The following is a 72,089-nucleotide window of genomic DNA, read 5'->3' on the forward strand; positions in this document are numbered from 1 at the left end:
CCATATCGTCTATAGAAATCCTAAATCTCGCTTCCTACTGAAGTACCTACAATGAAACCTGAGCTACCCAAACCACTAGGCGGGGGTAATTCGCCCTGATATGACCATGTTGATGACAACAATGGCAAAACTCTACCTCCGATGTGCATTCTTGGCGGAGGTGACCCTTTCATCCGCACCTGCCACATTTAGACTTGTTGCGCACATCCTCAAGCGCCCCTTCCTCCTTTGTGCAACAACCACGATCCTTTGGGTCTCTGAAACCAGCTACGATAACATCCAACTGCCCAGATCGCTGAGCTAGACCATGAGTCTGATTCCTCTTCCACAACTGCCTATCCTAACCAATCTCCTGCTCCCGGGTTACCCTGACCATCCTATTAACTGTCTGAATAGCCGAGATCGGACCCGCGAACTTGTCAACCAATCTATTAGTGATACACCCAATGATGTCGGGTAACTCCTCGCGTAGGGCTTGCGAAACCTTCGTGGAAATCCCATCATGTGGTCGACTTTCCTGAAGACATGGTGCATAACCCTTCTCTAATCCCAAATCACATGGGCTAACAATAGGATCCTTCTTCCTGAAGGATTCTACGGATCCACAAGCTTTGGGCTCCAGATGAGCCCCCAACAACCCCGCTACGACCTCGGCCCGAAAGGTCGAGAGATGACCATTCAAGTCGGTCCCTTCTCTTTCGAACCGAAAGTACCTGAAACCATAAAGCACAAACTGTAAGCACAAAGTTTAGTGAGTTCCCCAATCATACCACATACAAAACAACATACTGCCACACATATCTGGGTGTACGGCCTACCCCTTCGGTCTATTTCAACGGGATAATGTCGAGCATATCTGGGTGCTCGACCTGCCCCTTCAGTTTATTTCAATCGGATAATGCTAAGCATATCTGGGTGCTCGACCTGGCCCTTCGGTCTATTTCAACTGGATAATGTCGATCATATCTGGGTGCTCGACCTGCCCCTTCGGTCTATTTCAACAGGATAATGTCGAGCATATATGGGTGCTCGACCTGCCCCTTTGGACTATTTCAACCAGATACCGGGTTAATTTAACCCTACCACTACCACATAATAACACGCATAAATCACATAATTATCAAACAATTCATACACAACCGAAAATTATCACAAAGACAATTATGATGCTATATTATAACTAGTGGGCCGCCTTGGTACCTTCGACCCACGAATTCTACGAAGGAAGACTCACCTCGTTAGTTGAACCCACGAATAAACCTCTGACAGCTGGTCTGCTAGAATCCCCGTGCTATCAAACAAATAACACCCAATTAGTAATTGGGTTCAATCCAAATCTAGCAATACCAATACGGGGTAAAGACCATTTACCCCTCACTTAGTTTGCACCAAGACTATGACTCAAACTCCCAATCATAAAGGCCTACAAACCAATGATCATCCAAAGCCCACTTATGGCCAAAATTTCCAAATTAGGCCCAAACCCTTACATGGATCTTACCCTAAATACCTTTAACTTTTCCCCAATCCAAAACACTTGTCCTCTGATGGCCCTACAAAGTCCCAAACAACCAAGCCCAAAGATAGCCCAAAACTGAATGACACCTAAGGCCCAATAAGGCCCAAATATCCAAATTTGGCCTAAATTCATCATGGCCCTATCCCAAGAAAGCCCAATAACCTAAAAGGCCCAAAATATCCAATGGTCAACCCTAGTCCACTTCTGGTCAATGGTCAAATGCCCAAAAAGTAAACAATTCAAGAAAACCTAACTTGGCCGAGTACCCCCCGCACACTCAACTGGTACACCCAACGTACACCCTTTGGGGCTAGTCGCGCAACATACCAGATGGGTACGCCCAGCGTACTCCTCAGAACTCCAACCAACTCCAAAAAGCACTTAATCACTTAAGCCCTTGTTCCAAACCCTCAAATCTGATTCCTATTGATGACTTATCACGAAAAGTTGGCAACTTCACTTGCATGCATGGCTTAATGGGGCTTTAGAGCTCAAAAGAGCTTAATAAAAGGTCTTAACACATGTAAGATATCAAATACATCATAAAGTTTGCATCTTTATGCTTAAAGGACTTCTTAAATGACCAGATCTAAAAAATTAAGCTTCTGAAACAACCCAAGTTCACAGGGAACAACCAAGAGGAACTAAAATAACTATACAAGCTCAAAAGAAGATGTATTCAATGAATGAGAAAGATGGAGACTTTATGCTTTCAAAGTCACGAAATGATGATGTAAATACTGGATCTCTAAGATCCTTCCCAAATATTGAGTCTTCAACCTTCTCCTTCTCTTGCAGAAACCACCACCAACACTCTTCCAAGCTTCAACACTAGCTCCAGGCACTCTAGGGTATCAATGAATGATAAGCAGGGTGGAGGCTGGCTCAAAATGACTAGAAGAAGGTTAATATGTTGCTTATATAGGGTAAACCCCCAAAAAATAGGGGTTGTTGTTGAAGGGGGTACGCCCCACCTACCCCTTAGTACGCTCGACGTACTCTTGGACCACCCACAATCACTTAACTCGGTATGCCCCGCATACACATCTAGTATGCCCCACGTACTAGATGACCTTACGAAACCCTAGAACTTTACATGGTTGTAACTGCTTCATCCTAAGTCCTTTTCCGATGAAATTTATATCCACGGAAAGGTGACGAGAAGCCCTACACTTCTAACAACTCACATTAGACTTAAAACCTCTCGATTAAAAACCCAAAATTCATGAAGGCTCGAGCTGCCAATTTACGATTATACCCTTTGGCTTCAAAACACAAACGAAAACGCGAATCACTTAGACTATAACACCTACATCCAAAAAGGGCCAAATCATTTCTTCCCCAAGGCCCTGATACTTATGATAACAGGTTATCGGGCTACGACCCACAATAATGGAGTGATTCAAAACCGAGTGTTACAGGTAGCCCATGACATTTCAAGGAAAAACCATGGGTGTAGCCCATGACACTTGGATGTCAGACCATGGGGGTAGCCCATGGCAAATGTATGTATTGATATGTGGTATTTTGGGGAACTCATTAGGCTTTAAGCTTATGGTTTTTAGTTTATGTTTCAGGTACTTCTGTTTTCAAAGGGAAGAGCTTGGGATGATTGCAGAGCATACACCACTTGTTTCCGCATTCTGTTATTTACTCTGATAATGATGATATATTGATAAAACTTTGATTACCTTGGTTTTATGAAAATGATATGATTTAATGATTTATCAATTTAAAAACGAAAAGTTTTATGGTCATATTTTTGGGACGTTACATGTTCGTATCAGAGCCTTGGTTTGAGGGATTCGAACATACTCTCAGAAATGTCTGAACTCGAACTGAGGATTTGGTAAAGTTTTCAAAAAGAAAAGTATTTCTTTAGAAAAGAGTTTTCTAAGATAAGAAAGGGTTTGATGCATGCAATCATCCGAGCTCAAGTAAGTTTTCCTAAAATACCCATACATATTACCTTATATGATTTGATCTGTGAATCTGTGAATCGCATGCTTGTTAGGACTAAGGATCTGCTCTATTTTTGTATGATAGAGTGCTAGGAGAGATGCCTTTGTATGCCTATTGTATGAGCTGGTAGACTTGCATACTAGTGCTGATTAGTCAGTGATAGATTGGCCTGATATGCAATGCCTTGTAGCCTTGGGAGCATTGGATTGTATGCGGGAATGGAAATATCTATTGGTATCAGAAATTGCTAAGTGTATGCTTTAAAAATTGTATATGGTTAGGATCTTATAGCCCTAGAATAATTGATTTGGCCTTATTTCCTGTTCCTTGTTCGGTTGTGGTCCTAGGGTAGAGTCTTTTATTCGACAATCTATTAGATACTATTCTGTGTATAATTTGCATGCATAAGGCAACCGACAGTGAGGCTAGAAATTCCTACCATGAGTTTTGGTGTGTGACTTCGAATGTTATTTGATCATTCCATGGATTAGAGTGTTACTGCTCGAATGATGCTTGCTTTGTGCTTTGTGGGACTCATAAGTGATGTGAGTTAGCTGTTAAGTGAACATGTTAAGTCACATGTAATAAAGATTGGATAATCTCTGAGTGATGGATTTGACCCTATTGTCCAGCTCTTGTTTGAGTCTGACCATTGTAGGGATGAGTCTTTTACTCGAAGGATTATCTGAGCTTTGTTGCATGCGATTGTGTTCATGAAGTAACTAACTAACATTATGAGGAGTTCTTCAGCAACTGATGGCAGGGTGATGTCGGGAACCTAGGAAAGCTTTGGGATTGCTTGAGTGGGTTTTGTTGCGCTGGTTAGCGGGTGCTTGGTGTATGGATTAGAGAAGGTGACTTGGAGGATTCAGGATGATTCTTAAGGAAAGTATGGATAGGTGTGGAAGGTAGTATTGGGCCCGTACGACTGAAAGCACAGGATCCATACTCGAATTGCGGAGAGTCTTGGTGAATCTAGGAATCCTGTGGGAAGTGGATTCTTAGGTATGTTCTGATTATTAGTATGACTATTTTGTCTCGGTTTAGTGATAGGCACACTAGGAGGAGGTTTAGGTTCAGGTTCAGGCTTACGTGCAGGTACTAAGTTGATTGATGAACGGATGCGGGAGTTCATCTCGTCGGAGATTACCCTTGGTATTTTGGAGCAGACTCCTATAATCTTTGGTACGGTCAAGGAGGGGATTTTGGGATGAGCGTCTGGGCGCATTTCGGGCTGAGGTTATAGCTATTGTTGGAGCTTGCACTCTCTTTTTCCATGAGTTTCATGCTTGTGTAGCTCCCGAGTTATTTAGGGAGAAGGACCCCATTGCCAGTAGGAGATAGTTCGCGGATATGGCTAACGCGTTCAGGATGAGTTTCTGCCCGAGGGGTCGAAGCTCAGATTTGCCTCCCTTTTTCTGAATGACGGAGCTCGAGATCGAGGGGGGGGGGGGTTAGACTTTGCCTTAGGATGTGAAACCGTGGAGACGAGGACTTGGGATGAGTTTGTGACCTGGTTCAGGTTTGGGTTTGTAGTAGCTATGGAGGTGCAGTAGTTGGCGAGGGAGTTTTAGGACCTTCGTCAAGTGATTGAGACTGTGGCATAGATCACTGCCAAGTTTCAGGAGAGAACTTTGTTGGTTCCGCAGTATGTAGTGGACGAGGAGACGAAGAAGGTAAGGTATCATGACATGCTAAGGAATGTCATCAGGGAGTGTGTGCGATTGTTTGGCTGTGAAACCCTAAATGATATGACTGCTAGAGCTCGAGAGTGTGAGATTGATTTGGAGCACCTCAGGAAGAGGAAACCAGAGCAAACTCAGATTACAGCGGGTCAGGTAAAGATGTTGAGGGCTCAGGATTCACGTTTGGAAGACCATCAGGGTTGGGGTCATTGTGCTAAGTGTGGGAGGATGCCGGGATACATGTCGAAGATGTTTCAGTTGTGATCAGATGGGTCATTTTAGTCGGGATTGCACCCATGGGTCGAATCCAATGTGTTTCACTGCAACCAGGTGGGCCAAAAGAAGGCCGACTGTCCGATGTTGAGGGGAGGAGCTATAAGTACACCTGATCCGGTTACTTTGAGGATCACTGACGGTCGAGAGGGTAGGACAGGAGCTCCAGCGGTGAAAAGTCGAGCATTTCAGTGGCAGTTAGGGGAGACTAGATTTTTAGTAGATGCTATTGCGGACATGTTATCTTTTTCTTTCTTCATGATTATTATCAATATTTATATTGCTTTGGAATCTGGTATTGGTTTAGGTAAGCATTATCTTGTGGTTAGTTCTCTGTTATTGCTTGGGTTATATCATCAAGAATTGTTATATGCCATTTTTCATGCTAAAAGTCATTAGTGGGTCGTATCTTGCTGAGTGAGTTTCAGTTTGTTCGATTGTTGTTTCGGTTCTATGACGGCGGTCAATTCATAGGTACCGTTTGGAAGGTCTGTGGTCGGAATGGTTGGTTAGTTCTCCAAAGAAGTCAGATTTTAGTCATGTTGGCATTTGTTCAGGAAGGATCAACAGTCGTCTAAGGAAGAACCTTTAATTTCAATCACTGTCGTTGCTAGAAAAGGAGTTGTAGCAAGGATAATGTGGTGGCAGTTGTGGGGTTGTTTGGTCATTGGAGTTGTCATGGGAATTTTAAATTCAAACGGGTTGTAGATGGTTAGAATCCAATGATTCTTTGAGGATGGAAGTTGGGGTGAAGACAGTTCAAAGCAAGGATTATGGTTTTTAGTCTCCAGCATAAGAACTTAAGGATATGGTGTGGTATCATGGGAATCATTCGGGGAGCATCTATTTTAATTTCAGGAGTTGGGCAATCATCAGGTTTGACTAATAATGGAACGCTAGTATTGGTAAGAGTAGGTTATAGTAGGTTCGTTTATATGAGGATAGATAGGTTGGGAACCCATCAAGTCTCGTGGGTTAGGAGAGCTTCGACAAGTCCAAGTGGGGAGTATCAATCAGAAAGTTCCGAGAGTTGGATCCGGTGTGAAACTAGGGTAAGTTTCACATTTCAGTCAGGAGGAGAGATGACCATAGTGGCCATCGGGATTGAAGTTGTGTAAATTAGGAGTTCAGGAAACTCCTAACAGACGGTGGGCGCCTTCTGTATAGGGGGCTTTTGGATAGACCCAGGTTGAGGGTTGTGTTAGATCCTTATTGCATATTCTTGTTTGATGAAGGCTTTGAGGTTCGAAGCATAACTCGAACACATGATTGGATGCAGTTTGATGCAGGGTTCGACTCAGGATGAGTGGAGTTGTGATGGTTTGGGTGTGGTAAGACCATGATTGGTTTGAAGTGTTAAACGACGGTGATGGGATCGTAGCATTCTCCAGTTTAAGGTAGACTATTGTTGATATGGACATGAGTATAAAGGGGGGTCAATTCGTGCCTTGGACACGACGATCAGGATTGTCGAGAAGCATTTCACTGTTTTAAGTTGAGGACCATTGGGGTCCGAGGTGGAGACGGGCTTGTGTAGCTCTAGATGGATGGGACCCGTGGGCGAGGCTTGTGTGTTTATGACAATGCATGTTGAACTTGGTAAGAGACTGTTGGGTCGAGGTATTGGATTTTGGGTTTTAGGAGTGATTACGTGATCAGTGAGTGGCGTAGAGGGATGCTTAGGCTAGGGTAGCCTTGTTATTTGGACTCTTGGGATCCCGGTGGCTGGACCAGGGGCAAGACCGGTAGTCTCATCGATGGTTTAGGAGCATTTATATCCCAGTTTAGTGAGGGGTTGTCGTGAATCATAAGGTTTTGGGTGAAATACAAGTGTAGATCCCTAGATCTCGGGTTATGAGTTAGGTATCGAGTTTGTTCTTGGTGGGACCATGTTGGGAGTCACGGGGGTTTATGTTCATGTATGAATTTAAAGCTTTATATATGTACATTTTCAGGGCAACTCGACGAGTTGGGTGGTGCCAACTCGTCGTGTTGAGTTATTATGGCCGCGTATTTTTCAAGGTCTACTCGACGAGTTGAAGGTTGAACGTGAAACCCTAATTTTTAGGGTTTTGCACCCTATTTAAAGGCCTTAAGCCTCATTGGTAGCCTCCCTTATCGCCCCCTTTGTCCAGAGAAACCCTAGTTCATGCCTTTATACCTTCTTGTGTGTGAGTGCCTTGGAGAGTGATTTTGATGTTCTTGTGGAAGGAACTTGGAGCTTGAAGAGGTTGGATTGAAGGGAGAAGTTGTAGATCCAGAACTCTCTCTCTTTTTACAGATACCATATGGTATAAAGTCAATACCTTGATCATTCATATGCTAGATCTTGTCATTCGGGAGTTTAGTGTCCTTTTTTGCCCATTTTGGGAACATTCTTTGGTTTGGGCATTGCATGAAGTTATAGCTTCAGATCTGGGAACTTTATGGACTCTTTGGGCGTAAAGTTCCAAGCTTTATGTAAATATAGACCTCGTTCATGCCCTAAGTCCCCTAATAAAGATTTGATGGAGTATTTTAGCCTTTGATGCCATGAATGAACGTAAAGTTAGCAACTTTACGTGGTATCTCAGCCCTAGGGGACCAGATCTATAGTTTAGGGCTTTAGATTCGATTGGAAGGGGCTGAATATGTTAATACAGGGAAAACTCGGCGAGTTGTCCTGACAACTCGACGAGTTTGATCGGGTTTTCCCACTTTCTGGATACTGAGCGAACTCGGCGAGTTGATGAAATAACTTGGCAAGTTGGTTAGGGTTTTTCCCGGTTTTCTGAACACTGAAGGAACTCGACGAGTTGATAGATGCACTCGAGGAGTTGGGTCAACATAGACTGTTGACCTTGACTGTTGACTTTGACTTTGACCATGGTTGACTAAGTTTGACTTCTGAGGGTATTTTGGTCATTTGGGATTTTAATGGAATTAGTCATATGGTGGTTGCAGGAAGTTGAGTTCGGAGCTGTGAGTTGGGATTTGATTTTTACCGTTTCAGCACTACTTGTGAGGTGAGTTTTCCTCACTATACTAAGGGGTCTAAGGTACCAAGGTTGGCCCATTGGATTGATATCCTAGTAGTTATTGATATACTGCGTATGCGATAGATATGCATGCTAGTTTGATATGCTAGTCTGGTAGATCTGTAGAACTGCCTATGATACTATCTGATTATCTGTATGTGCATTTATTTTTTACATGTCTACATGTCGTGTGGGTTGGGTTGAGGTTGTACTGCTCCATGCTATAGCCAACAAAGCCTGGAGTATGCCAGATATGAGCTGAGGGCCAGGGAGGGAATGTCAGACTCATACTGAGGACTCATGAGCATTCCAGATGCGAGTTGAGGGTCGAGGAGAGCATACCAGACTCGTACTGAGGGCTAATCATTTGTATTCCAGTATGAGGACTAAAGGAGCAAGCCAGACATAAGTTGTGGGCCCGAGGGCAAGCCAGACTTATATTGTGGGCTCGAGAGCAAGCTAGATATGAGCTGAGGGCTAGGGAGGGCAAGCCAGACTCATATTGTGGGCTCAGGGGTAAACCAGTCTGTAGAGTTGTGGACCCATTACATGTTGTTATTAAGTGTATTGTTTATTGTGTATCGGTATATTGGGGGAAACTCACTAACACTAGCGCTCAACCCGAGGAGGACAGTGGGAGTCCAATTGACCTTGAAGAGCTTCAAGAGTCAAGCGATGAAGGAACCTCTAACACTAGCGCTCAACCCTAGGAGAAAACTCCTATTGAACCAGTTGACGAGTCCTTACCTCTTAGACGTTCCAGTAGAGTTAGTGTTCCACCAGAGTTTTATGGTTTCCATATTACTACTGAAGGTGATACGTTTATTAGTGATAGCACGCTAGTAAATTTGGATGAACCTAACAAATACAAGGAAGCCATGACAGGCCCGGAGTCTGCAAAGTGGAAAGAGGCTATAGACAGCGAGATTCAGTCCATGTATGACAATCAAGTTTGGAACTTGGTTGACAATGTACCAGGTGGTAAGACGGTCGGGTGCAAGTGGATCTTCAAGAAAAAGACTGACATGGATGGGAAAGTACACATGTATAAGGCGCGATTGGTTGCGAAGGGCTTTACTCAAACTCCTAGAGTTGATTATGATGACACCTTCTCGCCAGTTGCGAAGATTAAGTCTATAAGGGTTATGCAAGCCATAGTTGCGTTTCATGATTATGAAATATGGCAGATGGATGTCAAAACTGCTTTCCTTAATAGGAAGTTGGCTGAAGATGTTTACATGAGTCAACTAGAGGGTTTTGTCGATGCGAAGCACCCTAATAGAGTGTGTAAGCTTGAGAAATCCATCTATGGATTGAAACAAGCATCTCGCAGATGGAATATGTGTTTCAATGAGAAAGTCAAAGAGTTTGGTTTCTCAAGAAGCGAGGATGAGTCCTGCGTATATGTCAAAGCTAGTGGGAGTATAGTTAGCTTTCTCGTATTTTATGTGGATGACATACTACTCGTAGGAAACGACATCCCAACCTTGCAGGAGGTTAAGTCCTGGCTTGGGAAGTGTTTCGCTATGAAGGACTTCGGAGAAGCTGCCTATATTCTAGGGATAAGGATATTGATAAATAGGAGTAAGAGACTAATAGGACTTAGTCAAAACACTTACTTAGATAAAGTGTTGAAACGTTTCAACATGGAAAATTCCAAGAAAAGGGAGTTACCAATCCAAAGTAATACCAAACTGACTAAGACTCAGAGTCTGAGTACCGATGTCGAGATAACAGAGATGAGCAGAGTACCTTATTCTTCCGAAGTTGGCTCAATCATGTATGCTATGACATGTACTCGCCCTGATGTGGCCTTCGCTTTGAGCATGGTCAGAATATATCAAGGGAACCCTGGTAGAGCTCATTGGACTGCGGTAAAGAACATTCTTAAGTACCTACGAAGGACTAAGGACTAGTTCCTTATCCTCGGTGGGAGTGATGACTTGAGAGTACGAGGGTATAGTGACGCCAGTTTTTAGACCGATCGGGATAATTTCCGCTCTTAATCTGGCTGGGTGGTTACACTAAATGGAGGAGCAGTGACTTGGAAAAGTTCCAAGCAGGAGACCGTAGCTCATTCAACGTGCGAATCAGAGTACATAGCAGCGAGCGAAGCGTCGAAGGAGGCAATATGGCTGAAGAACTTCATCGGAGACCTTGGAGTTGTACCTGCCATAAAGGAGCTTATGTAGATTTTCTGTGATAACAAAGGTGCGGTTGCCTTGACCAAAGAACCGTGGGATCATGGAAGATCCAGACATATCGACATGAAATATCATTTTATCAGACATCGGGTAGATGAGGGACTCCTCGTAGTAAATAGGGTATCGTCATAAGAGAACCCAGCAGATCCCCTTACGAAGGGACTGAGTAGGGTTAAGCACTTGCAGCACGCTAGGAGCATTGGGCTGAAGGACGATATTAGTTTGAGTGATGAGATAGCTTTTAGAAACGTGTAATAGATAAATTGTAATTAACATTTGATGATTAAATAAAGGTGTATTATTTATGAGTAAAGTTATTGTCTTGTGTTAATTATTTACTATTGTTTCACTTTGCATGTTTTGACTTCCTAAATAATAAGATTATTTAAATTATCCACATTCGATCATACGTTGGAAGTAAGTATGAAAGAAGACTGTCATGAATTGGTTTGTAGACTGTCTAAAGCGTTTAGACATAGCAAAAGTTTTTACAACGTTCATGAGTGCTTTTGAAATATGATTTGAGTATTGGATTAAACTCGCGCTTACTTGAATCACTTCATGGAATTTATCATGAGTGATTGTGAGACGATAATATAATATAGTCTTTAAACCTAGATATATGAGTTGTTGTTTGTGAGTTGGCTGTGCATTGATAATGCGTAAACGCATCAGTAACTTGATGTTATAAAACATATTGTTGTGTACGATTTAATAAGTAAATAGTACAAGCATCTAAGTCGAAGTTTATCTATTTCTTTTATCCTACGAGGATAAAAGCGATATCTGGGGCCCTCGATGATTTGGTTTGACTTATGTGGCAGGTCCGTTCAGGACTAAATTGATGTGTTCAATTAAGTTCTATATCAGACGAATCAGAGATCAAGAAATAACCTGTTGGACAATAAGTATGATTATGTTCCATGTATTTGTCCACACGATATCTTGAGAACGGAGGACTATACGATCCCTTATCTAAAGGACGTGTCAGAGTTCGATAGCGGCTTTTGAGAGCTACGATTGCTAATCGGATTTTGAAGTTGTACTTGCAATTATAGTTATTAGACTTATCCAAGTGGGAGACTGTTGGATTAGGTGTCTAAGCCCACAACTATATTTGGTATGTAGTTGACCCGATTGTAGCATGGTCCTTTTGTGTTGCCTTTACCAAAGCAACTTGACTGGATGAATATTAGAGAAAGAGGTTTATTATGGTTTATTAATATATTATGAGAATAATATATTAAAAGAGAAATTATATTGTTTAATTAATATTGGTTAAGAATTAATTTAGAATTAATTTTGTGGTCAAAAGAGATTAATTAAATTAGGGGGACTGATATTGTAATTGCAAAATGGGCTGAGGATTTCTTAAGTAAGAAGTGGACGAAATCTTATCGAAGCCCATAAGGATTTTGTCCAAGGGCTAGGTTCTGGACGGATCTAGTGGGTTGCTTAGAGCCTAAGCAACCAGATTAGGTCTTTGACTAAAACCCTAATTCCTCACCTATATGAAGACCCCCTTGGCTTCATATTTTTGGTTGCACTAAACCCTAAGGATTACTAGAGCTGATGTTTGCACTCCTCCTCTCTCTCTTGCATTCTCCAATTGTTTTGGTGTTTGTGATCTATCAGAGTGTTGGGTCTAAAATTTGGTTTATACTTTGCTTTTCTAGGAAATTAGGTTTTCGTTCATGTAATATGTGTTTGTAGTTGTGTGTTCACGGCCCAAGTGGATGTTTACGGCCGTGAACTGGTTCACGGCCCATGTTCCATATAAATAGATGTTAGGTGGGTGACGAGTGTACGACTAGGAGAGGAGCTTAAGTGTGTGTACTCCAAGGTGTGATAGAGAGACACTGTACGGCCGAGAGAGAGAGAAAGGAGCTTACGTGTGTGTGTGTGTGTGAATCTCATGTAAAGGAGCATCATTCCATTCATCAATACATTGAAGATTCATATTATTCTTCTTCTCCTTCTTCTTATTTTGATCTAGCAACATCCGATTGATTGGGATTCCGCACCATCAGTCGGATCTGATTGATACGTCAAGCAGATTTGGGACTTACAATTGGTATTAGAGCTTGGATTGTAGCAATCATTTTGGCCAGATCTGGAGCGTTTTTGATCTTATTTTTGAAGGATTTTTGCGTTTTTGGATAGTTCTTGGCAAAATAGGGGGGTTTGTTCTTTGCATTTTTCCTGAAAACGAATTTTGGATCGAGTTTTGGAGCAAAAAAGGGTGAAAAACGTCGTTTTTTTTGCGAACTGAAGCAGTGTTCACGGCCCAAAGAAGCTTTCACGGCCCAACTCGTTTGCGGCCCTCGGACAGTTCACGCCCAGCAGGGTGTTCGGTCTCTTCGCATTCGCGGCCTATTCTTCAAAAAAAAGGGGATTTTGGGGGTTGCAGGATTCGAACCCGGGTCCCCTAAATCCTCAAATCTGCGCCTTACCATCTCATCTAGATTGCGAGATGTTTAACATTTCCCACTTTTGAATCAAATAGCCTCACAGCAGCAAATATTCAAAAGAAATTGGGAGTGCAAGGTTTCGAACCCAGGTCTCTTGACTCCTCAACTCGAACGCCTCACCAACTCATCTACCAAGCTTGGTGTTAATTTCCTTCCGAATTTAATTCAAAAAGACTTGTTGTTTCTATCCTAATTTCGCAATTTTAACAATTTTGGCCCAAAATTCAATTTTTCTAATTTTAAAATTCCACTTTCAACCCAAAAATTTTGATTTTTAATTTTTTACTTTTATTTTTGACTTTTGACCTAAAATTTTGACTTTGACCTTCAAGTTTGACCATTGACTTTAAACTTTGACTTTCTCGTTTAACTTTCAAATTCTCAAATTTAGCTTTTCGGTTTGACTTTTAAGTTTGACTTTTTAAATTTGACTTTTAAGGTTGACTTTTGAGTTTTTTTAAGTCAAAGAGCAATTTTTTTTGATAAACAATGAGTTCTTCAAGCTTCCCGGTAAATGAAGTTTCATGTACTTCATCTTGTGAAGCTACAATTAAGTTTCCTCGTGAACAAATAGATTTACTAAAGAGGGAGAACGAGGACCTTAAGTATGAGGGGTACCAACTTAGGAAAGGCTAGAAACCATTGAAAGAACAACTAGAGGCCAAGACCAATGACTTTCGAAAACTAAAAGAAGAATACAGTAACAAGAGTGTCAATTAGAGATATCTTCAGAAAGACTTTGCCACTGTAACTACCGAACTTGATGCATTAAAAGCCAAATATAAAGATGCTGAATTCAACTTTAAGAAATTTGATGTGTCAAGTGAGGTAGTTGTGTCCATTATTGACAATTGTTTGAAATTTAAAGATAACCAAAATAAGGGTCTCCGGTATCATAGTGTGCCACCTCCTTTCAATGACAACTATAACCCACCCCTTGAGACCAACAAGGAAGAGACACCTGGTCAGTTTGGCCCACTCCCTGAACCTGCACCAGCTTCAGTTAAGACTAAACAATCTGGGCCAACTGAGGGTGTTGAGGTGAAGAATACTTATGTTTCTACTTCCTGTGCAGGTAAAGTAGCAGAAGATGAGAACAAGGAGAACACTATTGAACAAATCAAAGACTCCTTGAACTCTGAATCTGTTGCTTCTAATTTTGTTACTCCTAATAAACCTGCTGTTGAGAAATACATGCCACCAAAACAAGCAAATCAGAGTGCCTGTTGCAAGTGTGCATGTGGGAACAACCAGAAGCGAGACAAGGTCACGCCACCAGGGGCAGGAAGAAACAATTCCTATGTGAAGAAAAAGACATGTTTTCACTGTGGAACACCTGGACACATTGCCCGAAACTGTCCAAATCGTGCATACGTTCCCTACTACGCACAAGGTTGGCAGAACGCGCCAAGAGGGAGATACTTCAAAAGAAACCCTTTGAGGCCACGTTCAAAAAATGGTGACTGGAACGCGCAGAAGGCCAAGAATCCAACTTCCAAGAATAAGAAGGGAATGCCTGCCAAGAGACCAAATCCAAGAGATGCTCCAGTGAAGCCAAGACCGGTTACGTCAAAGGCATCTCTACGGCCGACTTCAAGTTCAAAAGCAAGTACCGAGGCATCCATCCGATCCAACAAGAAATGGGTTAAACCCGACTACAGATGGGTACCAAAGGTTAAATCTCCCAAATCATCTAATGCGTCAAATATTTCTTCATCTTCTGTTTGTGATAAACAGGATATGTCATGGGAGAGAGTACCGTGCAAGGATGACAAAGGTCGACCCAGTTTGAAAATGGACTGGGTTCCAAAGACCAACTAATTCCGCTCTGTGCTGGAGCAGCTATGGAGGCATATCATCAGACTTCAGTTTATTGATAGTGGTTGTTTCAGGCACATGATAGGGGACATCTCTCAATTATATAACATTCAGACCTTTATTTGAGAGTATGTATCCTTTTACGGGAATGGAAGAAAGGAAAGGATCACACATGGGGTTTGCGCTTAACGATGTAAAGAAATTTCGGATCTGTTCTAAGATTATGTGTGCTGTTCTCAGACCTTCTGGATGCAAATTCAATCGGTGACTTACGGTTTGAATTTTCTTCTCTATACTCCTGAGTTTTTCTTACATTGATTCGTTTTAAAGATAATCTTTTATTTTCTTATAGTCTTTGGTTAGTTTTGTTAATTGGGAAGTGATATAAAGTCTAGCGCTAAAAGGAAATCTAAAAATTCGTGTAATGCACTGAAGCCGAATTGTCTAGACTTTGTGTTCAATGTGCTGGTAGGCACAAAGGATTCAAAAGGACTAGACTTAGTTTGACAATTGAAAGGACTTGACAAATATGAACTTAGATAGTTTCATTTGGAGTGACCATACGACGCTTGGATAGATTGAACAGTGAGATAAACATGAGAACCTGCAGGATACACTAAAAGTTAATTATCTAGAACTGTGGCTCAACGTTTCCTTGATGTATGGACTTATGCCCTTGATTTCGGTACTGATAGAGCAACCGGGGGTTCTGATAAAGTAGGTTTGTAGGAAATTATTTTCTTGCTTTCTATATGTCAGTCATATGTTGCTTCCTTTACGTGATTGGAACATAGCTGACCTGGAATGCAACATATGCAACTCTATCTCTATGCATATCCTTATCTATAAAATTCTTTCTATCTGTTACCCATATGTTGTCCCCTCTGTGTGATCAGAAGATCCGACCTGGGACACAACATATACACTCTACTATCTCTCTAACCCCTATCTATGTTAGTCATATGTTGTTCCCTCTGTGTGCTTGGAAGACATCCGACCTGAGATACAACATATGCATGTCTATATCTGACTTCCTTCTGAATGATTGTCTACTCAGTTAAAGTAAGGAATTCTTTGGAAGTTATTGATTACCGGGGTATGTTGGGAAGTGGGGAATACGTTCTAGAGCATCTAAAATTGAACCATTTAATAGGTTGTCTGTAGATCTTGCTGCTTAATGTGAGTGGACAACAATATCCTTGGTCGTCGTCAGCTAAATGTCCATTTAAGAATATAGATCACACTGTCTTGTCACTTATAACCTGTCCAATTTGTCAACATCCTTTATGTTTAAGTGGATCACAATACCTGTGATTGACCAGATCTAAACATGCAGATGTGTGCAGATAAACAATATTGGATTGCCTGACAACTTTCAACATACAATCTTTTAACCCCAGAAGCAAGGTGAAGTTGTACTTGAAGATTATGTGGCAGATTACATTGAAGCCTCCTCAATCAATTTTCTGATATCTTTGAACCTGTTGAAGTGATCCATAAGATTAGCTCTCTCTGTTGTTCTCTCTGAAGATTCTCAAGCTGAAAGCGCCATTTTTCAAGAATCTTTACAAGAAGCTTCCTCACCCAATGTGCGTTCAGAGTCAAATTTTGAAGAAATGCGCAACTGCTCAAGATGAAGTCTTTTATTGAAGATTCATCAAGTTCATCTTGAAGCTGTGAAGAATTTAAAGGTTAACGCTGAAGCCAAGCTCCAACTGAAGATTGACAAGAAAAGCCAGCTACTTTTTAGGGGGCGTTTGTTGGGTCAATTAGAAAAGAAAGCTATAAACCAAGGGGGAGATTGTTGGGTCTAAAATTTGGTTTATACTTTGCTTTTCTAGGAAATTTGGTTTTCGTTCATGTAATATGTGTTTGTAGTTGTGTGTTCACGGCCCAAGTGGGTGTTTACGGCCGTGAACTGGTTCACGGCTGTGAACCTGTTCACGGCCCATGTTCCATATAAATAGATGTTAGGTGGGTGAGGAGTGTATGACTAGGAGAAGAGCTTAAGTGTGTGTACTCCAAGGTGTGATAGAGAGAGAGACTGTATGGCCAAGAGAGAGAGAAAGGAGCTTAAGTGTGTGTATGTGAATCTCATGTAAAGGAGCATTATTCCATTCATCAATACATTGAAGATTCATATTATTGTTCTTCTCCTTCTTCTTATTTTGATCTAGCAACATCCGATTGATTGGGCTTCCGCACCATCAGTCGGATCTGACTGATATATCAAGCAGATTTGGGACTTACACAGAGGCATCACATTTGAGGTGCTAAGTTCTCAAAGGCTCAAGATCATCAAGCTACAATAAAAGGTATTATCCTAACTCTTCATTAGATGTAGATTTCGATTTTATTGTATGCTAGATTAGGGTTTGCAAACTTTGGATGATTATTACATTCCAAAGCTTTAGCATTTGCATGTGCACCATAGGATTGTTGTAATGCTCAAAACCCATCAATTGTATCTCGGGTTGTGGTTGAGTTGCTCAAGCCGTTTGGTGCCTGGGTTGGTAAGGAATGATTTCGAGGACAAAATCTAATTTAACTGGGGAGAGTTGTAATGCCGAGTCCCAAATCGTTTCCCAATTAGGTGTAGGTGACGTAATTTAGATGATCCGGGTGTTCGGTTTGTGTTTTGGAGCCAAGGGATATCTTGGTAGAGTGTCAGCTTGGGCTTTCATGGAAATTGGATTTTTGTTCGGGAAATCTTAAGGTGAATATGAGTTGATGGAAGTGTTAGAGCAACTAGTTACCTCTTCAAGGATATAAGGATCGTCGGAACCAGGCTTATAACAAAGGAGTTATGGCCTTTGGAAGGTTGCAAGGTTTAAGGTAAAACCCTAGTACGCGGGGCGTACATAAGGAGTATGTGGGGCATACTGATGCGAAGGTAAGTACGCTGGGCGTACCTCAGTGTACGTTGGGCGTACGAAGGCGAAGAATTGTGAACTTGAGAGGAGTACGCTAAGCGTACTAGGAGTAGGTGAGGCGTCATCTAGATTCATGCAAACCCTATTTTAGGGCTCTGGACCCTATTTAAGCTCATTTTCTCTTCACCAAACCTTAATACCTTCAGTGTCCATTCATTTTTAACCCTAGAATCGGTGGCTAAGTGCAATTTGGTGATTTTAAGCTTGGTATGTACTTGATGGGTGTTTGGTGATGAAGAAGAAGAAGAAGAAGAGAATCATTTGGAGGTGTGGCTTTAGCTTCTAGATCCAGGAGTATCTTTCCATTTTCATGCTTCCTAAGGTAAAAAGCTTTAACCTTGATGATATTTTTGGTTAGATCTACTTTGATGGATTTCTTTGGCCTTTTTGAGTCCCTTGTTGTAAAGGTGAGCTTCTAATCTACTTGATGTAACACCGTAATTTTTCAAACAAATTTTTCATTATAAAATCGCATACTTCATATCATATTGTATAGAAATCTCGTTTATTCAAATTACAAAACACAGCTCCATTAATAATCCAGGATCCTCAAAACGTAAATCTTTCTCTGGTGTGTACAATCAAGCCGGTGCCGTCCCGCGATTATGAGGAAACCTGAAACACATAACACATAACATGGTAAGCACGAAGCTTAGTGAGTTCCCCAAAATACTACATACAACACATAAGCCACTCGAGGCTATAGCTCTACGAGACCTTCCGGTCAATGTGTCTCAGGGGCCTTCCGGTCCCACAATCTGAGTAGACCTTTCGGTCCTACTCTGTCGACCTTCCGGTCCGTACCATATTGTCCTTCCGGTCCATACACTGCTGACCTTGCGGTCCATACCCTATTGACCTTCTGGTCCATATCATGTTGACCTTCCGGTCCATACCATGCTACTCATAACATACACAATATATACATATCACATAGCAACATATATCACATACTCATCATAGCACATAAGACCTTCCGATTACACATAATTACCACTCTAGGTAAGGTATAGTGAGAAAACTCACCTGACAAGCAGCAAGTAAAGACCCCGCTCCCGAATCTCGAACTAGCCTCCGCCTAACACAAGGAATGAATATCTCTAAGTGATACTCTAATCACAACTCTAATGACCGAAGGCTATTCTTCCTCTCTTTAACTATTTGAAGTGGATAAAAGACCATTTTACCCCTCCATGGTCTCTACCACTCATGTTGACCAAAGCCCCAAAGTCAACAGAAGTCAAACTCGAGTCAACAGTCCATGTTTGACCCGACTCGCCGAGTGCACCCTTGCGACTCGTCGAGTCCACTTATTTTCCTCAGAAGTCTCATGATATTCCAGCTCAGCTCGTCGAGTTGACCCCCAACTCGTCGAGCTATCGCATGATTCAGTTCTTCGGGACAAACCCTAACCAACTCGTCGAGTCGGCTCATTGACTCGGCGAGTTCATTCGGCCAAATGTTCATTCAGACGATTTCAATCAGATCTATCACTCCAAACACTAGATATATCATCCCAAGGCTCAATAATCACGTAAAGCTTCGATCTTTACGTTCATACATGAGATTATTGCTCCAAAATGCTAATACATGCCTTTCATGAAGGATTTAGCTCATCAACCCTCATTTGAACGACTAAAGCTGGGACATCTAGACTCTAAGGACCTTAGGAGGTCCAGATCTGAGGTTTCCAACCACAACCAGGTCTCATTCGACTCATAGATTCAAAAGGATGGAAGCAAAGCCCTAAAACTCCCAAAATGAGATCTAGTACAAGGAATGAACAAGATGGGGACTTTGTACCTTCTCTTAGCAGCTGAAATACTCAATACCACAGATCCACTGCCTTCCTTTGTTCCCCATCATGAAGCTCTTCATCCTTCTTCATAGAAATGCACCAAGAACCACAATATGAGCTTCTCTCTCACTCTCTAGCTCCAATAGCAATTAGGGTTTGCTCTCAGGGGAAGGTAGCCGCAAATGAGGCTATAAATGCCTTTAAATAGGTCCCAAACCTGGGAAATTAGGGTTTTTCTACCCAGCACCTACTCGGCGAGTCCCTCCTCTGACTCGTCGAGTCCATTCATTAAATCCACGCGGCAATCTCGACTCGAATCGTCGAGTTGGACCCTTAACTCGTCGAGTCTCATCTTCAACCTCAAGGTGAACATATACAATAATATCCCTGAAAATCCGGATGTTACAATTCTCCCCCACTTGAATTAGATTTCGCCCTCGAAATCGCTACTCAACGCCACATATGTTGAACCCAACAACCCAGAAAGTACCACCGAAGTATCTCATGCCACACAACTAAATTCCTCCATAGACACCTGAAACCAACAGGAACTCCGAAACCCAGAAGATGACATACCCATCTGAACAACGAACCCTCAATACTCTGACCTCAGGCACGAAAAATGATCATGCTTGTTCAGGAGTGTCCTCCGACGTCTAACAAACATAATCCTCAGCTCCCTTCTCAATATCCCTTTCAAGACTGAGCACTAGGTCATCTCCCGACCCAGCAATTGAACCTCCATAGGTTACCCATCCCATGTCCCCAAACGTCTCACTTACTTCCTTCTCACAACAACTATCTCGGCCCAGTGTGACACACAAGTCACGAATTTGGTTTTACCTCAAGCCAATACAAAAGTCGTCTCACCCTCGACCTCTATCGCCTACTACTCCTTAATTCCATGCGTCTCGCGGTTTTTCCCATACAACCGAACTGACCCACTCAGGTATAAGACATCATAAGACACCCAATACCCCGAAAAATAAAACCCTTTTCTGAATTTGGGATCTAATTCGCCTACTCAGTACACCACCAAAGCCAAACTCATACTCGAGAGTCTGGTTCGAAACAGAATTGGAACCACTCGTCCCAATGGAGCACCCAACTCATGACCCATGTGATGGGTTTTTGAGCATTCTAACACTTCCTAAGTGTACATGCAACCCTAATAACCTTGAATCTATGTTTTCTCTATATACATGCAAATTTCTTTTTCAAGGTTATTTCCTAACTAGCATGGCATGGGGATTACATAGAACATAAAACTAGTAGAAATACATACCTTGTTGTTGCTTTGATTCCTTCAAGACTTTGTGAGCCTAGCACCCCAAATGTTGTGCCTCAAATGCTTCACACAACACCACAAGACTTGGAATAACTTGAGAGAATGTCACTTAGCCTCAAAATCGGTTATGCCCTCTCTAATAACACTAGGTCACGATTTGCTAGCCATAGGGTTCCTTTTATAGTGTTGTCACAATTAGGGTTTACACATGAATGCCCTTAATTGTCATGACTCTTGATTTCTCATGACCCATGGGTTTGTAACTCCCATGGACTATCCATGGAGCTCCATATGGTTATAACCAAACCCATAAACCATGGATCATTAATCCACCATAAAAGAATTGATGATTGTCATAATCAACCTTATATATTTAATTAGTCTCACTTTGATCACCAAATTAATACTAGATTAATACTTGATCAATACTAATTAAATAATACTATTATTAATATATTAGAACTTATAATATATTAATAATCATAAGTGCCTTATTCTCTCATCTAGTCTATCCAAGTATTGCAATGCCATGCAACCCAAATGGACCATGTCAGGTCGGGTCAAGTACATACCAAATAAAGTTATGGACTTAGACACTATATCCAACAGTCTCCCACTTGGATAAGTCTAATAACTATATTTGCAAATATGACTTCAAAATCCGACTAGCAATCGTAGCTCTTTCAAAGTCTCTCGGAACTGAGATGATGATGATACGCCATTTAAGATAAGTGATCATATAATCCTCTGTTCTCATGATATCAGCCGGACAAACACATGGAACATGGTCTTACTTATTGTCCAGCATTTGTTTCTCGATCTCTGATTTGTTTCGACATAGAACTAAATTGAACACATCAATTAGGTTCTGACCGGGCCCGGTACATAAGTCAAAACCAAATCATCGAGGGGCCCAGATATCGCTTCTATTTCTAAAAGGAACAGATAAACTTCGACTGATATGCTTGTACTAACTACTTGTTGAATTATTCACAAAGGCACGTTTTATGACATCGAGTTACCAATGCGTTTTCATGCAATCAATGAATAACCAACTCATAGTCAACAACTCATATCTCTAGGTTTGAAGATTTATATGATATTACCGTCTCACGATCACTCGAGATAAATTCCATGAAGTGATGCAAGTGAGTGTGGGTTGGATCCAATACTCAGCCCTTATGAGTACTCATGAATGTTGTAGCAACCATTGCATTGTCCAAAGCACTTTCAGACAAATCATACAAGCCAAATTCATGACAGTCTTAAATCAATACTTACTTCCAAAGTTTGACTGACTATGGATGGTTTGAATAATAACATAATTATTCTGGAAGTAAAAACATGCAAAATTGAAACATAGTAAACAATCAACACAAGATAGTAACACCTTACTCATAAATAAATAACAACTTTTATTTATCATCAAATGTCAATTACATTTTACAAGTTTCAAGAATCTAATTATTGAAACTAATATCATCCTTCAGCCCAATGCGCCTCGCATGCTGTAAATGCTTAACCCTGCTCACTCCCTTCGTGAGGGGATCTGTCGGGTTCTCATCTGATGATACCCTCTTAGCAACGAGGAGTCCTTCTTGTATTCGATGTCTGATAAAATGGTATTTTCTGTCAATGTGTCTAGATCTCCCGTGATCTCTCGGTTCCTTAGCCAAAGCAACCGCACTTTCATTGTCACAGTAAATTTCCATTGGCTCCTTTATAGCTGGTACAACTCCAAGGTCTCCGATGAAGTTCTTTAGCCATATCGCCTCCTTAGCTGCTTCACTTGCTGCTATGTACTCTGATTCACAAGTAGAATCAGCTACTGTCTCCTGCTTGGAACTTTTCCAAGTAATTGCCCCTCCATTTAGGATAAAGACCCAACCTGACTGAGAGCGGAAATTATCCCTATCAGTCTGGAAGCTAGCATCGCTATATCCTTCCACTCTCAAGTCATCACTGCCTCCGAGGGTAAGGACCCAATCTTTAGTCCTCCGCAGATACTTGAGAATGTTCTTTACCGCTGTCCAGTGTGCTTTGCCAGGGATCCCTTGATATCTACTGACCATGCTCAAAGCAAAGGCCACATCCGGGCGAGTACAAGTCATAGCATACATGATCGAGCCCACAGCGGAAGCATATGGTATATGACTCATCTCAGCTATCTCAGCCTCTGTACTCGGACTCTGAGTCTTACTCAGCTTGGCATTACTCTGGACGGGTAATTCCCCTTTCTTGGATTCTTGCATGCTGAACCTCTTCAGCACCTTATCCAAGTAAATACTTTGACTAAGTCCAATTAGTCTCTTACTCCTATCTCTCAATATCCTTATCCCTAGGATATAGGCAGCTTCCCCAAGGTCCTTCATAGCGAAACACTTCCCAAGCCAGGACTTAACCTCCTGCATGGTTGGGACGTCGTTTCCTATGAGAAGTATGTCATCCACATACAACACCAAGAAGCTAACTATGCTCCCACTAGCCCTGACATACACACAGGACTCATCCTCACTCCTAGAAAAGCCAAACTCTTTGACTTTCTCATCAAAGCAAAGATTCCATCTGCAAGATGCTTGTTTCAATCCATAAATGGATTTATCAAGCTTACACACTCTATTAGGGTATCTTGTATCGACAAAACCCTCTGGTTGAGCCATGTAAACATCCTCAGCCAACTTTCCATTAAGGAAAGCGGTTTTGACATCCATTTGCCATATTTCATAATCATGAAATGCAGTTATGGCTAACAATACTCTAATAGACTTAATCTTAGCTACTGGTGAGAAGGTCTCATCATAGTCGACTCCCGGAGTTTGAGTAAAGCCCTTCGCAACCAGTCGCGCTTTGTAAGTATGTACCTTTCCATCCATGTCGGTCTTCTTCTTGAAGATCCATTTGCACCCAACTGTCTTACGACCTGGTACATTGTCAATCAAGTTCCAAACTTGATTGTCATACATGGACTGAATCTCGCTGTCCATAGCCTCCTTCCATTTAGCAGACTCAGGGCCTGCCATGGCTTCCCTGTAATTATTAGGTTCATCCAAATCTATTAGTGTACTATCACTAATAAATGTATCACCTTCAGTGGTGATGTGATAACCATAATAAAAATCAGGTGTGTTCCTCACCCTAGTGGAACGTCTTGGAGGTACAGACTCATCTATCGGATCAACAGGAGTTTCCTCCTCAGGTTGGTCGATAGCATTTGAGGTTCCTTCACCACTTGACTCTTGAAGCTCTTCAAGGTCAATTTGCCTCCCACTGTCCCCTTGGCTTATGAATTCTCTCTCACGAAAGACTCCTCTTCTTGCTACAAAGACCACATTATCACTGGGTCTGTAGAAGAGGTAACCAAAGGATCTTTGTGGGTAGCCGATGAAAATACACCTCTCACTTTGAGGTTCAAGCTTATCATGAGTCTCACGCCTCACGAAAGCTTCACAACCCCAAATCTTGATGTGGTCCAAATTGGGAACTTTCCCAGTCCACATCTCGTGAGGTGTTTTGGCAACCTTTTTAGTAGGGACTAGATTAAGGATATGGGCGGCAGTCTCTAAGGCATACCCCCAGAAAGAGATTGGTAACGAAGCTCGACTCATCATGGAACGAACCATATCCAACAAGGTTCGATTGCGCCTCTCAGCTACACCATTCAACTGTGGTGTTATGGGAGGTGTCAATTGTGAGACAATCCCACATTCCTTAAGATAGTCAAGGAACTCAATGCTAAGATACTCTCTTCCCCGATCGGATCGGAGCATCTTGATGTTCCTGCCCAATTGATTCTCCACTTCCTGCTTAAACTCTTTGAACTTTTCAAAGGTTTCTGACTTATGCTTGATTAAGTAAATATATCCATATCTACTGTAATCATCAATGAAAGTCACATAATAGCGATTAGCATCCCTTGTAGCAACTCTGAAGGGCCCACACACATCCGTGTGTACAAGGTCCAACAAACCTTCACCCCTATCACAAGTACCTGTGAAGGGTGACTTTGTTATTTTTCCAAGCAAACAAGACTCGCAACTATCATCTGACTTGAGGTCAAATGATTCCAAGACTCTAGCCTTTTGGAGTTGGCCTATACGCTTCTTGTTAACATGTCCAAGACGACAATGCCACAAGGATGCTTTATCCAAGCTATCTGAAGAATCAATATACAACACATTATTTCCTAGATTGTCTACAACATTCACGGCTTCATATACACCATCACAAGGTAATGCTTTAAAGTAAAATACATCATTGTAATAAACATTAACAGCACCATTTTTATTATCAAATGAAAATGAAAAACCTTGTTTGTACAAGCCATGAAAAGAAATAATATTTCTCGCCATTTCGGGCGAGTAACAACACTTATTCAAATCTAACATTAACCCATTATTAAGCAATAAAGAATAAACTCCTATCTTGGTAACAGGTGATGCTTTCCTGTTGCCCATGACTAAGTTTATCTTCCCGTGCTCCACTTGCTCACTTCTTCTTAGTGCCTGCATGGGTGGGTTTAACCTTCCCATCCTTTACATCTTGCAGATATTTAGGGCAGCTTCGCTTGAAGTGTCCCTTATCCTGGCAATAGAAGCACTGTGCTTCCTTTGGGTTTGAAGAAGGAGTAATGGGACCTTTCTTTGTCCCACTTGAAGAGGAATCATCAAGAGTCTTACCCTTGGTACCCTTCGAAGGGTTTTTCCTCTTCTTACCCTTTCCCTGCCCAATAGCCAAAACAGGGGCTGTTGAAGGAGTAGAAGTAGCAACCGCTTTACCCTTAAGGCCATTTTCAGCTGTCCTTAAGAGTCCTTGAAGTTTGCTAAGTGTGACTTCCTCCTTGTTCATATGATAAGTCATACGAAACTGATCATAACTTGGAGGTAAGGAATGGAGAATGATGTCAATCGCCATTTCCTCAGGAAAGTCAACATTTAGCTTCAGCAACCGGTCAACGAACCTTTGCATCTTCTGCAAGTGATCGGTGATGGGTTCACCATCCTTCATCCTTGCGGTTATCATGGAGGAGATGATTTCATACCTCTCCTGACGCGCGCTCTGATGGTACCTTTCCATCAGATCTAGGTGCATCTCATAGGGGTAGAAATCTTCATAGGATTTTTGAAGTTCAGGAGTCATGGTGGCCATCATGATGCACGCTACTTTAGTAGCATCCTTTTCATGTGCAACAAACTCCGCAAACTCTTCAGGAGTAGCAGTGGCTTCACTCACAACCTTAAGCTCCCTATCGAGGACATATTCTTTGTCCTCATAGCGGGTAATCATTCTGATGTTTCTGATCCACTCATTGAAATTGGATCCATCAAAGATGACCTTACCACACAAGTTCATAAGGGAAAAGGAGCCTGTTGGGTTTGAGCCAGAAGCATTGTTGGAAGACATCTGAAAGGAAAGAAAGACAAGTTTCATTAGATTAGGAATCCTTAATAATTCACCCAAATGAAATATTAAGGCTATGATCCAACAAACTATTTATAGTTGGAAGAGGGATGCCGTAATCCATACTATAAAATATTTGAAGGTAGGTAAATGACGATTTACCAATTTCCACCATAAGAACGAAATATTTTATTATTAGGTTTTATTGGTTTTGAAACTCCTAGATCTTTTGAGATACATTGAACTTTTCAATGGCATGTTTGAATCTCGATTGTTCCCTCTCAAGTTTGTGACTGGGATGCTGAGGATCACAAACAAGGTGTGAATAACCATACAAATTGACTTGGTACCCTCAACAATATTACCTAATCGATGTGCCGGTTAACCACACACGCTCCACCGATCTATAATAAAGTTAAGTTACCCTTTGCCACTCTTACTAGTCCATGTTAGTGTGCCGGTTAACCACACACGCTCCACTAACGACTTGGTAAGGTACAAAGTGTAATTTTATTGGCTAGCACCAATTTCACATTTTCCTAAAGTAACTAAGATTGGGAATTTATAATGTATAGTTACTTTATAATTCATTATACTTTTAACGAGTATTTAAAGTCGTATCCTACCCGTTCGGCTAACGACCCTCCACCGATCAAGGAAGCGGTGGGTGAGAGTGGACACCCATTAAGTCACCATTTTATAGGCAACAACCTTATACCCCCCTTATAGACCGGCTTCGTGAATGAGGCCTACTAACGGTAAGAATGACATATTCTTATACATATCTATATAATAAAATTATAATAATAGTATAAGTGTTGATTTTTAAACTTTTTAAAATCTAAGGTTTAATTTGGAATTAAAGTATTAAAGTGTAAGACTTTTCAAATTCCAAAACTTGAGGGCAAGATTTGAAACTATTCCAAGTCTCTTCAATTTGTAACTTATGAGTTTTAATGGTTCATAAAAATGAAGACTCTTCATTTTATGAAACCTCTTTAGTTCTTTAATCATAATTAAAAGAAGTGACTTTTGGTTATCCATAACTTGAGGACAAGTTATGGACACCATCATAGCCATTAAGATCATGAATTAAACACACATGGAGGTTACACATAATTCCTATGATCTTCTAAACTCATATGAACACAAATTCATGTCAAGCAATTTCAAGAAAATCATATAAACATATACAATACTTGAAAATTGATAAAAGTCATGTAAAATGGGTTAACATAATCATTATCATTTTGAAAAACAGATTTTACAAGTCCAAAACAGATTGGGATAATGATCTTAATCCATTTCCAGCAACAAAACTCGGAAAAACTGCCCAACACGCTCCTACTCGCCGAGTGCATTATTCTACTCGTCGAGTAGGATGAATTTGTTCATGGACTCGGCGAGTCCTCCCCATGGACTCGGCGAGTCCAGTCGTCAGAATGAAGAATTTTCGATTTTTTAAGCAGTTTTGCATCAAGTATACAGAAAACAATCCTAGGCTCTGATACCACTGATGGGTTTTTGAGCATTCTAACACTTCCTAAGTGTACATGCAACCCTAATAACCTTGAATCTATGTTTTCTCTATATACATGTGAATTTCTTTTTCAAGGTTATTTCCTAACTAGCATGGCATGGGGATTACATAGAACATAAAACTAGTAGAAATACATACCTTGTTGTTGCTTGGATTCCTTCAAGACTTTGTGAGCCTAGCACCCCAAATGTTGTGCCTCAAATGCTTCACACAACACGACAAGACTTGGAATAACTTGAGAGAATGTCACTTAGCCTCAAAATCGGTTATGCCCTCTCTAGTAACACTAGGTCACGATTTGCTAGCCATAGGGTTCCTTTTATAGTGTTGTCACAATTAGGGTTTACACATGAATGCCCTTAATTGTCATGACTCTTGATTTCTCATGACCCATGGGTTTGTAACTCCCATGGACTATCCATGGAGCTCCATATGGTTATAACCAAACCCATAAACCATGGATCATTAATCCACCATAAAAGAATTGATGATTGTCATAATCAACCCTATATATTTAATTAGTCTCACTTTGATCACCAAATTAATACTAGATTAATACTTGATCAATACTAATTAAATAATACTATTATTAATATATTAGAACTTATAATATATTAATAATCATAAGTGCCTTATTCTCTCATCTAGTCTATCCAAGTATTGCAATGCCATGCAACCCAAATGGACCATGCCGGGTCGGGTTAAGTACATACCAAATAAAGTTATGGACTTAGACACTATATCCAACACCATGACCCGCAACTCACGCGTACATCATTTCTCCAAGTCCTTTCGATTGCGATAACCACAACTTAACTCGGAATATAACGATTCCCGACTCATATGGAGACCCAGTCTCGCCCCTGGTCCGACCACCAGGTTTCCGAACTCAAGGATTAAGGCTACCCAAGCCTAAAAACTCTTCTGCGTCATGCTCTGACTAGCGAATAATACGACTCCCCATATCACCACGACACTCTCTCGCTGGCTAGTGAGTACTACGGCTCCCCGCAGTATCACAACACTCCCCCAATGACTGGTGAGTACTACGGCTCTCCGTAGTATCACAACACTCCCCCAATGGCTGGTAAGTACTACGGCTCCCCGCAGTATCACAACACCCTCTCTCTGACTAGTGAGTACTACAGCTCCCCGCAGTATCACAACACTCTCTCTTCTCCCTACAATCTCATCCTCAGGTCATTACCTCACTGCGTTCACTAAATCACGCTTTGCGGCCCAACATAGATAGGTGCACACACCCACCCCGGCTAAACATCACTATTTCTGACGACCGTCGTCGACAAAAACACATTTTCTCGCTTCAATTCACATCCTCAGATAATCCCGCTTGATGTCGATTAGTTGAAAGGGCTCCCACCGGAACCATAGACACCTGATACACCACTCGCCATCTCATAACTCAAGTCTCAAAATGATCCAAAATTTAGGATATCATACTCGGATATCTCGGCACATCATCACAGAACCGTACGATGTCTTCCCTCATCCACTGATCTTCCACTAGCACAACTCGCAACCTCGAAATACTCCAACTCACAACTTGAAACACGGAGGAATCGTCAATGTCAAGTACATGTTGACGACCATCCGAAACCCCATCCTCTATGGCTCAAACCCATGCGAATACTCATACTGACTCTGAAGTTGACTGCCAACAACTGTCGCCCCTCCCAAAGTGAACATAACAACCCATACATCGAACTGGAAATTCTCCACCATCGAAACTATCCTTACGAGCCAACCACCTCGAATTTACCATTACAACCTTGAAGAATCCCTAACCACCACTAGGTCTCTAACCAACGGCCGCCTGTCGTTGAGACACTCATCCCCTCCTGAACACGTACCACATGCATTATCTCGCTCTGGACCTCGCCTCGACCACCAATAACCCTGGCCTCATGTATCCATACCGTAGATCTCCATATCCAACTCTCTAACCGCACTAGAACAATTATCTGATTCTCTCAGTAAATAATCCAGTTCTCCCCCACTCAGGGTTCGAACCATCACCATTTGGTATACCGCAGTCTACTCCACAGACTGGCTCGCCAGATGCACCGATTCCGCCTCATGGGATATACCACACTGCGCTCGATGATCTTCCGGATAATACTCACATAACCCCAATTATCCCGAAATCCACCAATCTCATAAACCTCCTCACGTGACTGCCTCCAGCCATCTCGAAATCTAAGACAACACACTGTCGGACATCCCATCTGTCCCTAATTAGTCCCGTCTCTCGATCTGGAAATAATCCACTATCGCACCTCTCGTCTCCAATCCTTCCCCCAACGTCCCATCGTCTGGATTATCATAGAAACAGGAGACTCCGCTCTCACAACCGATACACAACATAAGCAACGAGGGCCACCTCCTCGGTATACACCTCGAAATCTCCTGGAACTGCTGCCAAAAAGTATGCCTCACCCAGAAAGGTGCTTCCTCGATCTCCTACATCTCAGTCCCCACTAATAACCCTCTCATGGAATGGGACATACTTCGCAGTAGACATGCTGCTCAAATACTCTGGTGAAAAGATCACAACCATATGCTACCCCACCGGGTTTACCTCCAACTTTGAAACCGGAAGCTCAATATCTCTTATGCCCATCACAGGTAACCGAAATAATACAACTCTGGTCACAGAAAGTGACATCTCCTTTATCGGCCAATTCCTCAATTCGGACCGTAATCCTCCATAAATCACCATCTTCTACTCCTCCCTGAGTCTTGCGACTCCAACTGGCATCTCACCAAAAATCTCTCGGGGACTAACTCGTTTTTCCCCTCAAGGCATGCTCCATTGAAACTTGTTCAACATGGACCTCTGGCCCCACACTCTTTCACATCTGATCTCAGTCTAACCAATCACAACAGAATAACTGCTAACGCCAGAAGCACTAACCGCCACGTGCCATGGTACTCAAACCATGTGACCACCTCTCGATCTGCTATAAATCATGGTACTCGAACCATGACGTCACCTATAATCATGGTACTCGAACCATGACGTCGCCTCTCAATCTGCTACCAATCATGGTACTCGAACCATGACATCACCTCTCAATCTGCTACCAATCATGGTACTCAAACCATGACATCACCTCTCAATCTGCTACCAATCATGGTACTCGAACCATGACATCACCTCTCAATCTGCTACCAATCATGGTACTCGAACCATGACATCACCTCTCAATCTGCTACCAATCATGGTACTCGAACCATGACATCACCTCTCAATCTGCTACTTAGAATCTCCAGAATATTCCCTGCATCAAGTATGGGTCCTCTGCTTTCAGTAGTACGGGCCCATACTACCTCCCACATCTACCCATACCTTCCACACGGACCACCACAGATTTCCTAAGTAGCTGCTCAACCTTCTCGCTCATCCATCCTGATACCCGTGTTTGCTCCCCAGCGAAATACTCTACCCTGTCAGCGCACTCATCTGACCACGGTCACCCCCTAGGCTCTTCCTAGGTGCTCACACTTCTCTGCTATCAGCTGCTGAAGAACTCCTAATGATGTCAGCCATCTACCTCCTGAATATCGTCATATTCACTTAGTATCTGACTCCCATCATCGAGAGTTCCACAAAGCACGAAGCAAGCAGCATTCGGGCATCGAATAATCTCTATTAGCACGTAAAACCCCTCTAGGCTATTATCCTACTTGTTCTCCTCATACCCGTAGGATATTACCGAACTCAAGCAACTTAACCTCATGTGGGCATGAGACTACCCTCTCAGTAGACTCCACAAATGCTTGTCTAGGTATCCCTCCTAGATTACCCCTCTACTCAAATCCCTCTCTAAAAAGGATTCCTGCTGAATACTCTTACTCAGCACATACTCGAAAGCACATTAAAGATAACAGCATCTCCTAGGCTAAGGCATCACAAATCAGGCCATTCTAGTCCTAAAATATGAAATACCTAGCCTATCTCTAGCATGCATAATATCTCATAACATATCTCATAAATATCACATGATATATAAGTAAGGATATTTTGGGAAATCACCGTTCGAGCTTTGGCTGATTGTACACACCGTTCCTTCTCGTTTTCTCTTAGAAACTCTTGTTCGCTTTAGAAAAATCATTTCTTTGAAATTTTTTCTTAAATCCTCAGTTTGAGTCCAGATTTACCCGAAGGCGCATCCGAATCCCTCAAACCAAGGCTCTGATACCAACTTGTAACACCGTAATTTTTCAAACAAATTTTTCATTTTAAAATCGCATACTTTTCATATCATATTGTATAGAAATCTCGTTTATTCAAATTACAAAACACAACTCCATTAATAATCCAGGATCCTCAAAACGTAACTCTTTCTCTGGTGTGTACAATCAAGTCGGTGCCATCCCGCGATTCTGAGGAAACCTGAAACACATAACACATAACACGGTAAGCACGAAGCTTAGTTAGTCCCTAAAATACTACATACAGCACACCAGCCACTCGAGGCTATAGCTCTACGAGACCTTCCGGTCAATGTGTCTCAGGGGCCTTCCGGTCTCACAATCTGAGTAGACCTTCCGGTCCTACTCTGTCGACCTTCCGGTCCGTACCATATTGTCCTTCCGGTCCATACACTGCTGACCTTCCGGTCCATACCCTATTGACCTTCTGGTCCATATCATGTTGACCTTCCGGTCCATACCATGCTACTCATAACATACACAATATATACATATCACATAGCAACATATATCACATACTCGTCATAGCACATAAGACCTTCCGGTCACACATAATTACCACTCTAGGTAAGGTATAGTGAGAAAACTCACCTGACAAGCAGCAAGTAAAGACCCCGCTCCCGAATCTCGAACTAGCCTCCGCCTAACACAAGGAATGAATATCTCTAAGTGATACTCTAATCACAACTCTAATGACCGAAGGCTATTCTTCCTCTCTGTAACTCTTTGAAGTGGATAAAAGACCATTTTACCCCTCCATGGTCTCTACCACTCATGTTGACCAAAGCCCCAAAGTCAACAGAAGACAAACTCGAGTCAACATTCCATGTTTGACCCGACTCGCCGAGTGCACCCTTGCGACTCGTCGAGTCCACTTATTTTCCTCAGAAGTCTCGTGACAGTCCAGCTCAGCCCGTCGAGTTGACCTCCAACTCGTCGAGCTATCGCATGATTCAGTTCTTCGGGACAAACCCTAACCAACTCGTCGAGTCGGCTCATTGACTCGGCGAGTTCATTCGGCCAAATGTTCATTCAGATGATTTCAATCAGATCTATCACTCCAAACACTAGATCTATGATCCCAAGGCTCAATAATCACGTAAAGCTTCGATCTTTACGTTCATACATTAGATTATTGCTCCAAAATGCTAATACATGCCTTTCATGAAGGATTTAGCTCATCAACCCTCATTTGAACGACTAAAGCTGGTACATCTAGACTCTAAGGACCTTAGGAGGTCCAAATCTGAGGTTTCCAACCACAACCAGGTCTCATTCGACTCATAGATTCAAAAGGATGGAAGCAAAGCCCTAAAACTCCCAAAATGAGATCTAGTACAAGGAATGAACAAGATGAGAACTTTGTACCTTCTCTTAGCAGTTGAAACACTCAATACCACAGATCCACTGCCTTCCTTTGTTCCCCATCATGAAGCTCTTCATCCTTCTTCATAGAAATGCACCAAGAACCACAATATGAGCTTCTCTCTCACTCTCTAGCTCCAATAGAGTTTAGGGTTTGCTCTCAGGGGAAGGTAGCAGCAAATGAGGCTATAAATGCCTTTAAATAGGTCCCAAACCTGGGAAATTAGGGTTTCTCTGCTCAGCACCTACTCGGCGAGTCCCTCCTCTGACTCGTCGAGTCCATTTATTAAATCCACGTGGCAATCTCGACTCGACTCGACGAGTTGGACCCTTAACTCGTCGAGTCTCTTCTTCAACCTCAAGGTTAACATATACAATAATATCCCTGAAAATCCGGATGTTACACTTGAGAAGTAGTGGATGTTAGATCTAAGCTCCACCAAGGTCTCTTGTTCATAAAAATGGAAACTTTATGAAAGGTTTTGGTCTATGCATGTATTAAGCTCTTATTAAGTGCCTTTTTAAGTGTTGATTCCCATTAAGTCGTGTTTGTGAGCAAAGTTGGAAACTTTAATGGTTAAGACCTTGACTAGGGACCAGATCTATGTTTTGGACATCTTGTGTTAACCCATTAAGAGCAAAATGTGGGATTTTGGATTCCTGAATAGTATGTTGAGCACACGAGGACGTATGCTCAGCATAATGTGAGGAATATGCATCAGGAAGTTGTACATTGTGCATCGTGGTCGAGTACGCGGGGCGTACATCTCGAGTACGCTAGGCGTACTTCTATGAGGATTGTTTTGGGCTTTTGAGGTTTGGGCCATTGTTGGGTTGTCTTAGTTTGGGCCTTGTTGGTCCATTAGATTCTTTTTGGGCTTCTGGTTGGTATCTTTTGGGCTCCTTTGGATTCTAGGCCCATAAAGGGTTTTGGGGCCTAATTTGGAGTATTGGGACATAGTTGGGCCTTGAGTGATTATGTTGGTAAATTGGGCCTTTGTATATTTGGACTTGGGCCTTAAGCCAAGTATAAGGAAGGGTAAAAAGGTCTTTTACCCAAGTTTGGACTCGGAGGGTGAGTCAGGATCCAATTATTGATTGGATGATTATTTTATGATTGACGGCGCGGGGATTTTAGCGAGCCAGCAACCAAAGATTTTTTCTGTGAGATTCGGCAGTGCGAGGTGAGTTTTCTCACTAAGTCCATGGGTCAAAGGCACCAATTCCGGCCCATTACTTGTTATGTGGAATGATAGTTGTCTCTATGATACTTGCATGAAAGACCATTTGGGTAGCCCATGGTACCTGGATGTCAGACCATGGGGGTAGCCCATGGAATTTCAAGGAAAGACCATGGGGTAGCCCATGGCACTTGGATGTCAGACCATGGGGGTAGCCCATGAAATTTCAAGGAAAGACCATGTGGGTAGCCCATGACACTTGGATGTTAGACCATGGGGGTAGCCCATGGCAAATATATGTATTGGTGTTTGGTATATAAGGAACTCACTAAGCTTTGTGCTTATGGTTTTCAGTTTATGTTTCAGGTACTTCTGTTTTCAAAGGGAAGAGCTTGGGATGATTGCAGAGCACACACCACATGTTTCTGGATTCTGTGATTTACTTTGATAATGATGATGTATTGATATTACACTGTGATATGTTAGAACAACATGCTAGTGATAGGCTAGGGATCTTCAGGAATTACATGATAGAATTTCCTGATTATATGATGCCTGATATCCTAGGGTTCTTTTTTGAATGGAATTGACATCATTACTGTAGTTGCTTAGTGTATGCATCATAGTTGTACATAACTAAGATTCTATAGCCTGAGAATATTTGGTTTGGCTTTATTTCTTGTTCCTTGTCTGGTTGTAGGCTTAGAGTAGGACTGAGTATTCGACTCTCTATATGGTCCAATGTTATGTATGACTAGCATACACGAGAGTTGCAGGGTTGGTGGAAGTTTCATGGATGAGTCGTGTGAGGCCAGTCAGCTAGTCGGGAGATATTTAGCCTTTCCTCTAGGGAGTGAGGATTGAGTGTATAGGCATGCTTGCGTGTATTGTTATGGCGTTGTGATGATCCTTGAGACAAATATGGGCAGGTGTGGAAGGTAATATGGGCCCGTACTACTGAAAGCACATGACCCATACGCATAGCAAGGAAGTCAAAAACCCCTAGGGCTTTGTTGGGATTGGGTTCCCCGTTATTTATGTGGAATGTCTGATATTTTCCTGGTGTATTTTAAGAATGGTGACTACGAGGCGATTTGAGACCGGATCTGGGTCGGGATCAGGAACTGGCTGTCAGGGCGGGCCAACATTACCAGAGACCGTTGGTCAGATGAGACCGGATGAGTTGGATGTCAGGATTTGGGAGATCCTGCATGATGAGGTTGGTGCACTATTCCTGGCTCGGTTACCAGAGATGTTCGGGTCTATTAAGACCGCTATGTTTGAGTACTTTGATGAGCTTTATGCAGCCATTGCTGAGACGGTTGTCGCTGCAGCCGTGGCAGCTGCAGGTAGTGGGGCAGGTCGGGCTTTTCAGTACCGAGACTTCGATAACATGAAGCCCCCGGCTTTTAAAGGAGTCCAGGACCCGATCATAGCCATGAGGTTGCTATCTGACGTTGATGGATGCTTTTTCACGTCTTCATGCCCTGCTGACCAGAAGGTTAGGTGCGCTTTGAACCTGCTAAGGTCCAGAGCGAAGGATTCGTGGAGACTTGTGTCGGGATCGTACTCTAATAAGCAGAGGGCTGTTGTGTCTTGGGATCAGTTCAGGGAGATGTTTCGTACTTGCTACATTCCATGGGTTGAGCGTGAGAGGTTGGCTCAGGAGTTTTTGGAGCTGAGACAGGGTATAGAGTCGGGGACGGAGATCACCCGTATGTTTACCGAGAGGGAGATGTTTTGCCCTGAGTTTGCTTCCGAGCAGGCTCAGATAACTCGTTATCTGAGCATGCTTAAGACGGACATCAGACAGTTCGTCTCCAACCAACGTTGTGATAATTTGTTCGAGTTACAGGAGGCCGCCAGGTGGCGTGAGCTTAAGATCGAGTTACAGTTGAGGGAGCAGAGGCAGGCCTCGCTGCAGTTGCAACCTACGCCAAAGCAGTTTAAGATCGCTGATGTCAGATCTAGGGGCTGGAAGGGCTGCACTTGTGGGAAGTGCGGCAAGGTGCACGAGGGTGCTTGTCGGTCGTCATCAGAGTGCCATAATTGTGGCCAGCAGGGTCATATGGCAAGGGATTTTTGCTAGCAGGCCCCAGCACTCAACTCTAGGATGTGCTACAATTGCGACCAGGTTGGCCATGTGAAGGCCAACTGTCCAATGCTCGCTGCCAGGCCGGCACAGGCTCCAACGCTGGCTACTCTGCGGATCACTGACGGGACTCAGGGTAGGGCAGAGTCCCCGAGTGCTTAAGGACGTGTTTTACAGCTCACTATCGAGGAGGCCAGGATAGCACCAGATGTGGTGGCTGGTATGTTTTTATCCCTTATCTCATTGATTATGTTTATTGTATGCTCATGTGTTTGTACCTATGTTAGGTACGTTATTAGTGAACTCCCTACCTGCTCTTTTATTATTTGACTCGGTAGCGAGTTGGTCTTTTGTCTCCTGATCTTTTAGTAGGGAGTTCGATTTGCCTTTAGGAGAGCTAGAGTGTCCGTTGCGAGTCTCCATCGCCAATGAACACGGGATTCCTGCTTCTTCAGTCTATCAGGGTTGCGTTCTAGAGATCTTTGGGGTATCCTTCCCGATTGACTTGATCCCGATTCCCATGGGGGATGTTTGTGTGATCGTGGGTATGGATTGGCTGAGCCGTTTCGGTGCCATGATCGACTGCGAGGGTCAGTATGTGGTAATTTGAACCCCAAGTGGGGAGAACTGGTTATATATGGAGAGGACACCAGGCTGGGTTCAGGGTTTTGCTCAGCAGCCAACGTTCGGCAGTATATTTAGCACGGGTGTGCGGGTTATTTAGCATATGTGGTGAATATGCGGGTCAGGGATCATGTCTCAGTTTCAGATGTTCCAGTTGTTAGAGAGTTCGCTGATGTATTTCCGGAGGAGTTACCCGGAGTGCCTCCTGAGAGGAAGGTCGAGTTTAGGATCGACCTTGTGCTAGGTGCGGACCCTATTGCCAAGGCGACATACCAATTGGCACCGCTTGAGATGCAGGAGCTATCATCTCAGCTGCAGGAGCTTCTGGGCAGGAAGTTTATCCGTCCGAGAAGTTCTCCATGGGGAGCACCGATTCTCTTTGTCTAGAAAAAGGATGGTTCACACCGGATGTGCATTGATTACCGGGAGCTGAACAAGTTGATGGTGAAGAACCGTTATCCACTTCTGTGAATATATGATCTTTTCGATCAGTTGCAGGGAGCATCTTGGTTCTCCAAGATAGATCTGAGGTTCGGGTACCATCAGGTCAGGGTGAGGGAGGAGGACGTGGAGAAGACCGCAATCTGGACTCGTTATGGACATTACGAGTTCGTGGTGATGCCCTTTGGGCTCACCAACACACCGACAATATTCATGGACCTGATGAATCGGGTATGCATGTCGATGCTCGATCGCTCGGTTATCGTGTTCATAGATGATATCTTGGTGTATTCCAAGACCAGAGAGTAGCATGAGGAGCATCTACACGAGCTTCTAGGAGTTTTGAGGCGAGAATGGCTTTATGCCAAGTTCTCGAAATGCGAGTTTTGGTTGTTAGAGGTTCAGTCCCTTGGACATCTCGTTAACCAGGAAGGGATTTTGGTCGACCCAGCCAAGATCGAGGCGGTGATGCAATGGGAAGTTCCGAAATCTCCCTCGAATATCAAGAGTTTTTTAGGATTGGCAGGGTACTACCGGAGATTTATACAGGATTTCTCCAAGATTGTAGTACCCCTCACTCGCCTGACGAGGAATTGGGTGGATTTCCGATGGGGCCTTGAGCAACAGACTACATTCGAGACTCTGCAACAGCGAGTCTGCGAGGCGCAAGTTTTGACACTCCCTGAGGGAGTGGAGGATTTTGTGATTTTCTGTGATGCGTCCATCACCGGGTTAGGGGCAGTCCTCATGCAGAGAGGATGGGTGATAGCCTATGCTTCGCAGCAGTTGAAGCCGTATGAAACGAGATATCACACACATGATCTTGAGCTGGGAGCGGTAGTATTCGCTCTTAAGATCTGGAGATATTATCTATATGGGGTCCGCTGCACCATCTACACGAACACAAGAGCTTGAGGCATATCATGGATCAGCCGAACCTGAACATGAGACAACGCAGGTGGCTAGACGTAGTCAAGGATTATGACTGCGAGATACCATCCGGGTAAAGCGAATGTTGTGGTTTTCTGTGATGCGTCCATCACCGGGTTAGGGGAAGTCCTCATACAGAGAGGATGGGTGATAGCCTATGCTTCGCAGCAGTTGAAGTCACATGAAACAAGATATCCCACACATGATCTTGAGCTGGGAGCAGTAGTATTCGCTCTGAAGACCTGGAGATATTATCTATATGGGGTCCGCTGTACCATCTACACGACCACAAGAGCTTGAGACATATCATGGATCAGCCGAACATGAACATGAGACAATGCAGGTGGCTAGACGTAGTCAAGGATTATGACTGCGAGATACCATCCGGGTAAAGAGAATGTTGTGGCAGACGCCCTGAGCCGCAAGTCGATTGGATCTACTGTTCTGACATTGTGTATAAGGACATCTGTGGATTCTCCACTTGTGGGATTGATTAGAGAGGCTCAGGTTGAGGGAGTACGGGAGGAAAATTGGAAGATTGAGAGGATCAGGGGTGAGATCACCAAATTTGTTCAGGACAGCTGTGGTTTGTTGACCCGTTGTGGTCGGGTATAGGTTCCTGTGTCTGTTGGGGTCAGACAGATTATATTGGAGGAGGCTCAAAAGCCTCGCTTTTCTATTCACTCGGGGGCCACCAAGATGTACCGGGATCTGAAACTAAGCTACTGGTAGCTGTGTATGAAGAGAGAGATCGCTTGGTACGTTGAGAGGTGCTTGACCTGCGAGATGGTCAAGGTCGAGCATTAGAGGCCGCATGACAAGCTGCAGCCTCTGGAGGTTCCCATGTGGAAATAGGAGCAGAGTTCAATGGATTTCATCACCAAGTTTCCGAGAACATCAAAGGGTTTCGATTCTATTTGGGTCATCGTGGATCGATTGACCAAGAGTACCCATTTTCTGGCCATCCGGGAGAGCTCATCGGCCGAGAAGTTGGCCGATGTGTATATCCGCGAGATCGTTGCTTGCCATGGGGTTCCGGTCTCTATTGTTTCAGACCGTGATGTTCGGTTCACCTCCCGTTTTTGGCAGAAGTTTCATGAGGAATTGGGCACCAGACTGCATTTCAGCACAACTTATCACCCGCAGACCGACGACTAGAGTGAGCGGACCATTTAGACCCTTCAGGATATGTTACGCACCTGCATCAGTGATTTTGGTGGGAGCTGGGACTCCTACCTACCCCTTGCACATTTCTCCTACAACAAAAGCTTTCATTCCAGCATTGGTGCTCCACTTTTTGAGTTGTTGTATGGGCGGAGATGTCGTACCCCAGTCTGTTGGGGCGAGGTTGGTTATAGGGTGATGGGTCGGACTGAGGTGGTTTTGCAGACTACTGAGATGACTCAGCAGATCAGGCAGCGTCTGCAGACTGCTTAGAGTCGGCAGAAGAGTTACGCCAACCGATGCGGATCTAGTTGGAGTTTCAGGTCGGTGACATGGTATTACTGAAGCTATCACCCTGGAAGGGTGTGATCCGCTTCAAGAAAAGGGGAAAGTTGGGTCCCCGATACATTAGGCCATTTCAAATTATTTCCAGGGTTGGCAAGGTGGCATATTAGACTGGATCTTCCAGAGGAGCATAGTCAGATTCATAGCACCTTCCATGTTTCGCAGTTGCGAAAGTGCGTGTTGGACGAGGATGCTGTGGTATTATTGGACGACATTCAGGTTAATTATCGTCTGAACTACGTTGAGAGGTCGATGGCTGTTTTGGAAAGAAAGGTAAAGGTTCTGCGCAACAAGAAGATGCCTTTGGTAAAGGTACAGTAGGAGCATCGGAAGGGATCCGAGTGGACTTGGGAGTCGGAGGCCGAGATGCGGGAGCATTATCCGGATTTGTTCACTGCAGCAGGCTTCAAGGACGAAGACTAGTTCAAGTGGGGGAGAGTTGTAACATCCCAAACTTTAGGTATGAATTTAAAGCTTTGTATATGTACATTTTCAGGGCAACTCGACGAGTTGGGTGGTGCCAACTCGTCGTGTTGAGTTATTATGGCTGCGTATTTTTCAAGGTCTACTCAACGAGTTGGAAGGCCCCAACTCGACGAGTTGAAGGCTGAACGTGAAACCCTAATTTTTAGGGTTTTGCACCCTATTTAAAGGCCTTAAGCCTCAATTTTAGCCTCCCTTATTGCCGCTTTTGTCCAGAGAAACCCTAGTGCGTGCCTTTATACCTTCTTGTATGTGTGTATGTGAGCCTTGGAGAGTGATTTTGGTGTTCTTGTGGAAGGAACTTGCAGCTTGAAGAGGTTGGATTGAAAGGAGAAGCTGTAGATCCGAAACTTGCTCTCATGTTACAGCTACATTTAGGTATAAAGTCAATACCTTGATCATTCATTTGTTAGATCTTGTCATTCGGGAGTTTAGTGTCATTTTAGCCCATTTTAGGATAATTCTTTGGTTTGGGCATTGCATGAAGTTATAGCTTCAGATCTAGGAACTTTGTGGCCGCTTTGGGCGTAAAGTTCCAAGCTTTATCTAAATATAGACCTCCTTCATGCCCTAAGTCCCCTAATAAAGATTTGATGGAGAATTTTAGCCTTTGATGCCATGCATGAACGTAAAGTTAGCAACTTTATGTGGTATCTCAGCCCTAGGGGACCAGATCTATAGTTTAGGGCTTTAGATTCGAATGGAAGGGGCTGAATATGTTAAGACAGGGAAAACTCGACGAGTTGTCTTGACAACTCGACGAGTTGGATCGGGTTTTCCCGCTTTCTGGATACTGAGCAAACTCGGCGAGTTGATGAAATAACTTGCCGAGTTGGTTAGGGTTTTTCCCGGTTTTATGAACACTGAAGGAACTCGACGAGTTGATAGATGTACTTGAGGAGTTGGGTCAACATAGACTGCTGACTTTGACTTTGACCATGGTTGACTAAGTTTGACTTCTGAGGGTATTTTGGTCATTTGGGAATTTAATGGAATTAGTCATATGGTGGTTGCAGGCAGTTGAGTTCGGAGCTGTGAGTTGGGATTTGATTTTTATCGGTTCAACACTACTTGTGAGGTGAGATTTCCTCACTATACTAAGGGTCTAAGGCACCAAGTTTGGCCCATTGGATTGATATCCTAGTAGTTATTGATATGCTGAGTATGAGTTAGATATGCATGCTAGTTTGATATGCTAGTCTGGTAGATATGTAGGACTACCTGTGATACTATCTGATTATTTGTATGTGCATTTATCTGTTACATGTCTACATGTCGTGTGGGTTGGGTTGAGGTTGTACTGCTTCGTGCTGTAGCCAACAAACCCTAGAGTATGCCAGATATGAGCTAAGGGCCAGGGAGGGCATGCCAGACTCATACTGAGGACTCATGAGCATTCCAGATGCGAGTTGAGGGCCAAGGAGAGCATACCAGACTCATACTGAGGGCTAATCATTTGTATTCCAGTCTGAGGAGTGACGGAGCAAGCCAAAAATAAGTTGTGGGCCCGAGGGCAAGCCAGACTTATGTTGTGGGCTCGAGAGCAAGCCAGATATGAGCTGAGGGCTAGGGAGGGCAAGCCAGACTCATACTGTGGGCTCAGGGGTAAACCAGTATGTAGAGTTGTGGACCCATTACATGTTGTTGTTATTATGTGTATTGTTTGTTATGTATCGGTATATTGGGGGAAACTCACTAAGCTTCGGGCTTACAATTGTGGATTTTATTTCGGGTACTTCAGATGATCGAAGGCTTGATCGTGCACCTCCTCACATTTTGATATGATTTCTGGGATAATCTGATGTTTGAACTATTTTGAGAACAATTTGTAATAAATGGTGGTTTTTTGATGTTTGAAAAAGTTAAAATTTTTTATGGATTTTTATGGATGTCACATTGTTCAACAACAGAATGTTTCTCTTCCAGTTTGTCTTGTGTTACTCATTATATTCATGGAATTGTTATCATCAGGATGAGCCTTCTCTCAAAGGAATATCTAATCCCTTCGGTCAAGTAAGAGGTTGTCGGTAGCAGCGTATAGTCTATTATTTTGTTTTCTAGTGGGAACCTCAGGTAATCATAAGTTGAGTAGTCAGTTTGATGGATAAGTGGAATGGAATTAGCATTGGTTCAGTGCGGGCGGTCTGTCAGGGAGTCAGACCAATTCGAGGCTTCAGGTTTCATGTTGAGTAGATATGGCTATTCTGCTTGGGATTGTTTTAGGTTAGGAAACGGTTCATTCATATTCAGGTTTGGAGAGCCATGTTAGGATTGGGCTTGGTAGCCTTTGGGAAGGGTGTTGTATCTCATGGTTGTGGTTGAGTTGCTTAACCCGTCTGGTGCTTGGGATGGTAAGGAATGATTTCGAGGACAAAATCTAATTTAAGTGGGGGAGAGTTGTAACGCCGAGTCCCAAAGCGTTTCCCAATTAGCTGTAGGTGACGTAATTTAGATGATCCGGGTGTTCGGTTTGTGTTTTGGAGCCAAGGGGTATCTTGGTAGAGTGTCAGCTTGGGCTTTCATGGAAATTAGATTTTTGTTCGGTAAATCTTAAGGTGGGTACAAGTTGATAGAAGTGTAAAGCATCTCGTTGCCTCTTCGTGGATATAAGGATCGTCAGAATCGGGCTTATAACAAAGGAGTTATGGCCTTCGGAAGGTTGCAAGGTTTAAGGCAAAACCCTAGTATGCGGGTCGTACATAGGGAGTACGTAGGGCATACTGATGCGAAGGTAAGTATGTTGGGCATACCTCGGTGTACGTTGGGTGTATGAAGGCGAAGGATCGCGAACTTGAGAGGAGTACGCTAAGCGTACTAGGAGTACGTGAGGCATAGTCCAGATTCATGCAAACCCTATTTTAGGGCTCTGGACCCTATTTAAGCTCATTTTTCTTCACCAAACCTTAATACCTTCAACCTCCATCCAGTTTTAACCCTAGAATTAGATGCTAAGTGCAATTTGGTGATTTTTAGCTTGGTATGTGCTTGATGGGTGTTTTGTGAAGAAGAATAAGAAGAAGAGAATCATTTGGAGGTGTGGCTTGAGCTTCTAGATCCAGGAGTATCTTTCCATTTGCAAGCTTCTTAAGGTAAAAAGCTTTAACCTTGATGATCTTTTTGGTTAGATCTACTTTGATGGATTTCTTTGGCCTTTTTGAGTCCCTTGTTGTAAAGGTGAGCTTCTAATCTACTCGAGAAGTAGTGGATGTTAGATCTAAGCTCCACCAAGGTCCCTAGTTCATAAAAGTGGAAACTTTATGAAAGGTTTTGGTCCATGCATGTATTAAGCTCTTATTAAGTTCCTTTTTAAGTGTTGACTCCCATTAAGTCGTGATTGTGAGCAAAGTTGGAAACTTTAATGGTTAAGACCTTGGCTAGGGACCAGATCTATGTTTAGGACATCTTGTCTTAACCCATTAAGAGCAAAATGTTGGATTTTGGATTCCTCACTAGTACGCTGAGCGTACGAGGAGGTACGCTCAGCGTAATGTGAGGAACGTGCATCAGGAAGTTGTACATTGTGAATCGTGGTCGAGCACACGGGGCGTACGTCACGAGCACGTTGGGCGTACTTCCAAGAGGATCGTTTTGGGATTTTGAGGTTTGGGCCATTGTTGCGTTTTCTTAGTTTGGGCCTTTATGGTTCATTAGATTCTTTTTGGGCTTCTGGTTGGTATCTTTTGGGCTCCTTTGGATTCTAGGCCCATAAAGGGTTCTAGGGCCCAATTTGGAGAATTGGGCCATAGTTGGGCCTTGAGTGATTATGTTGGAAAATTAGGCCTTTGTACATTTGGACTTGGGCCTTAAGCCAAGTATAGGGAAGGGTAAAAAGGTCTATTACCCAAGTTTGGACTCGTAGGGTGAGTCATGATCCAATTATTGATTGGATGATTATTTTATGATTGATAGCACGGGGATTTTAGTGGGCCAACAGCCATAGATTCTTTCAGTGAGATTCGACAGTGCGAGGTGAGTTTTCTCACTATGTCCATGTGTCGAAGGCACAAATTCCGGCCCATTACTTGTTATGTGGAATGCTAGTTGTCTCTGTGATACTTGCATGAAAGACCATGTGGGTAGCCCATGGCACTTGGCTGTCAGACTATGGGGGTAGCCCATGGCATTTCAAGGAAAGACGATGGGGGTAGCCCATGACACTTGGATGTCAGACCATAGGGGTAGCCCGTGGCTTTTCAAGGAAAGACCACGTGGGTAGCCCATGACACTTGGATGTCAGACCATGGGGGTAGCCCATGGCAAATATATGTATTGGTATTTGGTATATAGGGAACTCACTAAGCTTTGTGCTTATGGTTTTCAGTTTATGTTTCAGGTACTTCTATTTTCAAAGGGAAGAGCTTGGGATGATTGCAGAGCACACACCACATGTTTCCGCATTCTGTGATTTACTTTGATAATGATGATGTATTGATAAAACTTTGATTACCTTGGTTTTATGAAAATGATATGATTTAATGATTTATTAATTTAAAAACGAAAAATTTTATGGTCATATTTTTTGGATATTATATATATATAATATAATATAATATAATATAATATATATATATATATATATATATATATATATATATATATATATATATGTCAAGAAGTCAGTGGGAGTCATATTGACCTTGAAGAAATTTGAGATATGACCGATAATGAACCTATAGTTGGTACTAGCTCTCAAATTGAGGTTGAAATACTAGTTTATTCAAATGACATTGCCTTACCTCTTCACATATCTAGTAGAGTTAGAGCACCTCCTGAGTTTTATGAATTTCATATTACTGTGGAAGGTGACACTTTGGCTAGTGGTAAAACATTGGTAAATTTGGATAAGCTAATAGCTACTAGGAAGTATTGATGGCCCTTGAGGCTGGCAAATGAAAAGAGTTAACGATAGTGAAATCCAGTCCATGAACGATAACCAAGTTTGAAACTGGTTGATCTAAAACCTAGTCTTATGATAGTGGGTTGAAATTAGATCTTCAATGTGAAGGATAATATGGATAGGAATGTACACACATTCAAAGCTATTACGGTGGAAAAGGGTTTCACTCAGACTCAAGAAATTGATTATGAGAAAACATTCTCACCAGTAGCTGAGAATGGTCTATTTGGTTCTTACCATTGTTGCCTTATTTGATTATAAGATATGGTAAAATGGATATTAAAATGAATTTCCTTGACATGAAACTTTCGAAGGATGTATGACACAATCTGAAAGTGTTCAAATAAAGCGTGTAAGCTTGAGAAGTCTATTTATAGATTTAGACGAGCATCGTATGACAAGGAATATGTGCTTCTGTGAGAATAGTCAAAGAGTATTGTCTTTTTAGTAGTCCAGATGAGTCTTAAGTACATGCAAAATCTAGTGGGAGCGTCGTTGTCTTCTTTGTATTTGGATCTAAAAGTATAGAATAAAATTTTCAATAGGACTCATTAAAAGCATAATGTGATGAAAGGTTTCAACATGGAAAATTCCAAGAAAAGAATTGATCATATGCATCATAGCAAGGACTTGAGTGAATCTCAAAGTTTTGTTCTAGTCGTGAAAATGATAGGACGATTTGAGTTCCATATGATTCAGATATAAGTTCGATCATGTACGCTATGAATTGTGCTCATTCTGATGTCTCGGATGTTTTGAACATCACGAGATTGTATCAGGAATTTGTTCAATTGAATCGCTAGACAATTGTCAAGGGCATTCTGAGGTATTTAAGAAATACCAAGGACTAGTTTCTTGTACACGGTAGAGACCATGGTTAAGAAAAGATATGTAACACAAATTTTTAGTTATAAGTCTAAGTCATAGTTTAAATGGACATTCATTTTGAATTGTATGGCGGTAACATAAAAGGTTTCATGTTGGAAATGGTGATAGAATCAACAGTATGAGTCAGATTACATAGTTGGCCTTGGACTTGTCTTAGTAACAAATTGCCATTAGAAATATTCTGTAAAGGTGCAGTTGTATTGACTAATGATTCTTGAGACCATTTAAGATCAATGTACAGAAGGAGGAAATTCCACTACATCTAAGAAAAGGCTTGAGGATGGAGATCTATTTGTGAAGTGAGTAGCTTCTTGATGATTCGTTCACAATAATGATGACCAAAGGAAAACTTGATATGCATTCTAAGAGAATTTGACATGAGAAATATTGACAAGTTTACTTGTTAAGTCGATAGCCCCGAAACATTCATACAATCAATAAACCTGTAATTGTAAGATGATTAGATAATAGGGATTATTTATATTTAGGAGTATGATACCATATATAATTAGTTTATTATTGTGTGTTTCTTCCCGAGTAATTAATTTACTCGAAACTCCACAAACAATCATACTTTTGGGAGTAAGTAATGATTTAAGACTATCATAGAGTATTAGTAGTGTAAGGTCATAATTTGTTTGTTTGGGCTAGGCATTCATCTGTATAGTTTTTGTTATTGTTTACGGTTGGGTGGGGGTTTTTGGTTGGTGTGTTTTCGGTTCATATGGCGTTTACGGTACATGTGCCCTTTACGGCCGTAAACAGGGTTTACGGTTCATGTTCCCTATAAATAGTGTCAGTGTTGTCAGAAGTAGTTAACGGTTCATAGTGTGTGTATTGAGTCCATTGTACCTGACATTTACGGTTAAAACAAACGTGTACAATTTGGATCCATCTTACTTCTACTCCTTCTTGTTCTTATCATTCTAGCTTGTTTTTGGTGATTGATCACTAGTTGGTTCCTAGTTTTTGGGACTTACAATTGGTATCAGAGCCAATCTAGTGTCAAAAACTGATCAAGCTTAGTTTTCGGCTGGGTTGTTCAAGCTTCATATTGCAAATCGTTCATTGCTATTGTTGTTGTTGTTGGGTTATTGTTGCTGATTGTGAATTCAAGGCTAAAAGGATCGAAAATCTATTGCAAATCGTTCATTTCGTCAAAAAACCAGGGTATTTTCGGCTGTTGTGACAACTGTCAAAATTCGAGTTGGTTCTAGATTTGACTAAACTTAGTTGCACATATAGGCACAACACATACTAGACTTAGTAACTAGAAGCTAAGTTATAACCTACTAGAAACTTGGAAACAATTAGGAACGATGGACAGTGTACTTCGATTTCACATTGATATGCAAATTCTACAACTACTTAACTGTAGTGACTATCCATATTCGGGTCACTCTTTGACTCGAACACCTTTTCATGAATCATATACACACATCATGCACTTGACCTAGTGGTATAAATTAGGTCTGAGTCTCGTAGGAACTTAAGTTAAAGTTGAAAACTAGGGCTAGTATACTTGATTCCTCCATTTCGCTTGAATCTCGGAATCACTACATAGAATGCCAATAAACCAATAAAAATAAATTACAAACATTATTTCTAATTTGAATAATAGTTATGAAACTCTAAAATAGTTTGAAGTCTCAAAGATTCTATTTATTTCAATATCCAAAGATTTACAAACTCTCAAAAACCCTAAATGCCCCAAAAACCTAAATTTATAAAATTTAACCCTAAAAATTCTATAAAATAGTTATGAACCTTATAATTTGATTTTATAATAATTAAAATTATGAAAATGCATTCAAGGAAAATAAAATTTAACTCGTTTACATTTACCCTTAATTTATAAATCAAAAATCAAGGTTTCATGAATAAAAAGTAGGTTAGGGTGTATATTTTATAAAAAGTTTAATATTTTTATAAAGTAATTGAAATTTTTATAAAATAAAAAGAGAAAGATGGTATTATACCTCAAAAATTTCGGACCTCTCTCCTCTCTCTCTTACTTGAAAACCCTAATACTCTATTTCCCCAAAAATATAAATCATTTATCCTTTTCTCCACACTTCATTTCTCTCTCACACTCTCACACACATTTTATCTCTTCCTCCCCCTAAGAACCACGAAATTTTCCTGCAAACAAACCCAAGAACACTCCTCAAACTTGAAATCTTCATCATATTGTGGTGTTCTTGAAGGTAAAATCGATTTCTACTTCACTATTCCTTCAAGTTTTACTATTTCTTCTTTTCCATAAACCATTTTCTTTGAGATTATTCACATGCATGTTCATAACCACGATTTTTATGATTATGGTGATATTATTTCACCCAAAAACCAACATGCATGTGATGACCTTCAAGCTTAGAGGCTTGATTATCAAAGTTTGTTGTTAAAAAGCATTCAAATAGGTTCACAAAGGATTTATTCCCAAATAAATATCTAAAACTTCTTTTCTGACCAAATCCGATTTTTCCCAGAATTCCATCAACAAAATGAAATGTTCGAAAATTTTCAGAAAATAATTAATTTTTCTCGAATTATTATAATTATTGCAAGAAAATAGGGCAATAATTCATATAAAATACTTTTTGAAGTCTATAAATCCTAGTTAAATTCTTGGATAAACCCTAAAGTGAATTAGGACATCTCAGTGAGTTTCATTGATTTTTGTTACTGTTTGCTATGGTTTTGAATTTTCTTTTTGTTTTATTCAAATAAATCATAAAACCACTTTAAGGAATTTTAAAAGTCTATATAATAATTTTCGCAGCTTCTACCCTATGTGGAAGACTCAGACAAATAATTTCAGAATTTTTTATAACGCATAACTATTTTTCCCCGATTTTTGTATTTATAATAGACTAATAATGGGAAAATAGTTTTACTCATCCAAAATTCATGAAAATTTACCAGAAGACCTTAAAATATATTCAACCTCTGAATAAAAATTTGGATGGTTTTTCTATTCAGTATACTATTTTTCCCCTATTTTCTAAGATTAAATAAACTTAAATCCACAAAATCAGATTACACTATATAAAAATCATCATTGGTATTTTTCCCTGATTATGTACACTGTAAATAAAGTTTACCAAAATTTTGGTAATTTACTTTAACAGTTTAATAATAATTCACGAATTAATGATTATTTAAGTGAGTAAAATCAAGAAAAATATCTAAACTGCATGGAAACCAACTTTTATATTTTTCCCAGATTGTATATGTCTAATAACACAAGTACAAAAAGTTTGGGTAATTTTGGAAACTGTTTTCTATTTATCTCTATTTTGACAGAATAAATACCCAAAAATCAGAAAAATCATGTTAAACTGTTTGAAAACACATTTTATTATTTTTCACAAATTATGTACAATGTAAAACAGTTACACAAAAATTATAAGATTTTTTCATGATAACTTACTATTTTTCCATGATTTTACGATCATTCAAGGAATTAAAATGGTGGAAAATAGTTAGACAAATCAAAAATTCAGGAAAATTTATCTTAAGGTCTTTGACTTCAATTAAATTTGAAATGCAAAGTTTGGGAATTTTTACAACTAAATTGACTTGGTTTTTAAATATTTAATCATTGGAACACCTCCTAAAATGTTAAATATTAGCATTTCAATAATGAGAATTTTTTCACTTAAATTGTTATATAACAATTGATTCATTGAAATTTAATTTTCACAGAAAAATGTTTGTAACTTATCAATATTAAATTTTGACACAATATTGGCATAATTCTATTGTAATAGTAAGTAGACTAGTGTTAGATTTCGAATAGAGACTCACTAGTGAATACCATTATTATAGGAAAACGATAGTGGTACGAGTGGAGCGTAGTTCAAGACACTATTTGCATCATCTCAATACATATTGTGAGTATTCACGACTCCCCCTATTTTCGGTTTTTATGTTTTGGGGTGGAAAAGCATGTCCGAAAAACTGTTTATTGTTCGTTGTATTTAAATTGATTTGTATCAAACATGATTGCTATATTTTGCTATGTATGTTTATGCAATTTGAAACATGAGGCCTTATCATCTTTAGTCCCTTCCCTTTATACTTTAATCCAACAATTAACTCTTTGAGCCACTGGTCATTATGGATAGCGCTATTAGGAATTGACAACTCCTCACTCGCCCGATTGCTGGAGTGCATGATACCATATAATCCATGGAACGATAAGCATAGATCTTGATAGGGCATCAGTCATAGGCTTGTTTGGGAACTCATTGTTTGCTCATACACATACAAAAAAAATTGTTATTAATTATGGCAATAAACTTGTTTATTAATTATGGCAATGAACTTTGTTTCTCATTACAACATCGAAATTTTATTATTGGAAACTTATATACATGTTTTAGCAATGAAATTGTTTTCTCCTTGTAGCAATGAACTTGATTACTCATTTTAACAATATATTTTCATTTATGGAAACTTTTATCAAAACTTGATTTCGATTCATGAAACCAATATTATTATTTTAATCTGTGAGTACTCACCAACTATTTTTATAGTTGACGCTCGTTTTACATGCTTTTTCAGGAATCATCAAGTAAGTGACACTTAGGGACACATCACTTTTAGGAGCATTCGCATATGTTGTATTTCAATTTACATTGTAATTCTTTTAAAAGTTGTTCAAACCTATTGTAAATTTGTAATGATTTTTAATACTATGGTTGGTGTTGTCTTTTAACTTTTGCTATGAAACCCTTTGTACTGCCACGCCCTGTGTTTCCGCTTTAGCGGGGTGTGACAGCTGTAAACCACTTTAGTTTTCGACTGTAAACATATTCTCGGCTGTAAACTACTTGTGTCTACAGCTGTAAACGTTTTCTCGACTGTAAACTGTTTGAGTTTTCGGCTGTAAACATGAATTTGATCGTTTACGGCCGCAAACTGTTCTCCGCCGCAAATCAGTGTTGACTGTAAACCCTTGATTAACCGTAAACCTAGCTATGAGCTGTTCTCACTTGTAAACCTCGTTTACGACTGTAAACCCATTTGATTGTTAGCATTTTTATTTGAAAAAAATATATTCAAAAACAAAAAAAATGGAACCCCAAAACAGTGCAATTCATCAGGAGTTGGATTCAATCATGGGAACTACCACAAGAATCCCACGTCTACTGTATGCCGAAGGATTTCCTGAATGGAAATACAGAATTGAAAAATACATCAAAATGAAAGACTTCAAAGTATGGAGCAGCATTCTTAAAGGCCCTGTCAGGATTACCACTACTCTTGCAAATGGAGTGATAGTTGACAAACCATTGAAAGATTTCACGGATGAAGATTTTGAGAAAATTGAAGAACGAGAAAAGGCACTGGCAACCCTAACTATGGCTCTATCACCTGATATTGCTCAAGGTTCCAGAGTATGACTCAGCTAAGGCACTTTAGGAAGCATTAATAGAGGTTTATGAGGGCAATGAAGACATGAAACAAAGAAGACAAGACATGCTTCGACAAAAATTCAATATGTTTAATCATGTTCTCGGAGAAATACTGGAGGTCCAACTGCAGAGATTTATCACTCTCACCACAGAAATGAGTTCTGCCGGAATTTTCGTGCCACGTTTAGAAATCAACAAGAAACTATTGAATTATCTTCCCAAATCATGGGACATGAACGTCTCAGTTATCAAGAAAACAAAAGATCTCAATCGGCTCACTCTGGCGGAAACAATGGCTATCATTAAAGCCTACGAATTGGATGACAAGCAAAGAGAGATAAACCATGTGAACTCCTACTCAACAGCCAATTTGGGAATTTCATCAAATAATGCATTTTCATCATTTACAGTTCCACAATCACAAGCTTTCAGTGTTACACAAACTCTACCTTTCTCCGCACCACATCCACAGTTCCATGCTACTCAATCATCCATGCCTTACCTACATTCAGCCTCCTCTTCCAAAGCTCCTACAAATGTTTTAACTCGAAAAGAAACAGAAGAAAATATGGCATTAGCATCTGGTCTTGTAAACTGCTACAATGCCTTCATAGCTGGAGACTTGCCTCCCCAAATCTCCTTTGTTGACCTTGACCAGATTCACCCTGAAGACGTTGAGGAAATGGATATTACCTAGCAGATTGCTATGGCAGTGTTTAGGGCCAAAAAATTTGCCAAGAAAACATGAAAGAACAACTGGGGAATGAACGGAGAAAAGAAGGTTGGGTATAATAAAGGAAAGCTGAGATGTTTCAACTGTCACGAGCCAGGGCACTTTGCTCGTGATTGTTCGAAGCCAGATAGGAGAGAGAATCATGATAGGACGATAGTACCGGTGATGAACAACAGAGGATCAGCATCCAACAATGAAACTGCAAATTTGGCAGTTGTGGCTCAGATGTTTGGCTGGGAGGATCAAATTCATGCACTGAACATTTTAGGACCGGAGAATGCTCACCTAGCACAGATTAGTGAATCTCCTGAAGAAAAGGTTGAAGAAGATCCTGAAGAAGAAATGATGCAGCTACAATTTGCATCCATGGTATCTACCACACCTGAGCCTGAGAAGAAAGAGGTTAGTGAAGATTCTTGTTCTCAAAAATGCATTGATACTATTAAGTTTTTGCATGAACAAATTGAGTTATTGACTAGAGAAAATGAGGACCTTATGTACAAAGGATATACCCTTATGAAATGCCAGAAACCCTTGAGAGAACAATTAGAGGCCAAGACTAAGGACTTTAGGAAACTTTAGGAAGAGTATAGTAATAAGTGTGTGAATTATGATTATGTTACTAAACAACTTGCCAATTTGATTGTCGAGCTTGACTCTTTGAAAAATAAGTTTAACAATGCAGAATTTAATTTCAGAAAGTTTGATGTGTCAAGTGAAAAGGTCGAATCCATGATTGAGAAACAATTAAAGTTTAAGGATAACCAGAAAAAGGGTCTAGGACACGATAGTGTTCCTCCTCCTTTTAATCACAATTATTTGTCTATCCCTATGACTCATGAAGAAATGGATAGAGAGGCACATTTAGAATATGGCAAACCTGTTGTGTTCATGCCAGAAAGTAGTTATAGGGTAAAGGATAATAATGTTTCTGATTTACATGCAGATTTACCCTTAGACCAAGGCAAGCAAGCGGTTGGAGAAAGTTTTTCTAATAATAATGTTGTGTTGCAATCTAATGTTTCTGTTATGAATACTGATGTTTTTGTTTCAAATTTGAAAACTAATGTTTTGGTTTCTGATGATGTTGTTGTGAACACTGATGATTCAGATGTTTCTAAACAGTGTGGTGATGTGTCTGATAAATCTAAATCTCATGAATCTGTCACTGGCACATGTACGTCACCTAACCCAGTCACTTATTCTGAATCATGCACATGCACATGTGGGAAAACTAAAGAACGAAATAAAGTCACTAAACCAATAAAGAGCGGTAACAATTTTTATGCAAAGAAACAGACATGTTTCAAATATGGAACCCCTGGTCATATTATACGAAACTGCCAAAACCGTGCATTTGTTCCTTTTTATACTCAAAGGGGAGTGAATGAGTCACGAGGAAGATCTCTTAGGAGAAAATCCTCGAGATCTCATTCAGTTGATGGTGATTGGAACATCAATAAAGAAAGAAATCGGGCTAATGTAGAAAAGAACAAACAGGTTTCAAACAAGAATGCAACAAATCCTTTAACAAGACCGAAAATGGTTATGCCAAATTCGGTTTTGTCAAAGTCATCGTCTGCGTCTTCGACTAATTTTAGATGAAAATCCAATAGGATCAAAATCAAAGAAAAGAATTTCAAAATCATCTGCAAATGTTTCTAAACCTAATTTCAAATGGGTGCCCAAACATTCAAATGTCCAATCACCTCAGCATTCCTTAAATGTTTCTGGAAATCAATCTGATTCAAAATGTGAAAAAGTCAATTTTGTTGCTAACAAGGGAAAATCCAAGGTTTCTATGACCTAGGTTCCAAAATCTAATTAATCTCGCACATCGTGCAGGAACAGCTACAGAGGAATATAGTCAGATCGTGGTATGTCGATAGTGGTTGTTCCAGGCACATGACAGGAGACATCTCCCAATTGCAAGACATTCAGAACTTTAATGGGGGGTTTGTTTCCTTTACGGGAGGAGAAGGAAGGAGGATCACTCAAAAGGGTACAGTGGCAAATGGTGTGCTAAGCTTTGAGAATGTTAACTACGCTCCTGAGCTAAAACACAGTCTGTTGAGCGTATCGCATATTTGTGACAAAGGCTTTTCAACTCACTTAATGAATAAAGAGTGTCTCATTCTGAAGCCTGGAATTGTTATACCTGAAGAATGGATCCTAATCAAATATGAACGAGAAGGAAATGCCTATGTTATAGACATGAATCATAATATTCCTGAACAAGTCACCTGTCTTTTCTCCAAAGTCTCCAAACACAATGTGATGCTTTGGCATCCTCGTCTCGACCATGCTAATGCCAAGAATCTCAATTGTCTTTCTAAACATGGAATAGTGTGTGGTCTTCCAATTAAAGACTTTATAACCATTGAAAAGTGTGTGGCGTGTGCTTAGGGAAAACATCATCGCAAGCCACATTTGCCAAAGTTGGTTAATTCAATCAGGAAGGTTCTCCAATTGTTGCATATGGATTTGGTTGGTCCAGTCAATGTTCTCAACATCAACAAAAGTTCTTACTGCCTGGTTGTGATCGATAACTACTCACGGTTTACATGGGTTTTCTTCTTATCCAACAAGAGTGGGATAGATAACTTGATCAAGAAGTTCATTATGATGATTGACAGAATCAAACGAATGAAAAGGTGAAGGCGCTTAGAACGGATAATGACACGGAGTTTAAGAATGCTGTTCTGGACCACTTTTGTGCCGAAAAGGGTATTTTGCGTCAATATAGTGTTGTTTGGACACCTCAACAAAATGGTGTTGCGGAACCGTACTTTGATGGACGCCCCAAGGACGATGCTCCGTGATTCTAAATTACATGTCTTCTTTTGGGATGAGGCGATCAACACTGCTTGTTACAATCACAAGCCATCAGTTGCACACTTTAAAATATTTGGATGTCCTTGCACCCTTCTTCACCTCGAATCCAACCCCAAGTTCAGCTCGAAGGCCGATGACTGCTACTTTGTGGGATATACCGTGCGTACAACTTACCGTGTATACAAAAAAGTCACCAAGAACATAGTGGAATCTTATGACGTGTGTTGGCTGGAGGAGAATGAGACAGATGCGAGAGTTGGACCTGATTGGTTATTTGACTATGCATCATTGTTTAAATCCATTTATGTGTATTCTGATAATGCTTCAGGTTCTTGCTCTCGCTTAAGTGCAATTGTTGACGATGAAGAGGATGAAGTTGTTTACAGACCTCCATGGTGACTCCTGAGTCTGCTCTAGTGGATGTTGCTATTCCAAGTACCTCATCTTCTCCACCAGCTCAAGGAACATGTTCCGATGCTGATGTTGCTCCCCTATCACCCGAAGAAAGAGAGATCATGACAAGGGATACTTCCGCTGCTACTCAATCTTTCATGGAGCTTCTCTTTCCTGAACCGATTTTGAACGAATATGTGGCGAGTACCTCTCACGGTCCTAGATCCTCTGAGGTGAGTGACTCAGCAGACGACGGTTTTGTCAACATCAATAATCTTCCTATCACAATCAATGATATCAGCCAAGAGATCCCATCTAGAATTCAACGCGATCATCCGATCAAAAATGTCATCGGCACACCGGGTGAAGGCTTTAAAACGAGAAGTCAGAGTGGAGATGTCAATACATGTCTCTATTCTTGCTTTATCTCTCAGATTTAACCCAAGAATGTGGCAATGGCGTTGAATGAACCGAGTTGGGTTGATGCGATGCACGAAGAGCTAAACCAATTTGAAAAACTGGGTATTTAGAAGCTGGTTGAATTACCGAAGGGCAAGAAGTCATTAGACACGCGTTGGGTTTTTCGAAATAAGCAAGACGATTCTAGGGTGATTGTGTGAAATAAGGCTCGATTGGTCGTTCATGGATTCCGGCAAATAGAGGGTCTCGACTACATGGAAGTATATGCTCTAGTTGCATGATTGGAAGCAATTTGTATATTCCTTGCGTATGCTTCATACATGAACTTTATTGTTTATCAGATGGACGTCAAGACCGCCTTCTTGTATGGTGCTGTGAAAGAAGAAATTTATGTTGATCAACCTCCTGGTGTCAATTCCAAGTTTCTGAATCATGTCTACAAGTTGGACAAGGCTTTATATGGGTTACATCAGGCTCCCAGAGCTTGGTATACAACTCTTACAGAGCACTTGCTCGCGCATGGGTATACACGGGGGACGATTGATCAGACCTTGTTCATCAAGCATGTTGGTGCCAACCTGATTCTTGTACAGATCTATGTAGACGACATCATCGTCGGGTCGACAAGTTCCAAGCTGTGCAAAGAGTTCGAGACTGTCATGAAGAAAAGATTTGAGATGAGTTCGTTGGGAGAAATGACCATGTTCTTAGGGCTTCAACTTAGACAATATTCAGCCGGAATCTTGTTACATCAAGGCAAATACGTTGAATATATGTTGGAGAAGTTTGGTTTTAAAGATTCAAAGATTGCATTAACTCCAATGGCAGAAAGACCATTGTTGTCTCACGACCCAGAGGGGGAGCCTGTTGATCAAACTGACTACCGCTCGATGATTGGTTCCCTGATGTATCTAACGGCCAGCAGACCCGACATCAGGTTTACAGCCTGTCACTGCGCGCCTTATCAGGCTAATCCTAAACTCTCTCATTTAATTGTTGTCAAAAGGATTTTTAGGTATCTCAAAGGTAGCCCTAAATTGGGTCTTTGGCATCCTAAAAATCCCGATTTCGATTTATATGCATTTGTTGACGGTAACTATGGAGGATGTGAGCTTGACAGGAAATCAACATCGGGAGGGTGTCAATTTTTGGTATTCGATGTGCTTGTGAGCTTTCTGAAAAGGATACAGTTTGAAGGCTGATTTTGTTTTAAAATAGTTTAAATTTGTGCATTTTATTTTCTTTTCTCTCCTATGCACAAATTTAGGGGGAGAAATAAAAACACAAAAAAATTATAAAACAAAATTCCAAAAATATTGTCTCGTGATGGCTCGTTTACAGGTGCCAATTGGGAAGTGATATCAAACAAGTGAATGCAATTTTAACTTGTGTAAAGTACTAAATCTGAATTGTCTAGGTTTTGTGTTCAATGCGCTGGTAGGCACGAAAAATTCAAAAAGGACTTGACATAGATTGACAACTGAAAGGACTTGACTTTGTGGACGTAGTTAGTTCTGTTTGGTCTGATAATACGACGCTCGGATAGATTGAGCAGTGAGATATACATGGAAACTTGCGAGATACACTAAAGTAATATGTATCTAGAATTGTGGATTAACTTTTCCTTGATGTATGGTCTCATGTCCTTAATTCCGGTACTGATAGGGTGACTGGGGAATTCCGATAAAGTAGGTCTGTAGAAGATTATTTTCTTGCTTTCTTTCTGTCAATCATATGTTGCCTCCTCTCCGTGATTGGAAGAGATCCGACCTGGACTGCAACATATGCAACTCTATCTCTATGCATCTCCTTCTATATGCAGTTCTTTCTGTCTGTTAGTCATATGCTGTCTCCTTTGCGTGATAATATTTTATCCGAACTAGAATACAGCATATGCTAAATTCTATTTCTCAATCCCTCTAATTCAGTTAGTCATATGTTAATCTCTCTGCGTGATTGGAAGATATCCGACCAGGGAATACGACATATGCATTTCTAAATCTATCTTCTTCCTTAATAATTGTCTGCTCATCTAATATAAGGAGTACTTTGGAAGTTCTTGATTACCGGGGTACATCAGGAAGTGGGAAACACATCCTAGTACATCTAAAATTGAACATTTAATAGGTTTTCTGTAGATCTCGCTGCTAAATTTAGGTGGACAACAATATCCTTGGTCGTCGTCAGCTAAATGGTCCTGCAGGAATATTATTTAGGATCATAGGGTCAAAAGTCTTGTCGCTTGTAGTTTGTCCAAATCTGTCACAATTTTTCATGTTTAAGTGGACCGCAATACCGACGATTGACCAGATCTATTCATGAATGTGAAGGTACTGAAAAACAGGTTAAGGTTGTCTCAAAACTTTGATCCCAAAATTATAAAATTTTGAAGTGGTGAAAAGATCTTAGAGACATTTTATTTTATTTTACTTTATTTTATTTTATTTTATTTTCTAAAAATTAAAAAATTAAAAAATTATAATATTAGTTTGAAATTAATTTTTTTAGATTTTATTTTATTTTTATTTAATTTTAATTTTTAAGTCTTCAAAATATTTTTCATTTTAATTAAAATTGGATGTATTGGGTTTGGGCTTGAAGCTTTTTGGTTTACAGCCCATGGGTAGTGGGCCGGATACGGTCCATGTATATAAGGGAGGATTTCCGGCTACTAACACTCCTTCCCTTCACTTTCACGTTTACAGCCGCAAACACCTCTTCCTTCTCTCTCGAGTTCACAGTCGTAAACCCTCTTATTTCTTTCTTTGTCTAAAATTGGTTCTCGATCTTTACAGGTACAAGAATGGCGAACCCTACACTGATTAAATCTAACCTTAATCGATCGTTTTTGCAGGATTCGGTAGCCAAATAGAGTTCATCGTCGTTTACAGCGGCAAACGAGTTCACAGCTTTAAACCCTGTTTATAGCCGTAAACTCGTTTACAGTCGTAAACCTGTTTACGGCCGTAAACTCTTTTACAACCATAAACCTGTTTTTCATCTAAATAAAATTAAATTTGAAGCTTAATCAACTTTTAATGGAGAAAACTTAATTATAATTGATTAAATTCTTAATTTTCTCACTTGGCCTGTTTGGTGTAGATCAAATGGTTGCCTTGAAATTTTCATAAAACCACAACATCGTTGCATTTGTTTCAGATCCTCCAGCTGCACACCAAGAGTTTAGGTCTATGATTCATGGACTTAAGAAATGATGTCTTGCTCATGCGTTCAAGACAAATCCTATCATTTATCAAGAGTTAGTGAGGGAGTTCTGGAACAAAGCTTCAGTGAATAAAGGAGAAACTGGAGAAGACATAGTGGAATCTGTTGTTCAAGAAAGAAACATTGTGGTCTCTGAGCAAACTATTCGCGAAGTGCTTAAAATCAAGGACCAGCCAGGGTTTCAAACTGAAATTTCCATAGAACAGACCGAATAGATTCTTGAAAGGATGGGCTATGAAGGAGTGTTCCCACCCACCTTAAAGAAGTTGTTGCCGCCTTACTGGCGTTTTCTTGCTCACTGCTTTGTGATCTGCATCTCCGGCAGGAAGACTGGTGCTGATGAGATTTCCTTGTTGAACACTAGTGCTATTGCTGCTCTTGTGATGGATCTTGAATTCAACTTTTCAACATTTGTGTTAAATGAGATGAATAGCAATCTAGAAGGGAAAAGGAAGGACAAGTTCTTGATGTATCCAAGATTTCTTCAAATGATCTTCAACTGTAAATATCCAGATTTGGTAAGAAGTGGAGAAACCTTGGATTTAAAATCTCTGGGTGCAAACACCTTTGGTTTAATGAAGCAAAATTGCAAGGGTACAAAAGTTGATTTTCAAGGAAAGTACCCACTGGAGAAGTTTGGGCAGTTTGCAGAGATTAGTGATGCATCGGAATCAGAAAGTACTTCAGACGATGAAGATGATGAAGATGATGTTGTCACTGTCTCAGATCATGAAGAAAATGTTGTTTCTCCTATTGCAATTGTGGCTGAGGAACATGTGCCAATGACGAATATGGAGGCCAATGATGATGATGATGATGGTGATGATGAAGATGAAGAGGGAGTTGGTATGGATCATGAAGGTGATTTGTCGGGATATGATGATGATGATCTATTTTTAGATTTCGAGCCAAGTAATGACGACCTCGATTCGTTCTTTGACAACATCAATGATGTTGTAAATCCTTTAACGGAGACAGGGGAGAAGTTAATGTTCTTAAAGTACCACCACCAACAACCGATCAGATGGCCAATGTTATTGCTCATCTGGATTCATTTGCAAGGATTCCTCCCCGAGTAGATGCTACTCCAGCTATTACGCCATCTGCGAGTGATCTTCATGAGACTCAAGCCTCCCAGTCTCCACTTAAAAGGAGAAGAGTGTATCCAAGGCCGGGAGTGCTCATCAGGGAACCTGCTCAGAATGTTCAACAACCTACTACATCTGATACTCCATCCCAACCTAACCCAACCGATTGTCATGTTGTGAATTAAGGACCAAGTGTCGTACGGTCTTTCTTTGAAACCGGGAGCTCTTCAGCTCCTGATGGCTCTTTAACTCCTCCACCCTCACACGATGTAGCCTCTGAGCGGCTGGCTAGATTTCTGGCTCGTGAGGATGTTGATCCTGCACCAAGGGGCAAGGGTATATCTATAGGTGCAGGGAGCTCAGACAAAGAAGACGCAACAATTTTTGAGCTCAAGGAGGAGATCGAAATTCTAAATCAAAAGCTTATCGAGAAGGATGTTTTGATAGGAACTCTTGACGTCAGAGTTTCCGAGCTTGAGAAGGAAAATATTCAAAAATCAAAACAGATCTCTGACTTGCAGCTAAATCTGGGTGCATTATCTGTTTGGTACTTCGACCTGAAGAACAAGCTAATCAGTGAATTTGGAAACAAATTCAAGACAACGGTCGCTGAACCAAATGCAGCAAAATCTTCTCATTGTGCTCCTTCCCAAGCTGCTCAAGATCCTCCTGTTGATCAACCTGTCAGAACAACCCGTATCGATGATCGATTTGAGAGTGAACCTGCTCAAGCTTATCCAAGAATAACTCTAAAGCAAGCTCAAAAACAAGTTACTGCTTAGCGAAGGGGTGGTCTGCTCTTCAGGAAGAACTCTGACAAAAATGTTCATGGAGATCAACCTCAACTAACTGTAACGGAGCTCGAGAAAAAGCGGTTCAGGGTCAAATACGGAGGCCGGTCTGGAATCTTGATGTGGGGATTTCACGATAAACTTAATGCCTGGGTGGTTAAGAGGAAGAGTGGAAAGGTGGAGTACTACAAAAATGACTTCTGCTCATGGACCAGAGTCGATCTTGGAGAACTTGTTGATGCTCCTTTTCACAATCCGTCAAATAATCCTCGCACAACTGATTTCAAACGCTTCTTGGAGAATCATGTGAAGAGGAAGTTTGATGGAATGAAGACTGCTGCGTCATTTGTCAAGAGATTCAAAGACGTCCTTAATCCCAAAACCAATCAGACAGTAAAGCCTATGATGTGGCCTCCTAAAAAGCAGTTGCTCCAAATTCCTATTGTTCAGCATTTCCAAGATGGATCTCTGGACAATATGGAGTTTTGGGTCTATGATGAAGCGACAACCACTGCAGTCATCAAATTTCCACCCGGCGTTTTCCGACTAGTTGAAGCAAAGGATCTTTTGCAATTTGGTGAATGCGACATTCATACCCTAGCCCAACATCAGATTGTGGTCAGGACTGAAATTCTAGAGCCTGTTGCTAAAGAATTCACAGGAATGGTTGCAAAGATTATTAGCAAGAAAATATGGATGGGAGCAATGGGAAGGTCAGACGTGCTTATCATTGAGAAGGATTGAGCTTATGCTAGCCTCAAACCAAGGGGGAGACTGTAAGGTCATGATTTGTTGGTTTGCTCTAGGCATTCATCTGTATAGTTTTTGTTAGTGTTTACGGTTGGGTGGGGGTTTTCGGTTGGAGTGTTTTCGGTTCATATGGCGTTTACGGTCCCTGTGCCGTTTACGGCCGTAAACAGGGTTTATGGTTCATGTTCCGTATAAATAGTGTCAGTGTTGTCAGTAGTAGTTAATGGTTCATAGTGTGTGTATTGAGTCCATTGTACCTGACGTTTACGGTTAATACAAACGTGTGCAATTTGGATCCATCTTACTTCTACTGCTTCTTGTTCTTATCATTCTAGCTTGTTTTTGGTCATTGATCACTTGTTGGTTCCTAGTTTTTGGGACTTACAAGTAGATTGTCCATGATGATTGGGCATGGTATAAAGATTGTTGTTATACTCATGAGTGCTTAAATGGGGATTTTAAGTTTTGGATAACCCACGCTTAGAGATTACTTCATGGATTCAATCACGAGTAATTCTAAGACGATAATATCTTCTATAATTCAAAAAGATATATATATATATATATATATATATATATATATATATATATATATATATATATATATATATATATATATATATATATATATATATATATATATATATAAATTATAGTTTGAAAATATGTTAAGCATTGGTTTTACATCAATGCAGTTGTAACTGGATGCTATAAATTGTGATTCCATGTATGACGTGATAAGTAAAGGTTATGATTATATAGTCAAAGTTTATTCGTTCCTTTTACTTAAACAAGAAAGCGATATCTTTGGGCCCCTCAGTGATTGGATGTTGACATTCGTGTGTAAGGCCTTTCTTAAACTAAATTGATGTGTTCAATTATTATTTTGAATCCACTCATCATTAATTGGAAATCGGGAAACAAAATCTTGGACTATGTGATCGATTTGTATCCATGTATTGTGTCCGTATGACATCTTGTAGAACGAAGGAATAATTGATCACTTATCTAAGGGCCAATGTTTGATTATATCACAGTTTTACAATGACTTTGGAAAACAAACTTTACCGGTTATTCAAAGTCTATATTCACAATTGTTGAAACATCCCAAAAATGCGGTCCAAAAATTGTGTTTTCAAATCATTAATAAAACCATAATATCATCATCATATAAAAATCATAAGTCGGGTATCTAAAAAATATCATAACAACAGTCAATGTATCACAATCACATGTCAAAACATCAGAGTAAACCATCCCAAGCTAAGATGTTGTGGTGTGTGAGATGCAGTCATCCCGAGCTCTTCCCCTTACTAGCGGAAGTACCTAAAACCAAAACTGAAAAATGTAAGCACGAAGCTTAGTGAGTCTCCCCAAACTAACACAAACCATACACATAATCACATAATAACATACATTGGGCCTTGCCCGCTAAATCAGGCCCCGCCCGACATTGGACCGAAGTCCGGCATCAGGCCCCGTCCGGCATCGGACCGAAGTCTGGTATACATATAACATATCAACAAGCACATATCATAACACATAACATAAACATATAAACATTCCCTGGGCTTGCCCCGACATCGTACCTAAGTCCGGAACACATAACACATAACATATAAGCTAGACATTCATCGGGCTTGCCCCGGCATCGGAACGCAGCCCAGAACACATAAAAGACACATGCAAGTATCACGAAGACATCAAGCATACAAACAGTCATCGGGCTTGCCCCTTTCACTCCGTGCATGGCCTTTTAGGAGCTTAAAAGGTCAAAATAATATCTTAGAGTTTGCATGGGGGATCCAATGGCATAAATTTTGCACATTTATGCCATAACAACCCTTCAAGGTCCTAGATCTGGAAGGATATCCACTTGAGTCGTACATTTCCAAAGGATCAAGGTTTTTGGACCCAAAACTCCATAGAAGTGAGGATGGAGAGATCTAATAAATCAATTAGCAAGGTTGAGGCTTGCTTACCTAAAAATGCTGCAAATAGGGTGGAGTTTCTGGATCTACTTGCTTCTTCTTAAGTCCTCAAGCTCCTCCTTCCTTCCTCAAGCTTCAAACACACAAGATACACTCAAAGATGGTCCAAAAGCTCTCAAAATGTACTAGGGTTTCGTGTTTTAGGGTTTAGGACTTGGAGGCTGTAAGGGAGGCCAGCAAGTGGGGATTAAGACGCTTAAATAGGGTGCAAAACCCCGAATTAGAGTTTCACTCTGGCAGCCCTATTCGTCGAGTTGGGGGCTCTCGACTCGGCGAGTAGGTTGCTTAAAACCCGCGTCACTTCTACTCCCTACTCGACGAGTTTGGAGCTACCAACTCGTCGAGTTGCTTAACAAAAATGAATAATTTATTATTTAAATGCGTACCAATAATCAAGCGTTACAATTCTCCCCCACTTGTCTTAGACTTCGTCCTCGAAGTCTGCTGTTGTCTCGAATAATTCTGGATAGTGTTCCCTCATCTCCTCCTCGGGCTCCCAGGTCCATTTTGAGCCCTTGTGGTGCTGCCACTGCACCTTCACAAGCTCAACCCTCTTGTTCCTCAGCTCCTTCATCTTCTTATCGAGAATAGCTACTGGTCTCTCGATGTAGTTCAGCCTATCATCAACCTGTATATCCCTTAGAGGCACAACTGCGGAGTCATCCACTAGGCACTTCCACAGCTGGGAAACATGAAAAGTGTTGTGGATCTGATTGAGCTCTGCTGGAAGATCCAGTCGATATGCCACCTTGCCCACCCGGGCTATAACCCTAAAAGGACCGATGTATCTGGGGCCCAGCTTGCCCCGCTTCCTGAACCGGATGACACCTTTTCCAAGATGATACCTTCATGAGGACCATGTCGCCCACCTGAAACTCTAAGTCTGAACGGTGCTTGTCTGCATAGCTCTTCTGCCGACTTTGAGCAGTCTGGAGCCTGCTCCGGACCTGCTGGATCCTCTTCGTAGTCTTGAGTACTACCTCAGTACTCCCTATGACTCTCTTACCGACCTCGCCCCAATATATTGGGGTCCTACACTTCCTCCCATAGAACATCTCGAAGGGAGGTCTTTCTATGCTGGTGTGGTAACTGTTGTTATACGAAAGTTTCGCTAACGGAATATACCTATCCCAACTACCACTGAAATCCAAGACACATGCGCACAGCATGTCCTTGAGAGTCTGAATCTTCCTCTCGCTCTGTCCGTCCGTCTGAGGGTGGAAAGCGGTGCTGAAGTGGATACGAGTACTCATCTCGTCGTGAAACCGCTTCCAAAATCTGGAAGTGAAACGAACATCCCGGTCTGACACAACCGAAACAGGCACTCCATACCGTGCCACTACCTCACGTACGTAGATCTCAGCCAGCTTCTCAGCCGATAAACTCTCCTGGATCGAGATGAAATGAGCACTCTTGGTCAACCGATCCACGATGACCCATATCGAATCTGCTCAACGTGAGGTCCTGGGAAGCTTGATGATGAAATCCATGGTGATATCTTCCCATTTCCACATGGGAATGTCTAACGGCTGCATCTTGCCGTGTGGGCGATGATGTTCAGCCTTGACTTTCCTGCAAGTCAAGCACCGCTCCACGTACCATGCTACGGCACGCTTCATGCAGGGCCACCAATAATACAGGCAAAGATCCCAATACATATTCGTCGCCCCCGGGATGGATAGAGAACCTCGACTTATGGGCCTCATCCATCAGAACCTATCGTACTCCACCCTAGTACGGAACCCAGACCCTCCCATGCAGGGTCAGCAGCCCACAACCGTCATAATCAAATGAGGTCACCTGGCCTATTATCTGCTCACTCTTCTGGCACTCTTCCTTCATACCCTCAACCTGCGCCTCTCGGATCTACTCTAGCAATGGTGTGATCATCGTTATCCTTAGACACATATCTCGTATCAGGGCCGCCACTGCCTTACGGCTCAGGGCATCGGCCACTACATTGGCCTTGCCCGGGTGGTAAAGGATCTTATAGTCATAATCATTCACCACATCTAACCACCGACGCTGCCTCATGTTTAGATTCGGCTGATCCATGAGGTACCTCTATGACAACCGTCAATTTCCGGTCAAGTCAAACTCAAATAAAGTGAACAAGTCAAACCGGTCAACTCAATTAACCCTTGTATATTAGGGTTTACATTGTGTTACTATTGTACAACACCCTATCTTAATGCAAAGTATCACTTTGAGTCTTCACGTGTTCAGAAAAATCTAAACCCTAATCAGGGTAAGTAATGGAACTACTCGATAAAACGTTAATACATACCCTTCGGGGATGTATAACACTCATAACGAGGCTTAATGGGGTTTACAAACCTTACATTTCGAAGCTAAACACTCGCAAAAGTCACAAACAAAGTCTCTCCCAATCTCTCTCGCTCTATCACTCTCTCTCCCAAATCTCTCCCAAATCTCTCTCACAACCTCTCTAAAACTTTTTATAATCACTCGAGGCATCCCGACCCTTAACTTAGTCAAAAACCGCTCAAAACGGGATGTTTATGCAAAAATCAGCTATTTAGGACCGAAGCCGAAGGGCCCCATCAGAGCCGAAGCCGAAGCCGAAGTTACTTAAGAGCCGAAGCCGAATGTCCCTTTCGGACTGAGACCCTGGCGAACCGAACTTCCGAGCGAACCGAAACATCCTTCGGACCGAAACTACTTTTCCTTCGCTCCTTGCCGCCTTCGCTTTCGGTTCCCATTAGCTAGTTCGCCTGCGACGCCTTCGGACCGAGCCCTCCCTCTCGGTTCTTAGAGACCGAACCTCGCAGCTTCGCTTCTTGGTTCCGGTTTTCGACCACCTTCACGTTTTAAGCCCGTTTTTCATGATTTTAAAGTGGGATTTTCACCCAAACTTATATTTTGACATATAAGACCCTATATATTCATATTTTAATTACATTTTGGGGGAAATATTTATCTAAGAATAATATCTTTTGTGCAAGATATTGATTATGAGTGTTGACTTTTCCATAAAGTAATGACACAAGCTATCTCCCATACCCACTCTATGACAACCTCCAGTCACTATTCATCTTTAGCTAGTCAACTATTTGTCCTCTTACACTCTTCTCCAGTAGGTTATCTTGATCAAAGGCCGGAAAATCCTTATCTCTCCTCGCACAATATTCATTCTTTCACCAAAAAGCAAACGTATCTCTCTCACTTTTCCTCTCTAAAACTCAAAGATTTCAAGGCTGATATTGAGCTTTTCACTCACGTTTGGTAAGTATTTTCATCCCACATTTGAACATTCTACACACCTTCACTCAAATCATGGATTTCTTACACAAATATCGACATATTTGTTCTTAGGATCTTCAAATCTTCAAGCATCTCCCAAGTGTTCTTGACTTGGAAACCTCTTCTCTTCATCATCCATCCCAAGAAATCACTCAAGGTGAGTTCATACCCCCACATTTTCATGTTTTCTTCAAGTTGTATGGGGAGAATACAAGTTAAAACACCAAAAACTTAACTAAACTCAAACATCAGCTTTCAACAGGAAAGTTTAGTTCCATTCACGGACTGTTTTGAACATCTTAACTTTTTAGTTTTTAAAACTGTACTAGGTGTAAATAGTTCAGGTTGATACCTTTAAAATGACTACTTGCACATGTTCATACGATTTTTCTACAATTTATGGTGATTTTTACAAAACTTTCTATCACTGTAGCTATGAATTCGGACCAGTCTGTGAATATGAACATTTTCACACAAGTTAGAGACTTCTAAAAATTATAATAAAAATTATGAACAAACTATACACATTTTCTAAACTCTCAGAGTTTACGGATTCAGTTTTTGACTTCGTATGATTTTTTCTGTGATTTTTCTAAAACAGTGCAGAAAAGTTAAAAACTAGTTAAACAGCTTACATTATTTACAACACTTTGTAACATGTTGAGCAAAGTGTATAAATATAAGTTTCTAAATGCTGAATGTATTTCTTGTTAGTTTAACATCATAAACATAAAATTAGTCATTTATGATAAGGATTTCAAACACTTCTAACAAGTACAATAAACTATAATAAGTATAGTTTATGGATTTTACAATACAAACATACTACACGAATAGGGGATTCAATTCCACCACAGAAAAGGGTTTTACTCTCAATACAAATGGGTTTTTCATTTACTACACAATAAACTATAAAGGGTATAGTTTATGGATTTCACATTTCAAACATACTACACGAATAGGGGATTCAATTCCACCACAGAAAAGGGTTTTACTCTCAATACAAATGGGTTTTTCATTTACTACACAATAAACTATAAAGGGTATAGTTTATGGATTTCACATTTCAAACATACTACACGAATAGGGGATTCAATTCCACCACAGAAAAGGGTTTTACTCTCAATACAAATGGGTTTTTCATTTACTACACAATAAAATATAAAGGGTATAGTTTATGGATTTCACATTTCAAACATACTACACGAAAGGGGATTTCAATTCCACCACAGAAAAGCTTTTACATGCATACTACACGTAAACTCGTTATCGTAAATTGTGAGACTCGTCTTCATTGTACTCTTAGAGTACAGGTTAAAATTCCTGAATAAGTTATAACCAGTGTCTCTTGTAGGGAGAGCGTGATAATTATGTATAGATCTATATTGGGATTAACAGCCTACACCCATGCTGCTTGCAACAGCCCGATCGGCCGATCAAGGGTGACAAATGTCATTTCAATTCCGACGCCTGAAGAACGTCGCAGCAGGCTTCTCTGTTATAGTATGGTTATAGCGACTCACATAGGGATATAACAACACATGTAGTTTACGGGAATTTCTATTTTAAAAAGGGGTTTTATCTATTTGAAACTGCATACATCGTTACAAGTAAGAACATACATACACTCGGTCCTGGGATTTAAGACTACATAACATTTTATAAGGAAAATATTGGATTTTTCTTGGGTATACATTACATTTACAAACAAAGGTTTTCAAACTCGGGATACAATACTCGGTTTTATTACAAATAATAAAACTACTATACATACTGGTACTAACCAGGGTTTTCAAACTCTACATCCAAAAGCTTATGAACTCACCAACTTAATTGTTGACACTTTTTCGAAACTACTTGTATTCTCAGGAAATCAGTAAAACAGGAACCCACAGCTTTGTTGGATAAGGTGTCTAAGTCCATAACTTAATTTGGTATATACTTGACCCGACCCGACATGGTCCATTTGGGTTGCACTTCACCCGAACTATTTATATGGTTAAACCTTTGAGAATTGTATGTTTATGATTTGTTAATATATTATAAGTTATAATATATTAATATGAAATCATATTATTTAATTAGTATTGATCATAAATTAATTTAGAATTAATTTGGTGATCAAAAAGGTGACTAATTAAATATGGGCTCTTGTATTTATATAAGTGTGGGCTAATACTCATTTGGAATGGGCTTGGCATGCATGGGAGTCCATGGATAGTCCATGGAGCTTTTAACCCATGGATCCTTGGAAAGGAAGAGTCATGGGTATTAGGGTTTACATGGATGTAACCCTAATTCCCCATACTATATAAAGGAGCTTGTGATGCTTGAAATGGACTAGTTGTGTGTGTGCAAAGAGGTGGCCGATTTCTATAAGCTAGCATACACTCTCATAAGGTTTTTCCAAGTTTGTGGTGATTTGTGATTTCCATTTGAGGCATCCACATTATTGGTGCTAGGCTCTCAAACTCCAAGGAATCAACTTACTATTGAAAGGTATGTACTTCTTCTAGCCATTATGTTTAATGTTCCCCATGCCATGCTAGATAGGTTATGAACCTTGGAAAAACAAAGTTGCATGTATTCATAGTAAAACATAGATCCAAGGTTTTAGGGTTGCATGTACACCATAGGAGTGTTAGGATGCTCAAACCCAACAGTGGTATTAGAGACTTGGATTTGTTTCTTGAATACTTGATGCAAACTGTTGAAAAAGTCGAAATTCTTGCTGTCTGCACAGGGGACTAGCCGAGTCCATGGGGGGACTCGACGAGTCCAAGCGTATCTTCAACCAACTCGGCAAGTCAGTTCTTGCACTCGACGAGTTGGCCAGGCAGAGTGCAAATTTTCGATTTTAGCTGCTGGAAATGGACTAGAAACATTACCCTAAACTGTTTTGATGTTTTAAAACTTGTTTTAGATGGTGTAATGGTTGTTCTAATTCATTTACAATGGCTAATATCAAAATTCCATGTTTATATGTGTTCATATGTTCTTGAAATTTTTGATATGGATATTCATGTTCTTATGAGTTATTGTTAGATCATAGGAATTACTTGCTAAATTGTTTAATGATTAATTCTTGATCAGTTATGTGTTTTAATGGAATCCATAATTTGTCCTCAAGTTATGGATTTCCAAAGGTCACCTCTTTTGAATGAACATTTAAAACACATAAGTTACATAAAAATGAAGAGTCTTCACTTTTATGAAACCTTAATTCATAAGTTATGAAATGAAAAGTTTTGAAGAGTTCCAAAACTTGCCCTCAAGTTTTGGAATTTATAAAGACACACACACTTTAAATTCCAACCCTTAGGATTTTAAAAGTTAAAATTCAACCCTTATACTATTATAAGATTAATGGTTAATATTTATATATATGTATAAGATCAAGTCGTTTTACTATTAGTAGGCCTCATTCACGAAGCTGGTCTATAAGGGGGTATAAGGTTGTTGCCTATAAAATGGCAGCTTAATGGGTGTCCACTCTCACCCACCGCTTCCTTGATCGGTGGAGGGTCGTTAGCCGAACGGGTAGGACAATGACTTTAATTCTCATTAAAAGTATAATGATTATTATAAAGTAACTAAATGTTTTATAAATTCCCAATCTTAGTTACTTTAGGAAAATGTGAAAATGGTGCTAACCCATGAAATTCACACTTTATACCTTACCAAGTCGTTGGTGGAGCGTGTGTGGTTAACCGGCACACTAACTTGGACTAGTAAGGATATCAAAGGGTGACTTAATGTTTATCATAGATCGGTGGAGCATGTGTGGTTAACCGGCACATCGATTAGGTGAAAATATTAAGGGTACCAAGTGAATTTGCATGGTTATTCACACCTTGTTTTGTGATCCTCGGCATCCCAGTCACAAAAATTGAAGGGCACAATCGAGATTGAAACATGCCATTGAAAAGTTCAATGAATCTCAAAAGAATCTAGGAATTTCAAACCAATTAAACCTAATAATCCATTTCGTTTTCATGGTGGAAATTGGTGAATCCTCATTCACCTACCTTCAAATATGTTATAGCTTAGATTATGGCATCCCTCTTCTAAATTATAATATATTGTGTTGGGTCCTAGCTCCAACTTTATGGATTGGATCCGAAACATCAGGATGGTCACTCATTACGAGGACAAGGAATATATCCTCGACAAGGAGCTTAAGGATCTTGAGCCGACTGCAACTCCTGAGGAGGTCGCTGCATATGAGGCACATGAAAGAGATGCTACCAAAGTGGCATGCATCATGATGGCCACTATGACAGCCGAGCTCCAAAAGTCCTATGAGGACTACTATCCTTTTGAGATGCACCAGGATTTGATGGACCGCTACCATCAGAGTGCTCGTCAAGAGCGATATGAAATCATCTCCTCCATGATAACAACCCAAATGAAGGATGGTGATACCATCACGGGCCACATGCAGAAAATGAAAAGGTATGTGGACCGTTTGGAGAAGTTGAATGTAAACTTCCCTGAGGAGTTGGCTATTGACATCATTTTGCACTCCTTACCCTCGTGTTATGATCAATTCTGCATGACATACCACATGAACAAGGAGGAAGTTACACCCAGCAAGCTTCAAGGACTTCTGAAGACCGCCGAAA

The sequence above is a fragment of the Lactuca virosa genome, chromosome 5 (genome assembly GCF_052849685.1).
Source record: "Lactuca virosa cultivar CGN04683 chromosome 5, Lactuca_virosa_CGN04683_v6, whole genome shotgun sequence".
NCBI lineage: Eukaryota > Viridiplantae > Streptophyta > Magnoliopsida > Asterales > Asteraceae > Lactuca > Lactuca virosa.